Below are 72,089 nucleotides of genomic sequence, written 5' to 3'. Positions count from 1 at the left end.
TTGGGCACTTAAACATGCAATAGATGTTTGTAAAATCAGGAAGCTATCATGCAACACAAGCTCCATTAGTAGTTATGGCCATAGCTTTTCTTAAAGAGGGCTGCTATGTCATCCTCAGAGTCAGAGCCCTGACCAGTGGAATCCCCCAGACATAAGTGCTCTCACCTCTCTTGTAGAAGGTCAGCACTTCTAATCCTTCAACTCCTCCCACTTCCCCAACCATAGCTCCCCCCACTATCTCTTACTTCTTCTTTCTCCTCAGAGGCTCAGAATCTGGCAGGGGAAAATCAGAACCAACACCATCCTGCCATGCATCAGCCCAAGGACAGCATGAAGAAACCACTTCCCATGTCCCCTGCCTCTGGACCCATGGAGGCATGATGGCCAAGGCAGCTCCACTACTGCTGCTACTGCCTTTGCTGTTAATGGGTATCTGGGTGTGGGAGAGTAGGTCAGAGAAAGGCAGAGGTGATGACTGACAGGGAGCAGAGAAGAGAGAGGAGAGTGGCAGAGGGAAGAAGGACAATGCTATGTGGCTATGAGGACCTGGGGAGGGATGGGGGCAGTGATGTGCTGGAGCCAGCTCCCACTGACTTGGAAGACCTGACGGTTACATTTCCGGTCAGAGCATTTACACTTTCAATGTTGCGAAACACTGCATGAAAATGAAGAGTTGATTTATTGTTTAGTAAGTTGGCAAGGCTTAAAAAAGGGCTAGAGAAAATGTTAATGATGTAGATTGATTTTAAAATGTGTCAAGGGTATGTACATGTACATGGATAAGTTTATCTATCTATCTATCTATCTATCTATCTATCTATCTATCTATCTATCTATCTATCTATCTGTCTATCTATCTATCTATCTAAAGTGAGAGAGGAGAGAGAAGACAGAAGAGGGAGAGGGAAGAAGAGGAAGAGGATGAGAGGGAAGAAAAAAGAAAGATTGAGAGAAGTTGTTGTTGTTGTTTACTAGCACACTACTGATAAGGAGGCTCCCTTGGGTGAGGGGCTGGCTCTTCAGGCATGTTTTCCTAGAAGATGTTATTTAAGGAGACGAGCCCCCAGGACCTTGTTCGTATTCTTCAGTCAAGGAAGGGAGGGGACTCAAGGGAGGCCCAGCCGGACTCCCCCTGACCTAATGATCTGCTTTTCAGGATCACAGGGACAAGAGAACCACGTGAAGTACCAAGAGGGGCAGACACTTGAAGTGAGTTGCAGTTACAAGCCCCAGAGAGGTGAGAACAGGTGGAAAACCTGGTGTAAAGTGAGAGAAGATGAAGAGGTGTGTGAAAGACTAATTACAAGGTCTTTAGGCTACACTGGGCAACATAGGGACCCACGAGCCTCCCTGGAGGATAACACCAAATCTGGTACCATCACCATCACCATGTCTAACCTCAGGGTGAAGGACTCAGGCACCTACTGCTGTGGAATCTATAACTCTTACTGGAAGACTATTGATATTATCAGGACAATCGTGGTAGACGTTTCTCCAGGTAAGTCCTTGCCAACTCAATCCCTTTCAGTTCAAGCTTAGGAAATACCTTGTGTGAATATGACCCAGGGCTAGGATGTGAGCTTAGGCCTCCCTGAGGTCTCCAGGGTGAAGCTATTCACCTCCTTTCAGTCCCTCAGCCTCATTTCCCTCCCTTTTTCCATCCTCTCCTCACTTCTTTCCACCCCAAGGTTCTGATAGTAATTCTTTTTCCGGTCCCTGGGGAAGATGAGGCATTTTCTTCTCTGGTCTCATCCACATGCAAAGCAGATATTTGTCCTGGGGCTTCTAAATCTTGAGTGGCCAGTGTCACACTCACATTCATTCATACAAGTGCACCTATGGCTAACACAACCACACACAAACAAGGTCCTCCCAACACAGGCAGAATTGTGCCTCACTGATTTAGGATACCTGAGACTCTGGCCCCAGGAGACAAGGCACAGGGGGGTGGTTCCACCAGAGGTATTGCTGGAGCAGATTCTAGCAGGTTCTAATGGAAGAGCAAAGACATAGGGTCAAGCATAGTTGTGAAACTAACTTGCCTTGTTACTCTGAGAGGACATTCTATCTCTATTAGATGTAGTTCCTTATTTGTAAAATGGGGGTGGGAAGGGACAAGTATAATTGTATGAGGGCAGGAGATACTCTTTGTGAATCATGAATGCTCTTTATCTGGGAATTTTTGGTACTGTTTTTTTCAGGATACTAACCACATCCTACTCCTAGGAATAGAGGAAGAACCCTATGGAATATTCTTGGTCAGGAAGTCAGAGTGTCTGGGGATGGCACAGGAGTCTGATGGTGATATTAGCAGTAGAAACAATAGGCTAGCGTGCTTGATGATATATAAGCAAAGGGATAAGATATACTATAGTTTAATAGCCCACAGCATGCCTACGTACGATGCCTAAAGCTCTTTCAAGGCTGAGCACCTCACTGGGGCAAAGAGTCTAGTTGCTCTGGCCCCGCAAGTAAAGAGGAGGCAGGTGAGGGTGTGGGGTCAAGCGCCAAGTGTTTCCTTCCTCTGTTTTTTCAGCCAAAACATTCAAGACCACCAAAAGTCCTCGACCTATCACTGAGAAACCTCTCACCACCACACCTTCTCAAGCTACCACGGAGACACCTCTCATCACCTCTGCCACCACCTTGGTCACCAGGAGGTACAACTCCTTTTGGAAAATTCATTGTATCTCAGGAACTCCCAGCCTCAGCCATTAGTGTAGTTCTCCCTTGTGCTGCCACAGACTCTTACTCTAATGTCAACTCTTTCCAGCCTTCCCTTCTGTATAGGAGAAGAAAGGGGCAGACAAAGGGAGCTGAGGGTTCCCTTAAGCCTAGTGAAATTATACTTCACACCATTCCCTCATTTCCAAGTCTAGGATGACTTGAAATCCGATTTCTTTTTTCAGTCCTGAACCCAGACTGCCTTGTGTCAAATAATAAGACCTTCCCCTCCTGCACCACCACATTTTGAACAGTGGGTATCATTTATCCCACTCCCACATAAACTAGGCATAACCCCAGATTCCTTTCTGTTAAGTTTCTCTTCTTGATAAGCTAGGCAGCGTTTCTTCATGGCTGATTATCTTTCCCTTTCTTTCCTCAGAGAGATTAATGAACCAACCAGGTAAAATTGTAAAGCAAGGAAAAGTTACCTTCCAAAAAACATTACTTGGAATATGCCTGCCCAGAAAAATGTTCTTGTTGCTGTCACTTCCTCTCTCATTCATTTCTCAACCCCTTACTTCTGACTTCACTCATCTGAAACTGTTCTCGTCAAGGTTACCAATGATGTCTTAATTGACTTCTTCTTAATGATCCTTCTGGACATGTCTGTAGTATCTGACTCAGACAATAATCCCTGCCTCAGCCACACCTTCTTTGCTCTTGAAAACTCTTTCTTGGGTTTTCATGAAAAAACTTTTCCAGGTCTCTCAGCTCCTCTCAGCTCCTTGTCAGATTGCTCTGCTGAGTTCTCATTCATGTCTGTCCCTTCTGTGTGAGCATTCCTGATCTAGCCTGATTCTTCTTTTCCTCCCTCCAGTACTATCGCTAAGTCAAAGATTCTAAACATGGGGTCCATGAACTTGGTATATTATTTTTGTTTAACTCTATTGCTATACCAATAGTTTTCTTTGTAATCTTGCATAATTTATTTTATGCATTTAAAAACATTGTTATGTGAAAGGGTCCTTAGGCTTAAATACACTAAGGACTCTGGATGCAAAAAGTATTGAGAACCCTTTATGCAGAAGATGTAACAAATAATTTTAGTGATTGAATTATATTGTCTGTTCAGATGACATACATATGTATATACATATACACACATATATCTGCATATATACACATATGTATACGTGTGTGTGTATATATATATCTGTATAAAAGTATATGTGTATACACACAGATATGTAAATTCTCCCCTACTCTCTCCTGAGCCCTAGTCAAGTACCACCAAATAACTATTGTATATCTAAAACTGATTGTCTGTAGACAATTCCAACTAAATAGGCTCAAAATGGAACTCACCATCTTCCTCACCTCCTCCTACCCCCTCTGATCCCAAACCAATCCCTCTCCAACTTCCCCATTTCTTTTCAGGGCTTCCAGTACTTCTAGTCATCGAGGTTGGTAGCCTCAGAGACACCCATGATTCTTCACCCTCCCTCACCCTTCTGATCCAATCAGATAACCAGTTTATTCCTTCTGTCCCCACAGTCTTTCTTTTGCCAGTCTTACCTTTTCCACTCAAATAGCCACCCCTCTGGTATAGTCAGGTAGTTGTCAACTGGACCAGAACTGGACTCTAACCTGTGGGTGGCCCAAACCAAATAAAGTAGAGTAGAGAGTAGAAAGTCAGGACACAAACAAAAGTTTAATTCATTTCAGAGTGAACAAAATGATGCTTGCATATGGAAGCCTCCCCTCCTAAGAAGAGGGCTTAAGGCTGCTAAGGCTGGGGTCACTTACATACATGACAGGGTTTGGTCCACAACACAATCATTCTTAGATCCTGACATAGTTCTCAGGATTGGCATTTCTTGGGACAAGAAAGAAAATCTTGTATCTCATGGGAATAATCATTGTCTCAAGTCTTAGGACTCATGGCAACACTGTGAGGTTCAGAACCAGAGTTCTGTGACAGAAACAAGGGTACAGCACCTGTCAGTGACACTGGGATTGTGAATACATGTTGGATGGCCCTGGGAAATAGAAGGAGCTAAATCCCTCAGTGAACATCAGATGCTGGTCCAGGCAACACACTTTGTCAGAGGGAGATATCAACCAGAAAGCAAAGGATTATTGTTATGTCAAGCTCAGGGCACAAAGCCTGTTTGTTAGGCCTCAGCTCTGGAAAACAGGGTATCTCCTACATATTGTGACATAGTCAATAAGCATTTGTTAAGCCCTCACTATGGGTGGGACGCTGTGCTAGTCCCAGGGCATGTAAAAGAAAGGAAAACCACTGAATCATGTCCACAAGAGGCTCGTATTCTAATGAGGAGACACAGCATGAAAAAAATTATATGAAATATATTAATATAAAATACAAATGAAAGATATTCCCAGAGTGAAGGTATTAACAGGGCATATGTTTGTGTGTGTGTGTGTGTGTGTGTGTGTGTGTGTGTATGTGTGTAAGAAGACCAGAAAAGGATTTCTGCAGATAAGTTTGAGGTTCACACCCTTGTCATCTCTTGTTGGACTGTGGCAAAAGCTTCCTAATTGCTTTCCCTGATTCCAGCCTCTCTATTTTTTCTTATCAATCATCTGAAGAGTTACCAATTGGTCGCTATCCAATGGTTGGTAGTTGGTATGCTATCCAATGACATTGTTTTGACCATGTCCCTCATGAAAATCCACTGGGGTGCTACTGTCTTCAGGATACAATACAGGCTTCTATGTTGGCCACTAAAGGCCTTTAGAATGTGGGTCACACCTACCATTATAAGGTAATTGTACGATGTTCCCATTCCTGATCTGTATCTTCCAATGGCAAAACAGGCTTACTTGCTATTCTTTTTATGGTACATTCCCTTGCCTGCCTTGGCATTGGCTCTCTCTCAGGTAAATACTAAATAGTAACTGTTTCTCTTTTACCCTGGAAACTTGAGAATCTTCCTTTCTCTTTTTGATTTTATTATTATTATTATTTTTATTAAAGGGGCAATACCCCGAGTAACTACTAAAAGAGGCCTATTCATTGAGTGGGTGTACCTCACTCAAAGTAAGAATCTGATAAGACTTTAGCCTAAAATGCTCAGGGTTTCTGTAAGAAGGCTCTACTGGTCCCTCCAAATACTAGTGACCTCCATCTCTCTATAACTACCTTGAGTTTACATACTTTGAATTTAATTTGTATTTCTTTTGAATAAACTTAGACATGAATGTGTTCTTACCTCGAGAATACAAGCTTCTTGAGAGTAAGGATTGTCTCATTATGTGTACTTCAGTGATTTGTATCCTTACTGCATCTGACACATAGTGTTTAATAAGTGCTTGTTGATTTATTGATATAAGTTAAATGATACATATTATTTGATATTGTTTGTTATAAGATAGAAATGGAAAGAAGTGACAGCTGATTGCACATGGGTGGAGTGAGAATATGAGGAGTATAATGTATTCTCTATATATTGAGTATAATGCTGAGGTTTAAGGGAATTCAGAAGAAGATGACGAGTTTGTTTTGGACAAGTCAGATTTGAGATTGAAAGTACAGGACATTCACTTTGAAGTACTAGAGTGGGAGGGAGATATAATAGTAAGGACAGTTAATTATGCTGAGGGAAGGAGGGAAAGGAATACCTATTTTTTAAGAGCCTACCTACTATGTACTAGGCACTGGACTAAGTGCTTTACAAATATAATGTTTGTTAGGAGAGAATTCTGAGAAAGATATGGAATATGGGATCCTGCTTGGATTTAGCTGAAGTCAAGTTCTGCATCAGGGCACTGAGTAAGGAGGAGGAAACTGTGGGCACTTGTGGAGAAGAGTGGTAAGAAGCCCAAAGACAAAACTAGGCTCTTCTATTACCTCAGACACAGGGCACATGGCCTTCCCCAGAGTGATCTTGTTTTGTTTGGTATTGTCTCACCTGACTGGTCTCCCTTCCCATTAGCCCAAGAAACAATCAGAAATTCATCATTTGGGGCTCAGTGCTGGTCTCTTTGCTCCTAGTTGGGCTCCTCAGTGCAGGCATCGTGTATGCTGTGAAAATCTCCAGAAAACCAGGGACAGGTAAGACACATGTGGTCACTTGACCTCTTCCCAAGGAGCCCTCAGCTCCATCCTACCTTCCCTCCTTTACTACTCTCTCATGAACCTCTAGCACTTAGGAGTAAAGGGAAGGTGAGTCCAGGGCTCCACAGCCTGTGGACACTACTCTGTTGATCCTCTTTTCTTTTTCTCCTCTATGACAATTAACTCATTCTAATTTTTGTTATGGTTAGTGTACACTTTTCTTATCTGCTCCCCAACACACTGGGAGCTTTCCAGGGCCAGATATTCTCTTGTCTTTTTTTTTCCATCTTTCATACAGGCATCTGTCTTACAGATTTTTTGAAAGGATCAAGTGAGGTAATATTTGTAAAGCTCTGGCACATAGTAGGTACTATATCAGTGCTTATTTCATTCTCCTTTGCTGCTTCTCCCTCATTCTCAGAGCCTAGCAAAATGCTTTGCACGCAAAAGATAATCAATCACTGCATTAAAAAATGAATGAATTGTTAGAAATCTCAAGTAAGTAAAAAGTCCTTTGAAAACGATGTTTTTCCCACTTTTCCCCTATCTCACCCCTCACAAATCAATTTAAAACCAAAACCAATTATTAAGGACTTCTAATTTACCAGGCACTATAGCAGGTGTGGGGGATGTAAAGAAACTCATGGCCCCAAACCTACCCTCCAGCTTACATTAGAATTCTCCTTGTAATGGAGGAAAAGACTTGTTTGTGAATAAAAGTCAAAGACAAGAAAAAGTGAAAGACAGTCATGGCCGAGGCCCAACAAAAACAGGATTTTGAAAAGGAAGAGATCATTTTGAGACAAATTAAGGGCCTGAGTGTGAGGGGTTCAAAAAAGACCTCGTAGGGCAGGGGGCAGCTGGCCTAAGCCAGGGAGCAATAGAGGGACTTCAGTAGAGTAAGATGGGATTAAGGGATGAGGTCTGCTTCTAGGCCCAGGAGGCATCATGTGCACAGAAATGGAAAGAGAAACTTCAGAATTAGAAAGGTGGGGTAGAGACAATGATGAGTAATGTGAAATAAGGATGGAAAACATAGTTGAAAATTAGAATACAGAATGCCTTGATACCAAGGCAGAATTTATACCTTATTCGAGGGATAATGAGCAGGCACTGAAGGCTTTTGAATAGAAAAGAAACTTGATTTCTCTCTCTCTGATTTTTTCTTTCCATAACTCTGTCTCTTTCTCCTCTTGTCTCTGTCAGCCTCTCCACATACCCCCTCTCTCTTTCTGTCTTTTTCTTTCTCTATCTCTACCTCTGTTTATCTCTATCACTGTCTCATACCCTCTTTGTCTTTAACTTTTTCTGTAAGTCTATCTTGCTTCTGCTTCCTTCCTTCTTTCTTCCTTCTTTCCTTCCTTTCTTTTTTTGTCTGTCTCTGTCTCTCTGTTTCCATCTCTTTCTCTGTTTCTGTCTCTTTTTCTTTCTTTGCCTCTGTCACTCTCTGTTTTCATCTCTCTGTCTCTCTTTTGCATATACACACACTCTTTGGGCCACTAAGTAGAAGTGGAAAACAAACAAATTATGTAAGTTTTGATTGGAGGAAATGGTGAAAAAGTGTTATGAGACACAGGAAACACTTCTTCCAGTGGATAGATCCTCAATTTGTGGAGGGGAGAGGAGGAGAATGGAGCAGATCTCATTTCCCCCCTAAAGGGCAGGATCTCTAAAGGCATGTGCTTTGACAGGTGATCATGATTTCCATCATGTCTATGAGGACTTTGAGGAACTGGAGAAAAAGGCCAGGGTAAGTAATACTCACTATCCTTTACATGTGTACACAGAGCACTTTCAATGTAACTTCACATACCTTATTTCATTTGCCCCTGACAATAGTTCTATGACCTGGAGGACAAAGATGTTCTTTCCATGGCACAGAACAGCATGTTTCAGTGGATAGAGAATTGGCCATTGGGCAAAGAAGACCTAGTTTCAAGTCCTGCCACTGACACACACAGGGAGGGTGATTGCCCAAGGCAACTAATGCTCTGAAGATAAGGTATAAAACACTGGCTGATCTGCACTGGTCAGGAGAGGTTCCTACTTTGCAGTTCCCCTGTGAAATCATCATTCTGGACCAAACAGGAAAAAAAAAAATATCTCCAAGCAAATCACAGGATCAGAGGGACTTGAAAGGGAAACAAATTTAGAGATTATCTGGTCCAGCCCCCTCATTAGAAATAAGAAATCAGAGTTCTTTAGAGGTCAATTGACTTTTCCAGTCACACAGCAAATTAGTATGAAAACTAGTAGATGACTAGACTTGGAGTAAGAAAGATGTAGGTTTGAACCTCACCACAGATATGTCCTGGCTGTGAGGTCTTGGGGAAGGTACATGGCAACTCCCTTTGCATTTTCTTTATCTGTAAAATAGGTGTGAAGGGTTGGACTCAATTACCTCCATGCTTCCTTCTGACTCTAAATCTAGATAGGATAAATTAGATTAATGACTTCCCTCTCTTGATTATTTCCAATTTAACCTCTCTATAAATTGCAAATACAGAGTTATTTATATTTTGTTTGCTCCATTAGACTGTGAATTCCCTGAGAGGAAGGATAGTCAGTCTTTTGTTTTCCTTGATATCCTCCATGCCTAGCACATAGTAGGTCCTGCATAAATGCTTATTAACTGACTTTATAGAGATAATCACCACAGACAGGCACTAGCATAAAGGGGTACTGGGAAAGACTTCTTGTAGATAATGTGATCTTTGTTCAGATGTGAGGGAAGAGAGGAAAGTCAGAAGGTGGGGATGAGTAGGGAGAGAATTCCAGGAATGGGGAACAGCCAGCACCAAATCAAGAGATAGACTGTCTTGTGTAAGGAAGGCAGGGTCATTAGAACACAGGGTACTACAGGGATGGAGGAGTTAGGAGCAAACAGACTAAAAAGGTAGAGAGTACCAGATTGGCAAAGGATGGTAGAGGTGATAAAGAACCACTGAAGTTGATTGAATTTGGAGGAGGGTGAGGGCAGGGTGACATAATCAGACTTGCATTTTAATAAGATCACTTTGACAGCTGAGTGAAGGATGAACTAGAATGGGGGAAGTCTTGAGGCAGGAAGACCAACCAGCAGGTTTTTGTAATAGCCCGGGAGTTCAGGCTGCTAGGTAGCTCAGTGGATAGAGCACTAGGTTTGGAATCAGGAAAACTTGTCTCTGTTAGTACAAATCTGGCCTCAAATATTTACTAGCTGTGAGACCCCAGACAAGTCATTTAATCCTTGCCTCAGATTTCTCATCTGTCAAAGGAGAAGGAAATAGCAAACCACTCCAGTTTCTTTGCCAGGAAAAACCCAAATGGTTCATGAAGAGTTGGAAATGATTGAAAACCAACTGAACAACAAGTTGATAAGGGATGATATTAGGGTAGTGGCAATGTGAAAAGAGAGAAAGGGGTATATGAGAGAGATGTTATGAAGGTCAAATTAACAGAAGCCTTGGTAACATATTGGGTATAGAAGATGAGTGAGAGAAAGAGACAGAGAGAAAAATGGAGACAGAGAGAAAAAGAAAGAAAGAAGGAAGGAAGGAAGGAAGGAAGGAAGGAAGGAAGGAAGGAAGGAAGGAAGGAAGGAAGGAAGGAAAGAAAGAAAGGAAGGAAGGAAGGAAGGAAGGAAGGAAGGAAGGAAGGAAGGAAGGAAGAGAGAGAGAGTGAGAAAGAAAGAAAGAGAGAGAGAGAAAGAAAAAGAAAAAGAGAGAGAAAGAGAAAAAGAGAAAAGAAAGAAAGAAAAGAAGAAGGGAAGGAGGGAAGGAAGGAAGGAGAGAAGGAAGGAAGAATTCAAGTTGTTACCTATATCATGTGCTTCTATAACTGGAGGGATTGTAGTGCCCTGTATAGTAATGGGGAAGTTTGGAAGAGGGGAGGGTTTGGGAGAAAAACAATTCAGTTTGAGACATTTTGAGTTTCAGATACCATATTTCACCACACAATCATTACAGATTTTATGCCATTTTTTATAAAAAGTGGAGTGTGAACATTATATGAAGCTTTTAAAACATAATTGTGCCAGTATACTTAAAAATCATTTATTACTAAATTGTTTTTGGTGCAAAATTAAACCCATAACAAGAAAGAAATGTTTTACACATTAATGTATCTCTGATCAACTATACAGTTTAGCTGGAGAAGGAAGATGCAAATCTTACCACATTACATGACTTACTTATGGCACCTTTGCCTGCCCACCTACTCCCTTTGTGTCTGCAGCTCCTCATTGGGCTGAGTGACAATACCATTAGTGCTGCCGCATTCTAAACAAACCACACAGGTAGGCATTCAGAAATATATTGACAATTCATGTGCACTGAGAATTCTAGACTGGTAATGTGAAAATGATAATTGCATACGCATATGCCACTGGTGAATGCATTGCTTCTCTGTTTACCTTTTAAATGTCATGTCAAACAGAATTACACCATGAGACAATTAGACTATGAAAGGTTATAAACCAATTTTTGCAATGAAAACAAAAGGGTGCAAAGATTATGTTGTGAAATACTATGTCTATGGATATCCAGTTCAAGATGTCCAATAGGTAGTTGAAGATTTGACTCTGGAGGCTGGGAGAGAACTAAGGAATGGATAAGCAGATCTCAGAATCATTAGCATAGAGATGACAAATCCATGGAAGCTGATGAGATCATCAAGTGAAATAGTAGAAAATGAAAAAAGAAGAGAGTCTGAGATAGAGTACTAGGGAATGCTCACTATTAGAGACTAGATCCTGGAAAATGAACCAGAAAAGATGAGTATGAAGGAATGGTTTGATAGGAAGAAAGAGGAAAAGATGATGTCTTAGCATCCTAGAGAAAAGAGAATATCAGGAAATAGGGTAGTTGATGGTGTCAAGGATTCCTGAGAGATCTAAGACTAAAGCAGAGGTCCAAATGCTCATTGTAAATAGTATGCTACATGATGGAACCTTATAAACTGCTTCCATTGTGTATGGCACCTATAGAATTCATTGTCAGTTCCTTAGGTTGTACTTGATCTGAATTCCCTAGAATGATTCCTATTGCATCATAAACTGTACCATCTAATTCCCCAATATCCAATTAAGACAACTACACTTAGCACACTACCTAGCACATAGGAGTCACATGGTAAACGTTTATTTACTGACTAAGGAAGCAACTAGCATGATGCCAGATATATAACAGTCACTCAATAAATGCTTGCTGAATGAATGGTTGTGACTGGGACTTCTTGGATCTAGTTCTGGCTGTACCACTCACTCCATGTGCTTGGAAAGGCATCTCCCCTAGCTTGGCTTCAGTATTCTCTTGCATAAATTGAGGAAAATGTACTAGATAACTCCAATATTTTATCTGTGACTCTATGACATCCCCAGGTATGTTTCCTAGGCATGTGGGGGCAGTTAAGTGGTGCAGTGGATAGAGAACCAATGCAGGAGTCAGGAGGACCTGAGTTCAAATCTCACCTGAGATAGTTGACAACTCACTAGCTGTGTGACCTTGGGCAAGTCACTTAACCCCAATTGCCTCATCCTGGGTCATCACTAGTCATCCTGACAAATATCTGGTCAATGGATTCAGGTGACTCTGGAGGAGAAGTGAGGCTAGTAACCTGCACAGCCCTCCCTCACTCAAAACAAAGTCAAGTGCAAGTCATGTCATCATTTCTCTGATGGCATGGTCTTCTTCGGCAACAAAGGACAAACACACACACCAGATCCTAGGCATGTTCTCCTCCCCTGTTGAAGTTTCTTACTTTCCTCTTCTCCACCTTTTCCCCCACCATAAGGATACCAAATTGGGCACCAGCAGCTTCCTCCACCCTGATCTCTACTTTCTAGTTGATGATCTCCTTCTCTCTCTCTCTCTCTGGCTTCTAGGAAGTCACCATGGAAATGCAAGAAGAGAGTTCTGAGGTCATCCAATATGCCTCAGTGATCCATGCAACCCAGCACGTCCTTGAAGATTCAATCTATGCCAACACACAGATGGGGCCCAACCCTGGTTCGACTCCTATCCCCAATGAGCCAGTGGAATACGCCACCATTACAAGAACTGGACCCCAGCTTCCTAAATAAGTTTCCCCTCAGCAGGCAGTGGTGAGAGACAGGGGAGTCACTGAAGGACCTACTTAGTATAGAACTTCAAGACTGGAGGGACAGAAGATATTGGGGGATGTGGGAGAGAAAGCATGAAGAGACCTCATGCCTTTGAGGTGCTAATAGTTTCACTGAGGACACTAAGGCAGGAAATCATTTGAGGATAATTGAAAATTCAACATATTCATATATTAATGGACTCTTACACATGATGGACTGACTTTGCCATATAAACACAATGGGCTAATTTACCCACCACAAATTGATGTTGTATAACTACAACTGGTCCTTCTCTGCTACTCATCAATTCTTTCTTCCTCAATCTATCCTTCTGTATAAGATGGCTTCTTATTCAGTAGGCTCACTTACCCTTTCTCTACCCCCACCACCTCTAACAATTAATTATTCCCATGTGAAAATCTTCAGCCCATAGAATTGAGAACAAGGACCATCTGTGAAGTTGATTTACTGTATATGGAGGAGAGAAGAATGAGGGTGTTGGTACACAGGAATGTCTAAGGCACTGAGAAGATGATGGTATTTTTCTAATATCTGAGAACCTTAGAGCAGTGGGAAGAGAATGGTAGAGACAAGTGACAAGTGGGATTCTTCCCAGTCCTTAGACAAATGAAGTAAGAGTCAGAGGAAGAAAAGAAGTTGAATGGGAGGATATGAGTTCCAACTAGGAGGGTTCCAGATTTCAGACCTAGACAGTTGTCTGTGGCATCAGCAGTTAGCTCCACCCCAGGAATCTTCCTGAAACATACATTTTGGCAATACCTAAGTCAACACAGTTCAGAAAGCAACTTGTACCAAAGTGTTCTTGAGCTAATCTGGAAGAAAGACATATTATAAATGGGAATTTAAGTAATCCTTTTTGTCAGAGGTGTTTCTCACTACAAAAAAAATGAAGTAAAATCTGAAGTAATGTTATCCTTCCTTCTGTGTGAATCCCTATGCACAAACCCAGGACAATCTTTTCCCTGGAAAAGATAAAATGGTGGTGTAAATACCTCATGGACAAACACACTGGCTAATAACTATTCATGATTGAGTTCATTAAATTAAAGAAGGAACATTAAGTATCAGGTAATCTCCAAAAAGTAAAAATAACTTCCAACCCAATCATTTCACAGTAAGCACAACCTTTTGGCACTGAGAGTGTGAAGAACCAATCTCTTTTATCCCCATAGTAGGTATGCTCTCATTAGGATACCTGAGGAAGCAGGAGAATGTTGTGAAATCACTTGTAAACACACTGCATAAGAAATATCAGAACTGGGTTTTACAGTTTGTTTAATTCTTCATTTATTTAGGATGACCTAGTCCTCATCCTAGCCTTGAGCACATCCTTGCAACCCTGCTGGGAAGAAGATGATGTCTTGTTCAGGAGACTAGACCCTATTTCTTCAGTATCTTCAAGTCAGTCATTCAATAAGTATTTATTAAACATCTCCTATGTGCCAGGGTACTGGGAGAAATACAATTCCAGATACCTAATTTGCTCCTTTGTTCATTCTCTTGAGGTTCAATAGTAACAATTATGCAAATTAACCTTCAAAATGTTCCTCATAACTAGCTTAGGTTATACTCCCATAATATGTTATAATGCATGGAACCTCAAAAACTGTGGTCAAGATACAACTCACCCACTCTTCCCTATTTTATTGAGAGAGCAACTAAGGTCCAGATGGGTAATTTGTTTGTCCAAGAACATATAGTTAGTCCATGTCAGAGACCTTGCCAAGGGGAAAAATAGACAGAAAATCTCAAGTCAGCATTTATTGAGCACCTACTGTGAGCCAGGCACTGTGCTAAGTACTGGGGATACAAAGAAAGGAAAAAGACAATCCCTGTGCTGAAGGAGTTCTCGATCTAATAGTGGAAAAACATGCCTACAACTATGTACAACAAAGATAAATCCAGTTCTAGAAGATACAGGGGTTGAGAAAGATATTTTGCCTTCAAACTGGGATCTAAAAAAAAAAAACAGGGAAACTTCAGGAGGGAGAGCATTCTAGGCGTGGGGGACAGCTACTGAAAACACAGAGAGTCGAGGTATCTTGTGTTAGGAAATGTAAGGAGGTCTAAGGATCCCAAATAAAAATTTTCAAACTCCCCAATTTAGCTTGGAGCTTGCCCTCTTTTCCCTCCCCTCCACACAGAGGTACTAGAAGGTATCTGCCAAATGTAAGAAACACAAGGGTGGTGATTCCTGTGTTTCATTTCCAGGCCAAGTCAGGACATCATAAGAGAATACTTGTCTATTCTCCATGAGTTCAATTCACCAGGTCTGGATGAATCTGGTATCCAATGATACCTAAAGAGCTAACAGATCTGACTACTGAGTCTTTGTATCAGGAACATTTGAAAGCTCATACAGAACACATGAAGTGTTATAGAACTGGAAAAGAAGAAACATTACCCAATTTTCAAAAAAGGAAACGGTAGATTTTGCAAATTATTATTCAAGAGGTTATTACTTAGTATCTCGAAAAGGAAGTGGTTGTCACTAAGAACCAGCACAAATCTCTCAAAACAGATGAAAGGGCCAAAAAACATGGCCAAAAGTAGTCTGCCATGTCAGGTGACTATCAGAGTTGGCTACAGAAACTACCATTGAAAGATTCACTTTAAGAAAATATGAAAGACTGGAGGAATTCTGCACCTAACTACAGTGAACTATTCATCTGCAAAATGAACAGGAGAAGAAAATGGCAAACCACTGTAGTATCATGGCCAAAAAAACTCCAAATAAGGTCACAAAGAGTCAGTCATAACTGGGAATGACAGAACAATAACAGTGAGAAGAATGTGCTGGTTGTGTATGACAGGGGCAAGAAAATGTCAGGGATAGACTAAGTGGAGACTGAATTCCTTTCCACAGGAAAATGTGTAACTGCTAGAATGCTTATCCATTCTCCTAATCATTAGTGAATATGAAATATTTCCTGAAAGAGTAGAATAATTCTTTCAGAGAGAGTAGATGAGTAATCTGAAGAGGAAGAAAGAAATGTTGATGTATCAAGAAGTTAAAAGATGGACTATTGATACAGAAGAGAAATGAAAGGACTACTTAATTCCTGGAGGTAATAATAAGTATACAGATACAAACAGAGAGGGGAGTTAGAAACTCAGAGAAAGAATCAGGCTAAGAATTAGGGTTAGAGTATTATATACATACATGTGTGTATGTACATCCTTCTGAACATGAACAATGCAATGATTTGTTTTTCTTGAATATATATCTATTTCATATATATGTATATATGCATACTTGCATGTTTGTAGCATGAATTTTGTTTTCCTTTTACCCTAAACTGCAGAGAAGGAGTGAGGGCTGATTAAAAAATGTAATTTAATTTATTTTACTTAGTTTTAGTTTTTAATTTATAGAATAAAACAAGCATTTCCATGACATAGTGTAACAAAAATGCACATGAAACTGCAAATCTATTATAGACAACTTGCTATTCCTTTATAAAAAAAAAAGGAAAATATGTGTTTGTATTCTTTAACCACTCATCTTTCTTTCTTTTGTGTTTAAATTAATATATTTATTTTCAGTTTTTATGATCACTTCCCTAAGTCTTAGATTTTCTTCCCATCCTGCCCCCTTCCCTTCCCGAGATGACATGCAATCTTATGTGGGTTCTACCCATACATTCTTATTATACACATTTTCATATTAGTCATGTTGCATAGAAGAATCAAAACAAATTAGAGAAAAGTTGAGAAAAATCCAAACAAAACAAAATATAACACAAGAGAAAATATTCTCCTTCATTGTGCATTCCAATTCCATAGTTCTTTCTCTGAATGTGAAAGGTATTTTGCTTCAAGAGTCCTTTGGGAGTGCTGTAGGTTCTTGCATTGCTGTGAATGGCTAATTCTACCAGAAAAATTCCTCACACACTGTGGTTATTACTGTGTACAATGATCTGGTTCTGCTCCTTTCACTCAGCATCACTTCATATACATTCTTACAGGTCTCTCTGAAATCATCTTGTTCATCATCTCTTCTAGCTCAATAGTATTCCCTCACATTCATATACCACAACTTTTTCAGCCATTCCCCAATTGATGGGCATCCCCTCAATTTTGAGTTTTTGGCCACCACAGAAAGAGCTGCTGTAAATATTTTTATACAGGTGGGACCCTTTCCCAATTATATGATATCTTTGGAATACAGTCCTAGAAGCAATATTGCTGGGTTAAAGGGTATGCACATTTATGGAGCCCTTTGGGCTCTCAGCTCCACCATTAGTGTTCTAACTCTCCCACATCTTCTCCAACGTTTATCTTCCAGTTTTGTCATGTTAGCCAATCTGATAGGTGTGATGTGGGACCTCAGAGTTGTTTTGATTTGTGTCTTTCTAATCAATAGTGCTTTAGATCATTTTTTCATATGACTATAGATAGCTTTAATTTCTTCCTCTGAGAACTGCCTATTCATATCTTTGACCATTTATCAACCGGGGAGTGATTTACATTCTTATACATTTCATTCAGTTCTCTATATATTTTAGAAATGAGGCCTTTATCACACACACTAGTTGCAAAAATTCTTTTCTAGTTTTCTGCTTCCCTCCTAATCTTAGTTGCATTGGATTTATTTGTGCAAAAACTTTTCAATTTAATGTAATCAAAATCATCTGTTTTGCACTTCACAATGTACTCTATCTCTTCTTTGGTCAAAAATTTCTCCATTCTCCATAAATCTGAGAAATACACTATTTGTTGCTCCCCCGATTTATTTATGATATCAATCTTTATACCTAGATCACATATCCATTTGGATTTTATTCTTCTGTACAGTGTAAGGCTTTTGTCTGTGCCCAGTTTCCACCACACTGTTATCCCCTTTTCCCAGCAGTTTTTGTCAAATAGTGAGTTCTTATCCCAGAAACCGGGGTCCTTCTTTTTATCAAACAGTAGATTGCTATGCTCATTGACTACTGTATCTTGAGTACCTAACCTATTACTCTGGTCTATCCCACTGTTTCTTAGTTAGTACTAAGTGGTTTCAATGACTGCTGCTATGAAACACAATTTGAGATCTGATCTGGCTAGGTCACTTTCCCTAACATTTCTTTTCATTAGTTCCCTTGATATTCCAGAACTTTTGTTCTTACAGATGAATTCTGATATTTCTTTTAGCTCTAGAAAATAATTATCTGATAGTTTGATTGGTATGACACTGAATAAGTAAATTAATTTAGGTAGAATTGTCATTTTTCTTATATTGGTTTAGCCTACCCACGAGAAACTGATGCTTTTCCACTTAATTGCTTCTGACTTTATTTGTTCAAAAACTGTTTCGTAATTGAGTTCATACAGTCCCTGGAGTTGTTGTGGCAGTCAGACTCCCAGATATTTTATAGTGTCTATTGTAGCTTTAAGCGGGATTTCTCTTTCTTTCTCTTGCTGTTGGGCTTTGTTAGTAACATACAGAAATGCAAATGATTTATGTGGGTTTATTTTGTAACATGCAACTTTGCCAAATTTTGTTTGGTTTTTCAAATAATGTTTTATTTGATTCTCTGTGATGCTCTAAGTATATCATATCATTTGCAAAGAGTGATAATCTAACTTCTTCTTTGCCTATTCTAATTCCTTCAATTTATTTTCTTCTCATATTGCTAAAGCTAACATTTCTAATACAATATTAAGTAACAGTGATGATAATGGACCTTCTTGTTTTATCTCTGATGTTACTGAAAATGCATCTAGTTTATCTCCATTGTACATAATGCTTGCTGATGTTTTTAGGTAGATACTGCTTATTATTTTATGGAATGCTCCATTTATTCTTTTGCTGTCTGGTGTTTTTAATAGAAATGGATGTTGTATTTTGCTGCAAGCTTTTTCTGAATGATTTCTGGTTCTGGGAGGTAAGATGGTGGAGTAATCAGCCATTGCTATCTCCCTTTCCTTGTTAACTTTGATGAGCCCAAAGAATATCTCCCCAGGAAAAAACCCTCAAACAGTGGGAGCAGCAGAAAGGAAAAATGGTCTCTTAGCCCATGAGGATAGGAAGATTACTAAGGAGGGTCCTTCGTGCTTGGCCAAAGGGGATCACTACAGGACCAGAGTTGTCCCAGACAAGTCCACCTCAGCAAACCAGGAGAAGATCTTGAGCCCCAGGAGGGTGAAGCCAGCAAACCCCAACACCAGGACTCCAGGCATGCTTCAGCACCCCAGAGATATTGGGAAGACACTAGTGCAGATGGGATCACCAACAGCTGAGCTTGCCTATGCTTTAGCTCAGCAGAGGATGCCTCCTGTGGCCAGACCACCCTTCCTCCACACTTAATGAGCTAGCTTCAGGGTAACTTTGGGGAAACCCAAAAAGACCTCACATGGCCTCTCCTTTCCAACCCCAGTCAGCTCAGCACCAGGTAAGGTGCAGCATTTTAGCTTTTACCTGAAAGAACCAGAGGCCGCAACATACAAAGTCTCAAGTTTTAGGCACAAGAACTGTGGGACAGAGCCCCCTGTGCCCCAGATGCAGAGATGAACTTTAAAAGCCAGGAAAAGGGTGATTATCATGAGAATAAAGCAAAGCAGGAAAGAAAAGACCATAGAATCTTTCTATGGGGACAAGGACCAAAACACAAATACCAAAGAGGTCAGCATTGAGACTATACTCCCATCTGAAACTTCAGAAGAGAATGTGAACTGGTCTGAAACACAAAAAGCTTTCTTGGAAGAGCTCAGAAAGAATTTTAAAAGCCAAATTAAAAAAATAGAAAGAAAACTGACCAATGATTTTAAAAATATGAGAAAAGAAATCACAGAAGATTTAAAAGGAAAATTGGACAAAGGGGAAAGGAAGTACAAAACTTAATTGGAGAAAATAACTCCTTAAAAGGAACAATTGGACAGATGGAAAAGGAGATCCTAAATTGAGTGAAGAAAACAATTTCATAAAAATTTGAATTGGGCAAATAGAAGCTAATGAATCTATGTGACATCAAGAATTAGTCAAATAGAATCTAAAGAATGAAAAGATAGAAAAAAATGTAAAATATCTAATTGGAAAAGCAACTGACCTGGAAAATAGATCCAGAAGAGAAAATTTAAGGATTATTCGTCTACCAGAAAGCCATGATGAAAAAAAAACCTGGACAATAGCATCTAAGAAAGGATCAAGGAAAATTGCCCAGAAGTCCTAGATCCAGAGAGCAAAATAGTCATCAAACGAATCCACTGTGCACCTCCTGAAAGGGATCCCAAACTAAAAACACAAAGGAATATCATTGCCAAATTCCAGAACTATCAAATGAAGGAGAAAATACCACAGGTAGCCACAAAGAAACAATTAAATATCAAGGAGCTACAGTCAGGCTCACACAGTACTTTGCAGCTTCTACATTAAAAGATCAAAGGAGATGGAATGTGATGTTCCACAAGGCAAAGGAGCTGGGACTACAACCAAGAATTAATTATCCTGCAAAGTTGAACATAATATTTCAGGCAAGGAGATGGACATTCAGTGAAATAAGGGATTTCTAGACCTTCCTGATGAAAAGGCCAGAACTCAATAGAAAATTCAATCTTCAAATGGAGGTCTCAAGAGAGGTATAAAAACAGAGGGGAAAAACAAGCAAGAAAAAACTTGTTACTCATTATGGGCAAACTGTTTAAATCCCTATCAGGGAAGATGATACTTGCTAATCTTGATAATTGTATATTTGTTATGATATATAAAAGAGATATACATAGATAGAGGGAGTGGGTGTAAATTAAATGATGTGATAACAAATGTGATTTAAGGGTGCGAAAGTATTGTAATGGGAGATGTGAAAAGGAGGAGGCAGAAAAATATGAATTACATCACCAGAAGAGGCACAAAAATATATTACAGTAGAGGGAGATGAGCATTGTTTGACAGGTACTCTCATCTGATAGGATTCAAGGAGGGAACAACAAACTCAGTTAAGTATATAAAGACAACTAGCTCTATAAGCAGGAGGAGGAAAAAGGGGAAAGAAAAGGGAGGGAAGGCTAAAAGGGAAGGAAAAAGTAGTAAGGAAAAAGGGGATTAAAAAGGAGGGGGGCTGAAAGAAGGGAGGGAAGACTGAGGGAGGCAGGGGACAAAAATTAAAACTCTATTGTGTAGGGGAAGGGAGAAGGGAAACTAAATGCATAAACAAAGGCAGAGGGAATGGAGGGAAAGATACAGATAGTATAACTGTGAATGTGAATGGGATGAACTCTCCCATAAAACAGAGATGGATAGCAGAATGGATTAAAAACCATAATCAAACAATATGTTGTTTACAAGAAACATATTTGAAATGGAGGCATATACATAGGACAAAGGTAAAAGGTTGGAGCAGAATATTTTGTGCTTCAGGTGCTGTAAAAAAAGCAGGGGTAGCAATCCTAATCTCAGAAAAAGCAAAAGCAGAAATGGATGTAATCAAAAGAGATAAGGAAGGAAATTAAATCCTGCTGAAAGGCACTATAGACAACGAAGTAATTTCATTACTGAACATACATGCTCCAAATTGTATAGCATACAAATTCTTAGAAGAGAAGTTAGGGGAGTTACAGGAAGAAATAGAGAGCAAAGCTATACTAGTGGGGGCCTTCAACCTCCTCCTCTCTTAACTTGATAAATCTAATCTCACAATAAACAAGAAAGAAGTTAAGGAGGTGAATAAAACTCTGGATAAGGTAGATATCACAGATCTCTGGAGAAAACTGAATGGGAATAGAAAGGATTATAACTTTTTCTCAGTGGTACATGGCCAACATACAAAAATTGACCATGTACTAGGTCATCAAAACTTCAAAATCCAGTGCAGAAGGGCAAAGATAGTCAATGAATTCTTCTCAGATCATAATACAATAAAAATTATATGTAATCAAAGGCCATGGAAATATGAACCAAAAATTAATTTGAAACTAAACAATCTAATCCTAAAGAATGAGTGGGTTAAACAACAAATTACAGAACCAATCAAGAACTTTATTCAAGAGAATGACAATAATGAGACAACCTACCAAATCTTATGGGATACTGCAAAAGCCATTCTTAGGAGAAGTTTTATATCTTTGAATACCTACATGAATAAAACAGAGAAAGAGAAGATCAATGAATTGAGCACAAAGCTGAAGAAGCTAGAAAAAGAACAAACTGATAATCCCCAAATAAATACCAAATTAGAAATACTGAAAACCAAAGGAGAGATTAATGAAATTGAAATTACAAAAACTATTGAACTAATAAATAAAACTAATGAAAAAACATTAAAAATGATAAATCTTTGGTCAATTTGATTTAAAAAAAGAAAGAAGAAAACCAAATTACCAATATCCAAAGTGAAAAGGGTGAACTCACCTCCAATGAGGAGGAAATTAAAACAATAATTACAAGTTGCTTTGTCCAACTGTATGCCCATAAATATGACAATCTAAATGAGATGGATGATTATTTTAAGAAAGTATAAATTGCCCAGATTAACAGAAGAAGAATCTGAGTACATAAATAACCCCTTCTCAGAAAAGAAAATTGAACAAGCCATCAATTAACTCCATAGGAAAAAATCTCCAGGACCAGAGGGATTTACAAGTGAATTCTATCAACCATTTAAAGAACAGTTAATTCCAATATTATATAGACTATTTGGGAAAATTGCTAAAAAAAAGTAGTCCTATCAAATTCTTTTTGATACAAATAAGTTTCTGATACCTAAACCAGAAAGAGCCAAAACAGAGAAAGAAAATTATAGGCCAATTTATCTAATGAATATACATGCAAAAATTTTAAATAAGATATTATCAAAAAGAATGCAGCAACTTATCATGAGAATAATGCATTATGATCAGGTAGGATTTATACCAGGAATGTAGGGATGGTTCAATATTAGAAAATCTATTAGCATTATTCATCATATCAACAACAAAACTAATAGACACCACATGATTACCTCGGTAGATGCAGAAAAAGCTTTTGACAAAATATAACACCCATTCCTATTGAAAACACTGGAAATCATAGGCATAAATGGAACTTTCCATAAAATAATGAGCAGTATCTACCTAAAACCATCAGTAAGCATTATATGCAATGGAGATGAGCTAGATGCATTTTCAAGAATATAAGGGGCGAAACAAGGATATCCATTATCACCACTGTTATTCAATATCATATTAGAAATGCTTGCTGTAACAATAAGAGAAGTAAAAGAAATTGATGGAATTAGAATAGGCAAAGAAGAAACTAAGTCATCACTCTATGCAGATAATATGATAATATACTTAGAGAATCTCAGAGAATCAAGGGGAAAACTACTTGAAATAAGAAACAACTTTGGCAAAGTTACAGGTTACAAAATAAACCCACATAAATTATCTGCATTTCTATATATTACAAAGAAAGCCCAACAGAAAGAGATAGAAAGAGAAATCCCATTTAAAGCTACTGTAGACACTATAAAATATCTGGGAGTCTATCTGACAAAACAAACTTAGGGACTCTATGAGCACAGTTACAAAACACTTTTCACACAAATAATTTCAGATCTAAGTAAGTGGAAAGTGTGTGGCGCAAAAACATCATTTGTTCATGGGTAGGCCTAGCTAATATAATAAAAATGACAATTATACCTAAATTAATTTACTTATTTAGTACCATACCAATCAAACTACCAGATAATTATTTTCTAGAGCTAGAAAAAATAATATCAAGAATCATCTAGAAGAACAAAAGGTCCAGAATATCAAGGGAGTTAATGAAAAGAAATACTAGGGAAGGTGCTCTAGACCTACCAGATCTCAAATTGTATTATAAAGCATCAATCATCAAAACCACTTGGTACTGGCTAAGAAACAGAGGGGTAGATTAATGGAATAGATTAAGTACTCAAGACATAGTCGTTAATGAATATAGCAATATACTGTTTGATAAACCCAAGGATCCCAGCTTCCGGGATAAGAACTCACTGTTTGATAAAAATTGCTGGGAAAAATGGATAACAGTGTGGCAGAAACTGGGCATAGACCAATGCCTGACACCATACGCAAGAATAAAGTCCAAATGGGTACGTGACCTAGGTATAAAGATTGATGCTATAAACAAATTAGAGGAGAAAGGAATAGTATATTTGTCAGATTTATGGGGAATGGAGAAATTATGAACCAAGAAGAGATAGAGAACATTATGAAGTGCAAAATGGATAATTTTGATTACATTAAATTGAAAAGTTTTTGCACTAACAAACCAAATGCAACTAAGATTAGGAGGAAAGCAGAAAACTGGGGAAGAATTTTTGCAACTACTGTCTGTGATAAAGACCTCATTTCTAAAATATATAGAGAACTGAGTCAAATGTACAAGAATACAAGTCATTCCCCAATTGATAAATGATCAAAGATATGAATAGGCAGTTTTCAGAGGAAGAAATTAAAGCTATCTATAGTCATACAAAAAAATGCTCTAAATCACTCTTGATTCAGGAGACGCAAATCAAAATAACTCTGAGGTACCACATCACACCTATCAGATTGACTAACATGACAAAACAAGAAGGTGATAAATGTTGAAGAAGACATGGGAGAGTTGGAACACTAATTCAATGAACTGGTGAAGCTGTGAGCTGATCCAGCCATTCTGGAGAGCAATTTGGAACTCTACCCAAAGGGCTACAAAAGTGTGCATACCCTTTGGCCCAGCAATATCACTCCTAGGAACGTATCCCAAAGAGATCATAAAAATAGGAAAGGTCCCCACATGTACAAAAATATTTATAGCAGCATTCTTTGTGGTGGCCAGGAACTGGAAATCGAAGGGATGCCCATCAATTGGGGAATGGCTGAACTAGTTGTGGTGTATGAATGTAATGGAATGCTACTGTGCTATAAGACATGATGAACAGGAAAACTTTAGAGAGGCCTAGAAAGATTTATATGAACTGATGCTGAGTGAAAGGAGCAGAACCAGGAAAACATTGTACATAGCAATAACCACAGTATGAGAAGAATTTTTCTGGTAGACTTAGTCCTTCACAGCAATGCAAGGACATAAAATGTTCCCAATGGATTCTTGAGGCAAAATGCCTCCTACATCCACACAAAGAATTATGGAATTAGATCACAGAATGAAGCAGAATATTTTCTCTTGTGTTATGTTTTGGTTTGTTATGATTTTTCTCATGGTTTCTCCCATTCATTTCAATTCTTCTATGCAATATGACCGATGTGAAAATGTGTTTAATAAGAATGTATGTGTAGAACCCATATAAGATTGCATGCTCTCTTAGGGAGGGGAGAGGGAGGGAAGGGGCATCAAGAGGGAGAAAATCTAAAACTTATGGAAGTGCTTGTAGAAAACTGAAAACAAATTAATAGTGATTAAAAAAGAGAAAAGAAAACAAAAACAAAATAATATAAAAAACAACTTAAATACCAGACCATTGTAATTGTCTACACTTTCTCTTTTGAAACTTGAGAAATGATGATACAAATCAAGCAAGTGATCAGTTTTGCATGGTTAAAATAGCAATCCATATAATGCTATATGTTTGAATCTTTATGTATTTCATAGAGTTCGGGTTTGTATTTTTGCTCACATGGATATTTATTAGGAATAAAAAAAACTTTGAGGTTGTGGTTCAAAGAAGGTTGCACATTCAGAGCGTTAGATCTTCTGTCATAAACCATTTTTAGCTAGACGTCCCCCCTTCTTCAATTCAGGTAAGTCTGTGATTAGTTCTCCATTGCACTTGAATAACTGTTAGGAAGGACACAATTATGAATGGTTATAAACATTGAGAAGAGCTTTCTAATGTGTTTGGATAACAGAAAAAGTCTTTTAATTTTGGTCAAGTGAATGTGTGTGTGGAGCTCAGTAAGCACAGCCTACGTTAGCCTCAAAACTTGGCTGCAGATACTTCAAAAACACAGTCCAGAACACTAGGCAATTATTTATGGTGTCTACGTTTTGGAAGGAAATAAATTGAGTATGAGAACTTGGGGAGTCATTCCATTCTAGTAGTATTTGGTCGCATTTTGGAACAATCTCCCTATCTGTATGTATGAAATGTCCTTTAGTACCCCTCATTACTACAAGGGTCAGATTTGCCATCTGTAAAAAAAAAAGTTCTTTACTTTTTTCTTTTGTATTTTTATAAGCACTGAAGAAGCCAGAGATGTTAAACATTATCTCAGGAAAAATTCAGAACTGCTTTGTTTGGTGTCGTGGAAACTCTTACTGCTTTCAATACACAATTAGTAAACAACTGTTTTGCATACTTGTTTTCAGCTTTCATTTCAACAAACAAGCACTGTAATTAAAGCTATTAGAATAAAATCTCTGAACTACTTTTTTTAAAGGGTTGTTTTGATTTGCATTTCTCTAATCAATAGTGATTTACAGCATTTTTTCATATGACTATGGATGGCTTCAATTTCTTTCTCGAAAACTGCCTATTCATATACTTTGGCCATTTATCAATTGGGGAATAACTTGTATTCTTATAAATTTGACTCAGATCTCTATATATTTTAGAAATGAAACTTTTATTAGAAACTCTGGTTGTAAAAATTGTTTTCCATAATAAGATGTACAGGCAATGGGATATGCCTTACAAGAAAGTTAGGGGAAGGGGGAGAGCGGGATAGATGGGAGGATAGACTGGGGAATGAGTTAATCAGAATGCATGCCATCTTGGGGTAGGGAAGGAAAGAGATGGGGAGAAAATTTGAATCTCAAAATCTTGTAGAAATGGATGTTGAAGACAATCAAAGACAAAAAAAATTAATAATTAATTTATTTTTTAAAAAGGCAGCATTAAATAGAATGTATATAGTGGACAGAGTGTTAGACTTGCTGTCAAAAGACTTGTGTTTCAATCCTGCCTCAGACATTAGCTGTGAGTTTGTAGTAAGTCACTTAATGTATTTGATGTTAAAAATCTCCATAAAATGAGAATAATAAAAGCCACTACCTCACACTGCTGTTATGAGTATCAAAAACAATTGTTTCCCAGTTTTCTACTTCCCTTCTAATCTTAATTGCTTTGGTTTTGTTTCTGGGAAAACTTTTCAATTAATTGTAATCATAATTATCCATTTTGTATTATATAATGTTCTCTATCTCTTATTTGATCATAAATTCTTCCATTCTCCATGTATCTAACAGGAAATTATTTCTTACTTTCCCAGTTTGCTTATAGTTTTAGCTTCTATATCTAAATATCATACCCATTTTGACTTTAATATGGTATATAGTGTAAGATATTGGTCTATGTCAAGTTTCTGCCACACTATTTTCAAGTTTTCCCAGAAGTTTTTCTTCTAAGTATTTTTTTAAAAATTTATTTATTTATTTAACTTTTCAACATTCATTTCCACAAAATTTTGGGTTCCAAATTTTCACCCCATTTCTCCCCTCCCCCCACCCCAAAACGCCAAGCATTCTAATTGCCCCTATCACCAATCTGCCCTCTCTTCTAACATCCCTCCCTTCCCTTATCCCCATCTTCTCTTTTGTCCTGTAGGGCAAGATAACTTTCTATACTCCATTATCCGTATTTCTCTTTCCTAGTTGTAAGAACAATACTCAAGAGTTGCTCCTAAAACTTTGAGTTCCAACCTCTCCCCATCCCTCCCTCCCCAACCATTCCCCCCGGGAAGGCATGCAATTCAATATAGGCCATATCTGTGTAGTTTTGCAAATGACTTCCATAACAATCGTGTTGTGTATGACTAACTATATTTCCCTCCATCCTATCCCAACCCCCATTGCTTCTACTCTCTCTTTTGATCTTGTCCCTCCCCAAGAGTGTTGACTTCAAATTGCTTCCTCCTCCCACTGCCCTCCCCTCTATCATCCCTCCCACCCTGCTGATCCCCTTCTCCTCCACCTTCCTGTATTGTAAGATAGGTTTTCATACCAAAATGAATGTGCATTTTATTCCTTCCTTTAGTCGAATGTGATGAGAGTAAGTTTCATGTTTTTTCTCTCACCTCCCCTCTTTTCCCCTCCACTGAAAAGTCTTTTATTTGCCTCTTTTATGAGAGATAACCTGCCCCATTCCATTTCTCCCCCTCTCCTCCTAATATATTTCTCTCGCACCGCTTAATTTCATTTTTTTAAGATATGATCCCATCCTATTCAATTCACCCTGTGCTCTCTGTCTCTCTCTCTCAGTCTCTCTCTCTTTCTCTCTCTCTCTCTCTCTCTCTCTCTCTCTCTCTCTCTCTCTCCGTGTGCATGCATGTGTCCGTGTGTGTGTGTGTGTGTGTGATCCCACCAACTACCCAGATACTGAAAAAAGTTTCAAGAGTTACAAATATTGTCTTTTCATGTAGGAATGTAAACAGTTCAATTTTAGTAAGTCCCTTATGATTTCTCTTTGCTGTTTATCCTTTCATGCTTCTTTTGATTCTTGTGTTTGAAAGTCAAATTTTCTTTTCAGCTCTGATCTTTTCATCAAAAATGCTTGAAAGTCCTCTATTTCATTGAATGACCATTTTTTCCCCTGAAGTATTATACTCAGTTTTGCTGGGTAGGTGATTCTTGGTTTTAGTCCTAGTTCCTTTGACTTCTGGAATATCATACCATGCCCTTTTATCCCTTAATGTAGAAGCTGCTAGATCTTGTGTTATCCTGATTGTATTTCCACAATACTTGAATTGTTTCTTTCTAACTGCTTTCAATAATTTCTCCTTGACCAGGGAACTCTGGAATTTGGCCACAATGTTCCTAGGAGTTTGTCTTTTTGGATCTCTTTCAGGTGGTGATCAGTGGATTCCTTGAATACTTATTTTGCCCTCTGGTTCTAGAATATCAGGGCAGTTTTCCTTGATAATTTCATGAAAGATGATGTCTAAGCTCTTTTGTTGATCATGGCTTTCAGGTAGTCCCATGTCAGGCCTAGAGGCCTAAGGGCTACCCAAGTCTTTCCTTACCTGTCACAGGTCTTCGGCTGGCCAAACCAGATAAATGTATGAGAGAAGAGACTTTCCAGAGTCGAAAAAGGGTTAGGCTTTATTCAGGGTCTTGGTTACATGTGCAGGGTGAATTCTTCCTCAGGAGAGAGGAATCCTCCTCCTCCCAAGGAGGCAAAGATCGTACAGCAAGAGGATGGAAGCGGGAGAGGGAAGGGACCGCCTGCCCTCCAAGGGCCCTTCAGCGTGAAGAGTGCCTTCAGGCTTTCCTGACCCTACTTAAGCTCTCCTGCCGCATAGTTTGCACCTGAATACCATGCCTGCTCTCAGCCTTTAGTTAGTCAACAACAGGTGTGCTCAGACCATGGGTTAATCTCAAGGGTGGGATGCTCTCCCCAGCAAGTTTCCCATGGAGAAGAGGCGGAAATGCACGAGATAGTCCGTATCTCACGCCTCAATTCCCAGCTGTCCCCTGGGGGGCCTCATGAGAACTCTGAGGTTTTAGAAGTCCTCACCTTTACCTGCCCGAGACTGTCCACATGAAACTGAGCTTACACCCCCAACAGTAAACAACAAAGAGAAGTCATAAGGGACTTACTAAATTTGAACTGTTTACATTCCTACATGGAAAGACGATATTTGTAACTCTTGAAACTTTTCAGTATCTGGATAGTGGGTGGGATTACACACACACACACAAACACAAACACAGAGACAGAGTGCACAGAGTGAATTGAAGAGGATGGGATCATATCTTTAAAAAATTAAATTAAGCAGTGAGAGAGAAATATATTGGGAGGAGAAGGGAGAAATGGAATGGGGTAAATTATCTCTCATAAAAGAGGCAAGCAGAAGACTTATTAGTGGAGGGATAAAGAGGGGAGGTGAGAGAAAAACATGAAGTTTACTCTCATCACATTCCACTAAAGGAAGGAATAAAATGCACACTCATTTTGGTATGAAAACCTATCTTACAATACAGGAAAGTGGGGGATAAGGGGAGAAGCAGGGTGGGGGGAATGATGGAAGGGAGGGCATGGGGAGGAGGGAGCAATTTGAGGTCAACACTCATAGGGAGGGATAGGATCAAAAGAGAGAATAGAAACAATGGGGGGCAGGATAGGATGGGGGGAAATATGGTTAGTCTTATACAACATGAGTATTATGGAAGTCATTTGCAAAACTACACAGATATGGCCTATATTGAATTGCTTGCCTTCCAAAAGGAAGGGGTGGGGAGGGAGGGATGAAGAGAAGTTGGAACTCAAAGTATTAGGAAGAACTGTCGAGTACTGTTCTTGCTACTAGGAAATAAGAAATACAGGTAAAGGGGTGTAGAAAGTTATTTGGCCCTACAGGACAAAAGAGAAGATGGGGACAAGAGCAGAGAGGGATGATAGAAGAGAGGGCAGATTGGTGATAGGGGCAATTAGAATGCTCAGTGTTTTGGGGTGGGTGGAGGGAACAAATGGGGAGAAAATTTGGAACCCAAAATTTTGTGAAAATGCATGTTAAAAGTTAAATAAATAAATTAAAATAAAAAAAGAGAAAAGACCAGAGCTGAAAAGAAAATTTGACTTTCAAACACAAGAATCAAGAGAAGCATGAAAAGGTAAACAAGAAGAAAAAATCATAAAGGACTTACTAAAGTTGAACTGTTTACATTTCTACATGGAAAGACAATATTTGCAGCTCTTGAACCTTTTCACAGCGTCCAGGTAGTTGGTGGGATTATACAGACAAACACACACCAATACACACACTGATACACACACAGATATATGGAGAGAGACAGGGAGCATAGGGTGAGCTGAATAGGAAGGGATTATATCTAAAAAATAAAATTAAGGGATGAGAGAGGAATATATTGGGAGGAGAAAGGGAGAAATGGATTGGGCAAATTATCTCTCATAAAAGAGGCAAAAAGCGGGAAGGTGAGAGGGAAAAAGTGAGGCTTACTCTCATCACATTTGACTCAAGGAAGGAACAAAATACACACTCAATTCGGTATGAAAACCTATCTTACAATACAGGAAAGTAGGGGAGAAGGGGATAAGCAGGGTAAGGGGGATGATGGAAGGGAGGGCAAATGGGAAGAGGGAGCAATTAGAAGTAAACACTCTTGGGGAAGGACAAGGTCAAAAGAGAGAATAGAAGAAATGGGAGGGCAGGATAAGATGGAGGGAAACAAAATTATTATGGTAGTCATTTGCAAAATGACACGTATATAGCCTATATTGAATTGTTTGCCTTCTCAATGGGGATGGGTGGGGAGGGAGTAAGGAAGAGAAGCTGGAACTCAAAGTTTTAGGAACAAATGCTGAGTATTGTTATTGCACACAACTAGGAAAAAAGAAATACACATAATGGGGTATAGAAATTTATCTTGCCCTACAGGTTAAAATAGAAGATGGGGATAAGGGAAGGGAAGGAAAAGGCAGACTGGTGGTAGGGGTAATCAGGATGCTTGGTGTTTTGGGGAGGAGGGGAGAGATGGGGAGAAAATGTGGAACTCAAAATTTTGTGGAAATGAATGTCAAAAACTTAAAATAAATAAATAAAATTTTAAAAATTTTTTTAAAAATTAGAAAGGGAGGAGACTCAAGGGAGACCTGGCTGGACTCTCCCTGACCTGATGATCTGCTTTTCAGGTTCACAGGGACTAGTGTTGCAAATGAAGTGCCAGGAGGGACAGATGCTCAGAGTGAGTTGCAGATACAAGCCCCAGAGAGCTGAGAACAGATGGAAAACATGGTGTAAACTGAGAGAGGATGGAAAGGTGTGTGAAAGACTAATTACCAGGAACCCAGTCTTCACTGAGCATTGTTGGGACCCATGAGCCTCCCTGGAGGATGACACCTACTCTGATATCATCACTATCACCATGTCTAACCTCAAAGTGAAGGATTCAGGCACCTTTTGGTGTGCAATGGAGGACTCTGTCAGCAGCACTTTTGTTGTTACCCAGACATTCATTCTGGATATTTCTCCAGGTAAATCCCTGCCAACTCAGTCCCCTTAAGTTCAAGCAGAGCTTAGGAAATCCCTGATGTGAACATGACTCTCAGCTAGAATGTAACCTTAGGCCTCTTTGGGGTGTCCAGGGAGAAGCTTCTCAGCCTCTTTCAGTCTTTCAGCTTCCTGCTCTCCCTTTTCCCATACTCTCCTCACTTCTTTCCACACCATCCTTTTGATGGTAGTTCCTCTTCTGGAACCTGGGGAAGGTAAGGCATTGTCTTCTCTGCTATCATCCCCATGCAGGGCGGATATTTTTCCTGGGTCTTCTAAGTCTCAAGTATCCAGTGTCACACACTCACACTCATTCATTCAAATGCACCTATGGCTTACACAGGCACAGACACACAGGGTCCTCCCAACATATACAGACTCATAGAATTGTGCCTCACTGATTTAGGATACCTGAGGCTCTGGCCCCAGGAGAAAAGATATTGGAGTAGTTCCACCAGAGGTATTGTTGCAACAGATTCTAGCAGGTTCTAATGGAAGAGCAAAGACATAGGGTCAAGCATTAGTTGTGAAACTGATTATCTTGTGATCCTGAGAGGTCATTCCACTTCCCTTAGACTTAGTTCCTCATTTGTAAAATGGGGCTATGGGGGAGGGGGTACAATTATAACATTGAGTGTGGGAAATATACTTTATAAATTATTAGTATTGCCTTTATTCTGGACACCAATTACACCTAACTCCTGGGGAGAGAGAAAGCATACCATAGGAACATCCTTGGTCAGGCCATCAGAGAGCCTGGAGGTAGCAAAGGAGTCTGATGATGACCTTAGCAGTAGAAACAATAGGATAGAGTACTTGACAATACATAAGCAACGGGATATGATATACTATAATATATTAGCCCACAACATGCCTCCATGTGATGCATAAATGTTTTTCAAGGTCCTACACCTCACTGGGGTCAGCAGTTTAATGTTCTAGCCCTTCAAGGAAGAGGAGGCAGGTGAGGGTATGGGGTCAAGGACCAAGTGTTTCCTTCTTCTGTTCTTCTTTCAGTCACAGCATTCAAGACTACTAATCCTTTTCCATCTACCACTGAGACACCTCTCACCATCTCTACCATCCACTTGGCCACCAGTAGGTACAACTACCTTTTGGAAATTCATTGTGTCTCAGGATCTCCAAGCCTCAGCAGTTAATATGGGGCTCACTTGTGTTGCCCCAGACTCTTGGTCTAAGATGACCTCTTTCCAGCCTTCCCTTCTGAATGGAAGAAGAAAAGAACTAACAAAAGGAATGAGGGTTCCCTTGGGTCTGATCGAACTGTACTTGCTGGCTTTCCCCTTTTCCCTCATTTCCAAGTTTAGGATAGTTTGAAATTTGATTTCTTTCAGCCCTGGCCTGGCCTTTTACAGTCATGAACCCCCACTGCCTTGTGTCATATACTAAGCCTTCCCCTCCTGCACCACTACATTTTGGACAGTGGGTATTGTTTATCATGCTTCCTCATCTCCACATAAACTAGACAAATCCCCAAATTCCTTTCTGTTAAACAACCATCTCTTCTTGTTGAGCTGGGAAGAATTCCTTCATAGCTCATTACCTTTTCCTTCCTTCTCTTAGAGATTAATGAACTAGGCAAAATTGTGAAGAAAGGAAAATATATCTTGGGAAAAAGATGGCTTAGAGCATGCCTGCCCAGAAAAATATTCTTATCACTTCCCCTCTCATTCATTTCTCAACCCCTTACTTCTGACTTCATCATTCAACTGAAACTGTTATCTTCACAGTTACCAAGGATGTCTTAATTGGCCTTTTCTTAATACTCCTCCTTCTGGGCATCTCCATAGTATCTGACTCTGCTGATGACCCCTGCCCCACCCTCACCTCCCTTTCTCTTGGAAACTGTTTCTTGGGTTTTCAGGAAACTGCTTTCTCAGATCTCTCAGCTCCTCTCAGCTTCTTGTGAGATTCCTCCGCTGAGTTCTCATTCATGTCTTTCCCTTCTGTGTGAGTGTTCCTGATCTAGCCTGACCCTGCATTTCCTCCCTCTGTGCTGTTTCTAGGTTAAAGATTCTAAAGCTGAAGTCCATAAAAATGGTATAATTTTTCTTACCTCTATTGCTATACCAATGGTTTTCTTTCTGAGCCTAAGTATTTTATTTTATGCATTTAAAAAACACTGTTTTGAGAAAGGGTCCATAGACTTTACCAGACTAAGGACTCCAAGACACAAAAAAGTATAAAGAATCCTTTATCTAGAAGATGCAACAAATAATTACTTCTAGTAATTGAATTATGTTGTCTGTTCAAGTGACATATATATATATATATATACATGCACACACATACTTAGACATATGTCTGCATCTACATGTATATATACATATTCTGCCTTCATCTCTCCTAAACCCTTGTCACACATCACCAAATAGTTATTGTATATCTAAAACTGGATATCCTGTAAGCAATTCCAACTCAACAGGTCCAAAATGGAACTCACCGTCTTCCCCAACCCTTCCTATCCCCTCTGATCCCAAACCAATCCCTGCTCCCAACTTCCCCATTTGTATTCAGGGCTTCCAATCCTTCTAGTCAGTGAGGTTGGCAGTCTCAGAGTCATGTATGATTCTTCACTCTCCTGATCCACATACCCAGTTTTTACATCCTACCCCCACAAGCTTTCTTTTGCCAATCTTCCCTTTTCTACCCCTCTGATGTAGCTCGTTAGTTGTCAGTTGGATCAGAACTAGTCTCTACCCTGTGGGTAGCTGGAACCAGACAAACAGAGCAGGCTAGAAAGAGGAGAGTCAGGACACAAATAAAAGTTTAATTCATTTCAGAGTGAGGAAAATGACATATGCATACAGAAACCTCCTCTCCTAAAAAGGAGGGCTTAAGGCTACTAAGGGGTTGGCCCACAACAAAATCATTCTCTAATCTTGAGATAATTCTCAGGGTTGGCATTTCTTGGGACAATACAGGAAATCTTACATCCCATGGGAATACTCATCATCTCAAGTCTTAGGAGTTGTGGCCACCCTTCCAGATACAGAACCAGAGTTCTGTGCAGAAACAGGTGTTCCTGCACCTGTCAGTAACAAGGAACAGGGATTGTGAACATGTGATGAATGACCTTGGGATTTACGGGGAGCTAAATCCCTCAGGGAACACCTGGTACTGGTCCAAGCAACACACTTTTCCAGAGGGTGATAACATCTAGAGCACAAAGGATTATTGTTATGACAAGTTCAGGGCATGCATCTTGTTCATTTGACCTTAGCTCTAGAAAATAAGGTATTTCTTAGATATTGTGATATGGTCAATAATCAGTGTTAAACACTGATTATGGGTAGGATACTGTGATAAGTGTCCTGGGCATACAAAAGAAAGAAAAAACACTGGTCCCTGTCCTCAAGAGGTTAATATTCTAATGGGAAGAGACTACACAATAAAATTGTATATAAAATATGCTAACATAAAATATAAGTGGAAGGTAGTCACAGAGTGACTGTATTACTTTATGTGTGTGTGTGTGTGTGTGTGTATGTGTGTAAGAAGACCAGTAAATTCTTTTTGCACATGAATTTGTGGTTCAGATCCTTGTGATCTCTTGTTGGACTATTGCAAGTTTCCTAATTGCTCTTCCTGATTCCATCCTTCTTTTTTTTCTTATCAATCTTCTGCAGGGCTACCAATTGGTACCCCAATTGTTGGGATTGGAAGCTCAATTCTGTGTGGACAGTCTCAGGCGGGTAAAGGTGGGAGCTTCTAAATCTTTGAGCTCTCACGAGACCCCCCCAGGAAACGGCTGGGAATCGAGGTGAACCGAGCTATCTCGAGTAATTCCGCCTCTTCCCGTGAGAAACGTGATGGGAGAGAGATCTCCCCGCCCTCGAGATTGTCCCGGATTGGAGCACACCTAGTTACCTAACAGCACGGTATTTAGATGCAAACTATGCTGCTGGAGGGTTAAGTAGGATCAGGGAAGCCTGAAAGCTCTCTTAGCACGTGAGGAGCCAAGAGGACAGTAGGCTCCGCTTCTCTTCTTTCCTCTCTCCCCTCCCCCTCTCTCCCCACTTACACTTCTACTTCCAATCCCTTATTGTAAGATCTTTGCCTCCTTGGGAGATTCTCCCTCTTCCTCCTAAGGAAGAACCCCCTGCACTTGTAACCGAGACCCCGAAATAAAGCTCAACCCTTGTTCGACTCTGGAACGTCCTTTCTCTCATATGAGCATCCGGTTTTGGCCAACCGAAGACCTCGGAGGTGAGGTAAGAAGACTCGGGTAGCCCACACAGGCCTCTAGGCCTGGCACCCAATGACATAGGTTTCACCATGTCCTTCAGGAAAACCCAGTGGGGAGGTATTGCCTTCAGGATATAATATAGGCTCCTATGCTGGTCTCTAAAGGCCTTCAGAATGTGGGTCAAACCTACCTTTCCAAGTTAATTGTACATTGTTCCCCTTCATGTTCTGCACGTTCCCATGGCAAAAGAAGCTTCCTTGCTATTCTTCTTATATGACATTCCATCTCCTGTCTTTGCACTTGATTACCTCTCATGCCTGAAATGCCCTCCCTCTTCACCTATATCGCTAAGAATCATTAGTTTCTTCATGGCTTAACTCTCATTGTTGTTGTTCAGTTGTAGAGTTCTGTCTGACTCTGTGACCCATTTGAGGTTTTCTTAGTAAAGTTACTGGAGTGGTTTGCCATTTCTTTCTCCAGAGTGTCCTCAGATGAGCAACTGAGGCAAATAGAGGTTAAGTGACATGCTCAGGGTCGCACAGCTAGTAAGTGTCTAAAGCTGGACTAAAACTCAAATCTTCCTGACTCCTGGCCTGGCTCTCTATCCACTGAGCCACCCAGCTGCCCCTAACCACCTAGCTGTTCCTTTTTAGCTCACATGCCACCCTCTAAAAGAGGTCTTGCCTTCCCTTTTCCCTTCACTATTTAGTGCCTTCCCCTCATAAATTGCTTTGAAGGCATTTTGTATTTACTTGTCTGTGTGCAAGCTGATTTCCTTCAATAAAATATAAGCTGCTTGCACAGCAATACTTTCATTTTTGTCTCTCCTAAGTGTCTCCCCTGCAATGAAGCTGCCAAAGTAATACTCCTCTAGTACAGATCTGGCCATGTCACTTTCTGACTCAATAAACTCCACTGTCTCCTTATTGCATCTAGAATAAAATATAATCATCTCCTCTCCTTATATTTTAAATATCTTTACAACATGGGCTCATTCCATCTTTTTTAGTCTAATTACATAGGACATCTCTTCTCTTTCTTTACAGACTAACCAAATTGGTCTTCTCTCTGTTTCTCTCACACATTAACCCATCTCCCAGTTCCATACATTTCCATGGGTCATCCCCAATGCCTAGAATGCATCCCCTCCTCATCTCTGCCTCATAGGAATTCTTTCTCTTCCCTCAAGACAAAGCTCAAGAACCATGCTCTATAAGAAATTTCTCCAAATTTCTCCTAATACTAGCATACTCCCCCTCTCTCTAACTACCTTGAGTTCAAATATTTTGCATTTATTTTGTATTTCCTCTGAATAAACTTAGACATGAATGTGTTCTCACCTCAATATAATACAATAGAATACAAGCTTCTTTTTTTATTTTATTTGTTTTCAGTGTTCTACAATCACTTCTATGTAACTTAGGTTCTTCTCCCTCCCTCTCCCTCCTTCCCCTCTCCCTCCTCCCTCCCTCCTTGAGACAGCACACAATTTTATATAGGTTCTACAAATACATTCCTATTAAATACATTTTCACCTTAGCTATGTTACATAGAAGAATTAAAATGAATGGGAGAAATCATAAAACAAACCAAAAGGTAATACAAAAGAAAATGATCTGCTACATTCTGTGATCAAATTCTATGGTTCTTTCTCTGGATGTGAAAGGCATTTTACCTTAAGAAACCATTGGCAATTTTTTAAGTCCTTGCATTGAAATGAAGTTCTAAGTCTACCAGAAAAAATCCTCACACATTGTGGTTGTTACTGTGTATAAAATTCTTCTGGTTCTGCTCCTTTCACTCAGCATCAGTTCATATATGTCTTTCCATGCCTCTCTGAAGTCTTCCTGTTCATCATTTCTTATTGCACAATAGTATTCCATTACATTCATATACCACAATTTATTCAGCCATTCCCTAATTTACGGGCATCCCTTTGATTTCCAGTTTTTGATCACCACAAAGAGTGCTGCTATAAATATTTTTGTACATGTGGGACCCTTTCCCATTGTTATGATCTCTTGGGGATACAGTCCTAGAAGCAATATTGCAAGGTCAAAGGGTACACACATTTTTGTATCCCTTTGGACATAGTTCCAAATTGCTCTACAGAATGGTTGGATCAACTCATAGCTCCACCAACAATGAATTAGTGTTCCAACTCTCTCACATATTCTCCAACATTTATCATCATTCTCTTTTGTCATGTTAGCCAACCTGATAGGTGTGATGTGGTATCTCAAAGTTGTTTTGATTTGTATCTTTCTAACCAATAGTAATTTAGAGCATTTTTTCATATGACTATAGATAGGTCTAATTTCTTCCTCTGAATACTGCCTTTCCATATGCTGTAACCATTTATCAATTGGAGAATGACTTGTATTCTTATAAGAATACAAGCTTCTTGTAAGTAAGGATTGTCTTATTATTTGTACCTCAGTGATTTGTATCCTTACTACATCTGGCACATAGTTGGTGTTTAATAAATACTTGTTGATTTATTGATATAAGTTAAATGATACATATTGTTTGATATTGGTTGTTATAAGACAGAAATGGAAAGATCTGACAGATGATTGCATATGGGTGGAGTGAGAATATGAGGAGTATAATGTATTCTCAAGCATAATGCTGAGATTTAAGGGAGTTTGGGAGAAGACGATGAGTTTCTTTTTGACATGTCAAATTTGAGATTGATAGTACAGGACATCCAGTCTGAAGTATCCTAGAATGGAGGGGAGACATAATAGTAAGGACCATTAACTTTTGGTAAGGGAAGGAGAGAAGGAAGGGAACACATATTTTTAGAGCCTACTTTCTATGTACCAGCCATTGGACTAATTGCTTTAAAAATATCATGTTTGATAGGGGAGAACTCTGGGAAAGATATGGAATATGGGATCCTGCTTGGATTTAGCTGAAGTCAGGCTCTGCATCAGGAAACTGAGGAGGGAGGAGGAAAATGTAGGCCCCTGTGGAGAAGAGTGGTAAGAAGCCCAAAGGCAAAACTTGGTTCTTCTGTTATCTCAGACACAGGGCACACGGCCTTCCCCAGCATAATCTTGTTTTGTTTGATATTGTCTCACCTGACTAATCTCCCTTCCTATTAGGCCAAGAGACAACCAGATGTTCATCATTTGGGGCTCAGTGCTGGTTGCTTTGCTCCTTGTCAGGCTCCTCAGTGCGGGCATCATGTATACTGCGAAAATCTCCAGAAAACTAGGGACAGGTAAGACACATGTGGTCACTTGGCTTCTTCCCAAGGAGCCCTCAGCTCTACTATCCTCTCTCCTTTATTGCCCTTTCATGCTCTTCTAGCATTGTTGATTCAGGAGCAAAGGGAAGATGAGCCCGGGTCTCTACAGACTACTACTACTACTCTACTGATCCTCTTTTCTTCTTCTCCTCTATGACAATTAAGTCGTTCTAATTTTTGTTATGCTTAGTGTACATTTTTCTTATCTACTGCCTGACACGCTGGGAGCTTCCCAGGGCCAGATACTGCCTTGTCTCTTTTTTTTCATCTTTCTTTCATGCAGGCACCTGTATCACAAGTTATTTGTAAGGATCAAATGAGGTAATATTTGTAGAGCTCTTAGCACAAGGCCTGGCACTATATCAATACTTATTTCTTTCCCCTTTCCTCCTTCCCCCTCATTCTGAGAGCCTAGCAAAGTGCTTTGTACACAAAAGGTAATCAATCAGCACATATAAAATGGAGGAATGAATTGCTAGAAATCTTAAGTAAATGAAAGGTGTCTTTGTAAACAACGTATCTTTTTCTCTCTTTTTTTCCCTATCCCATCCCTCACAAATCAATTTAAAGCCACAAACATTTATTAAGGATTTTCAATTCACCAGGCACTATAGTAGATGTTGATGATGTAAAGAAATACATGACCCAAAGCCTATCCTCCAGGAGACTACATTACATTACATCCTCCTTCTAATGGAGAGAAAGACTTATTTGTGAATGAACCAAATGAGAATAAGTGAAAGACAGTCATGGCTGAGGTCCAACAAAAACAGGACTTTGAAAAGGAAGAGATTATTTTGAGCCAAATTAGTGACTGGATGGTGGGACAATCAAGAAAAATTTCATAGCGCAGGTGGCACCTGGCCTAAGCCAGGGAGGTATAGAAGGACTTCAGATGGGTTTAAGGGATGAGAAGTCTGATTCTAGGCCCAGGAGGCATCATGTTCACAGGCACAGAGACAACTACCAGGATGAGAAAGGTGTGTGTTTCTCCTTTGTTGCCAAAGAAGACCATGCCATCAGAGAAATAATGACATGACTTGCACTTGACTTTGTTTTGAGTGAGGGAGGGCTGTGCAGGTCACCAGCCTCACTTCTCCTCCAGAGCCACCTGAATTCAGTGACCAGATATTCATCGGGATGACTGGAGATGACCCAGGATGAGGCAATTGGGATTAAGTGACTTGTCCAAGGTCACACAGCTAGTGAGTGTCAAGTGTCTGAGGTGAGATTTGAACTCAGGTCCTCCTGACTCCTTCACTGGTGCTCTATCCATTGCACCACCTAGCTGTCCCAGATGAGAAAGGTAGAGGTAGAGTCAATGATGAGTAATATGAAATAAGAATGCAAAACATAGCTGAAAATTAAAATGTTGAATGCCTTGATGCCAAGCCTTTTCAGGAGATACTGGGGAGTCATTGAAGGCTTTTGAATAGAGAAGAAATTTAATTTCTCCCTCTCTGAATTTTTCTTTTTGTATATCTGTCTCTTTCTCTTTTTGTTTCTGTCAGTCTCTCCCCACCCTTTTCTCTCTTTCTGTCTGTCTTTATGTATCTCCACCTCTGTTTACCTCTGTCACTGTCTCACACCCTCTTTGTCTTTGACTTTGTCTATAAATCTGTCTCTCTACCCTTTCCTTCCTTCCTTCTGTCTTTCTTCTTTTTCTTTCCTTCTTTCTTTCTTTTTCTTTCTTTCTTTCCTTCTCTCTTTCTCTTTCTTTCTGTCTGTCTGTCTGTTTCTATCTCTTTTTTTCCTCTGTTTCAGTTTCCTTCTTTTCTTTACTGCTGTTACTCTCTGTTTTCATCTCTCACTGTCTCTCTTTTTCATACACAAGCATACACACATTCTTTGCACCGCTAAATAGAAGTGGAAAACAAACAAGGTAAGTTTTAATTGGGGGAATGGTGAAAAGTATTATGAAACACAGCAAACATGTCTTTCAGTGGATAGATCCCAATTTGGAGGAGGGGAGGGGAATGGAATAGATCTCATCTCTCTCCTAAAAGCTAGAACCTCTAAAGGCATGTGCTTTGACAGGTGATGATGATCACCATCATGTCTATGAGCACCCTGAGGAGCAGAAGAAAAAGACCAGGGTAAGTAAAAGTAATCATCCATTGCATGTGTCCACAGAGCATTTTACCTTTCAATGCAACTTCACATATCTTATCTCATTTGCCCCTGCCAACAGTTCTATGACCAGGAGGGGTAAGGTGTTCTCTTCATGGCACAGAATAGTCATTGAATAGAGAACTGGCCACTGGGGAAAAAGACCTAGTTTCAAGTCCTGCCTCTGACATGCACTGGGTGGGTGATTGCCCACAGCAACTAATGCTCTTAAGATAATAAGTTACAAAACACTGTCTGACCTGCACTTTTAAAGGGAGGTTCACCTTTTGGAGTTTCCCAGTGAAATCATCATTCTGGACCAAAAAGGAAAACAAAATCTCCAAGCATATCCCAGGATTAGAGGAACTCAAAAGGAAAAAGAATTTAGGAATTATCTGGTCCAAAGTTCTCATATTAGAAATAAGAAACCAGAGTTCTAGAGAGGTCAATTGACTTTTCCAGTTAGAAGTTAGAATTATGACTAGTAGATGACTACAGATGGAATGAGAAAGATGGAAGTTTGAACCTCACCACAGATACGTCCTGGCTATGTGGTCTTCAGGAAGTCAGAAGGTAACTCCCTTTGCCAATTTCTTCATCTGTAGAATGGGATTGGGGAGGGTTGGATTCAATGATCTCTATGGTTCTTTCCAGCTTTAAACATAAAAAAGGTAAATTAGGTTAGTGCCTTCCTTCTCTTGATTATTTCCAATTTAACCTCTCCATAAATTGCATATACACAGTTGTTTACATTTTGCTTCCTCCATCACATTGTGAATTCCCTGAGAGAAAAGACAGTCAGTCTCTTGTTTTCCTTGGTATCCTCCATGTCTAGCACATAGTAGGTGCTTCATAAATGCTTCTTTATTGGCTTTATAGAGATAATACAGAGAAGGTACTAGCATAAAGGGTTATTGGGAAAGACTTCTTATAGAAAATGTGATTTTTTGCTCAGACGTGAAGGATGACAGGAAAACTAGAATGCGGGGATGAGGAGGGAGAGAATTCTAGGCATGGGAAACAACCAGCACCAAATCAAGAGATAGACTGTCTTGTGCAAGGAAGCCAGTGTCATTGGAATATAGGACACTTCAGGGGTGGGGGAGTAAGGGGTAAGAAGACTAAAAAGGTAGAGGGACCAGACTGTAAAGGGCTTTGAATGGCAAAGGATGGTACATTTTGTCCTGGAGGTGATAAGGAACCACTGGAGTTGACTGAATTTGGAGAGGGGTGGGGTTGGGGTGACATAATCAGACATGACAGCTGAGTGAAGGATGAACTGAAATGGAGGAAGTCTTGAGTAAGGGAGACCAACCAGCGGGTTACAGGCAGCTAGGTGGCACAGTAGATGGAGCACTAGGCTTGGAATCAGGATGACTTGTCTCCAGGAGTTCAAATCTGGCCTCAGATACTTACTAACTGAGAGACCCTGGCCAAGATACTTAATCCTGTTTGCCTCAGTTTCCTCACTTCTCAAATGAGAAGGAGAAAGAAATAGCAAACCATTCCAATGTTTTTGGAGGAAAGCCTCAAATGGGTCATGAAGAGTTGGAAATGACTCAAAACAAACTGAACAAAAGTTGATAATAAGGGATTACATTAGGGTAGTGAGAGTGTCAAAAGAGAGAAAGGGGTATATATATATTACATCTCTCATATATATATGAGAGACGTAATGAAGGTCAAATTAATAATGGTCTTGGTAACAGTTTAGGTATAACTGATGTGTGTGTGTGTGTGTGTGTGTGTGTGAGAGAGAGAGAGAGAGAGAGAGAGAGAGAGAGAGAGAGAGAGAGAGAGAATTAAGGATGACTCCTAGGTTATGAACTTCTGTACCTGGAAGGATTGTAGAGCCCTGTATAGTAATGAGGAAATTTGGAAATGGGGAGGGTTTGGGGAGAAAAACAATCCAGTGTTAGACATTTTGAGTTTGACATACTGTATTTCACCACACAATCATTACAGATTTAATGCCATTTTTTTAATAAGAAGTGGAGTGTGAACATTATATGAAGCTTTTAAAACATAATTGTGCCAGTGTACTTAAAAATTATTTATTACTAACATATCTTTGGTGCAAGATTAAACCCATAACGAGAAAGAAATGCTTTGCACATTAATGTATCTCTGGCAAACTGTATAGTTTAGCTACAGTAGGAAGATGCAAATCTTACCATATCACATGACTTACTTATGGCACCTTTGCCTGTCCACTTACTCCCTTTGTTACTGCAACTCCTCTTTGGGCTGAGTGACAATACCATTAGTGCTGCCGCATTCTAAACAAATCACACAGGTAGACATTCAGAAATATACTGACAATTCACTTGCACTGAGAAGTTTAGGCTGGCAATGTGGGAGTGATAATTGCATATGCATATACCACTGGTGAATACATTGCTACTCTGTTTACCTTTTAAGTGTCATGTCAAACAACATTACACCATGAGACGATTAGCCAATGAAAAGTTATAAACCAATTTCTGGACTGAAAACAAAAGGGTGCAACAATTATGTAGTAAAATACTGCATCTATGGATATCCAGTTTACGATGTCTAGTAGGCATTTGGAGATTTGAGTCTGGAGGCTGGGAGAGAAGTAAGGGATGGGTAAATAGATCTCAGAATCATTAGCATAGAGATGACAAATCCATGGGAGCTGATGAGATCATCAAGTGAAATAGTAGAAAAGGAAAAAAGAAGACAGTCTAGGATAGAGCACTTGGGAATGCTCACTATTAATGACTATAACCTGAACCAAAAGAAGGTAAATTTGGACAGCCAGAAGATACCCAGTTAACTTGGGTTTTACTGACTAGATCCCTCCCCTCCCCTCCCTTACTTTTCCCTCCCCTTCCCTTCCCTCCCATCCCTTTCCTTTCCCTTCTCCCTTCCCTTTCCTTCACCTTAAACCTACTGCACTCTGAAGCTCATACATTGGACAACACTAGGCCCCTGTCTAAGGGCTCTCTTCCAGACTCTTCTGGTTTAAGCATGATTATCAGTAGTAACTGTTGCTATTTCCCTCCCAGCCTGATGTCTTTAATTTTCTTTGACTCATTAAAGGAGCCATTCCTTGACTACAGGCCTATTCAATGAATGGGCATTACCTCATCCTGAGTGAGTACCTGAATAGACTTTGGCCTAAAGCGGCCAAGGTCACCTAGTGCATCCTGGGTCATCTATAGTCATGCTCATAAATATCTGGTCACTGGATTGAGGTGGCTCTGGAGAAGTGAGGCTGGTGACCTGCACAGCCCTCCCTCACTCAAAACAAAGTCAAGTGCAAGTCACGTCATCATTTCTGTGATGGCATGGTCTTCTTTGGCAATGAAGGATGAATACAACTAGGAAATGCTCACTATTACAGATTGTAACCTGGAAGAAGACCCAGCAAAGATGAGTATGAAGGAATGGTTTGACAGAAAGGAAGAGGATAAGATAATGTCTTAGCATTCTAGATGAAAGAAAATATCAGGAAATGAGGTGGCTGATGGTGTGAAAATTTCCTGAGAGGTCTAGGACTAAAGCAGAGGTCCAAATGCTCATTGTAAATAGTGTACTACATGATTGAACTTTTTAAGTTACTTCCATTGTGTATGACAGCTATAGAATTCACTGTGGATTCCTTGGGTTGGACTTGATTTAAATTCCCTAGTATGATTCCTATTGAATCATAAACTGTGTCATCTAATTTCCCAATATCCATTTAAGACAATTACACTTAGCACAGTACCTAGCACATGGGAGTAATATGTTAAACGTTTATTTAATGACTAAGGAAGCAACTAGCATGGTACCAGACACATAACAGTCACTTAATAAATGCTTGTTGAATGAATGGATGTGAGTGGGACATCTTGGATCTAGTTCTGGCTATACCACTAACTCCATGTGTTAGGAAAGGCACCTCCCCTTGCTTGGCTTCAGTATTCTCTTGCATAAAATGAGGAAAATGTACTAGATAACTCCAGTATTTTATATGTGACTCTATGACATCCCCAAGTATGTTTCCTAGGCATGTTCTCCTCCTCTGTTGCAGTTCCTCACTTCCCTCTCCTCTACCCTGCTCCTCAACATGGGGACACCAAAATTGGCACCAGCAGCTTCCCCCACCCTGATCTACTTTCTGGTTGATGGTCTCCCTCTCTCTCTGACTCCTAAGATGTCACCATAGAAATGCAAGAAGAGGATACTGAGGTCATCCAATATGCCTCAGTGATTCATGGAAGCCAGTTCAGCCTTGGAGATTCTATCTATGCCAACACACAGATCAGGCACAACCTGGGTTTGATTCCTATTCCCAGTGAGCCTGTGGAATATGCTAGCATTGCAAGAACTGGACACCCACTTCCCAAATAAATTTCCCCTCAGGAGTCAATGATGAGGGACTGGGTGGTCATTGAAGGACCTACTTAGTATAGAATCTCAATATTGGGACAGAAGACTTGGGAGGACATGGGAGAGAAAGTATGAGGAGACCTAGTTTCTGCCATTGAGATGGTAATAGTTTCACTGGGGACACTAAGGCAGAAAATGATTTGAGGCTAATTGAAAATTCAACATATTCATATATTAATGGTCCATTTAACTTATACTTTATAAACTAATTTCCCCATATTAACATGTTAATGGGCTAATTTACCCACCAAAAATTGATGGTGTATAATCCCAGCTGGGCCCTCTCTGCTGCACATCAGTTCTTCCTTGCTCAATCTATCTTTCAGTATATAAAGGATTCTAATTGAGCGGGTCCACTTATCCCTTCCCTATGCCCACCACCCTCAAGAATTAAGTAGTTCCATGTAAAAAAACTTGATTCCCTGAATGTGAGAACAGGGACTCTCAAGGCACTGAGAAGATGACAGTATTTTTCCAATGTCTGAGAGCCTTAGAAAAGAGGGGAAGAGAATGGCAGAGAGAAGTGACAAGAGGGGTTCTTCCCAGCTCGTAGAAAAATGAAAGAAGAGTCAGAGGAAGGAAAGAAGATGAATGAGAGAATACATGTTCAAATAGGGAAGGGTCCAGATTCCAAACCTAGACAGTTGTCTGTGACATCAACAGTTAACTCCACCCCAAGAATCTCCCTGTAACATCTTTTGGCAAGAACTAAGTCAACATAGCTCAGAAAGCAGCTTGTACTGAAGTGTTCTTGAGCTAATCTGGGGGGATACATATTATAAATGGGAATTTTCTGTAATTCTGTTGTCAGAGGTGTTTGTTATTATACAAGAATGCAATAAAGTCTGGGGTAATGTCACCCTTCCTTCCGTGTGAATACCTACCCACAAACCAAGGGAAATCTCTTCCCTGGAGAAAATAAAATGGTTTTGTGAATACCTCCTGGGCAAACATACTAGCTAATAACTATCCATGACTGAGTTCATTAAATTAAAAAGGGAACATTAAGCAACAGGTAATCTGCAACAAGTAAAAACCTGCAACCCGTACATTTCACAGTGAGCACAACCCTTTGGCACTGAGAGTGTGAAGAACTAATCTCTTCGTATCCCCATGGTGGGTGTCCTCTTATTATGATACCTGAGATCCCTAGGAACATAGGAAGCAAGAGAGGGTTGTGAAATCACTTGTAAGCACACTGCATAAGAAATATCAGAACTAGTTTTTATTGTTTGTTTAATCCTTCATTTAGTTAGGATGACCTAGTCCTCACCCTAGACTCGAACCCATCCTTCCAACCCTGCTGGGAAGAAGATGATGTCTTGTTCAGAAGACTAGACTATATCTCCAGTGTCTTCCAGTCAGTTAATCAATAAGTACTTGTTAAGCATCTCCTATGTGCCAGTGCACTGGGTGAAACACAATTCCAGATACCTAATTTGCTCTGTCATTCTCTTCAAGTTCTAGCTACGATTATGCAAATTAAAGTCCAAAATATTCCTCATAACTACCTTATGTTATACTCCCATAACATGTCACAGTGCATGGAACCTCAAAAGCCATAGTCAAGATATAACTCATCCACTCTTTCCTATTTTATTGAGAGAGCAACTAAGGTTTGGGAGGGTAATTTATTTCTCCAAGAACACCTAATTAGTCCATGTCATAGACTTGCTGAGGGGGGAAAAGGGTAGAAGAATCCAAGTCAACTAGGATTTATTAAGTACTGACTCTAGGTCAGGCACTGTGCTTAGCACTGGGAATACAAAGAAAGACAAAACACAGCCCCCTGTGCTGAAGGAGCTCACAATCTAATGGGAGAGAAAACATGCAAAAAACTATGTACAAAGAAGATATAGGCAATTCTGGCAGATATAGCAGTTAAGAAAGGTAGTTTGGCTTCAAACTGGTGCCTGAAAGAAACCAGAGAATCCTCAGGAGGTAGAGAATTCTAGGTGTGGGGGACAGCTAGTGAAAACACAAAGAGTCAAGGGTTTCCTATGTGAGGAAAAGTAAGGAGACCTAGGCACCCCAAATAAAAACTTTCTAGCTTCCCATGGAGCTGGTCCTGATTTCTCTCCCTTCCACGTGGAGACACTAAAGGTGTCTGCCAAATATAAGAAAGAAACACAAGAGTAGTAATTCCTGCATTTCACTTGCAGCTCTAGTCAGTATATAATAAGCAAACACCTACCTGTCTTCAGTGAGTTCCATTCACCAGGTCTAGATGAATCTGGTATCCAAGGATACCTAAAGAGCTAACAGAGTTAATTATTGAGCCATTGTATCAGGTATGTTTGAGAGCTCATAGAGAACACATGAATTACTGGAGGTCTGGAGAAAAAGAAATGTTACTCAATTTTCAAAAAAGGAAACTGTAGATTCTGCAAATTATTTAAGAGGTTATTCCTCAGTATCTGGAAAGGGAAGTGGGCATCACTAAGAACCAACACAGATTTCTCAAAAACAGGTCTGAGGGTCAAATAAACATGACAAGAAGTAGTTCGCCATGGCAGGTCACTATCACAGTTGGCTACAAAAGCTACCATGAAAGACCTCACTTCAAGAAAATATGAAAGACTGGAAGAACTTTGCACCTAACTACAGCCAACTATAAAATGAGTTGAAGGAAAAAAATAGCAAACCACTCCATTATCTTTGCCAAGAAAACCCCAAATGGGATCACAAAGAGTCAGACATGATTGGGAATAACTGAACAATAACCAGGGTGAGAAGAATGTGTTGGTTGTGTTTGCCAGGGGCAAGAAATTGTTAGGAACGGACTAAGTGTAAATTGAGTTCCTTTCTATAGGAGAATGTGTAAGTGCTAGAATATTTATCCATTCTCCTCATCATTAGGGAGGATGAAATATTTCCTGAAAGAATAGAATAATGTTTTCAATGTAAAATCAGGGAGAGTAGAAGAACAATCTGAAGAGGAAGAAAATTTTGACTTGTATCAAGAATGTAAAAGATGGATTAATGATATAGACGAGAATTGAAAGAACTATTTTATTCCTGGAGGTAATAATAAGTATGTAGATCCCAACAGAGAGGGAAGTTAGGCACTACTGGGAAGAATCAGGCTTAGAATTAGGGTCAGAGGATTGTGTGTATATATATATATATGTGTGTGTGTGTGTGTGTGTGTGTGTGTGTGTGTGTGTGTGTGTGTAAGTGCGTGTATGAATTTCCTTCTGAACATGGACAATGAAGAGATTTGTTTTGTGTATGTATATATAGATATACACACATACACATATACATATATATGCATACATAGATTTTTGTAACAAGGATTTTGTTTACCTTTCATCTTCAACTGGGGAGAGGGAGAGATGGATGATAAAAAACAAAATTTAATTTATTTTATTTTAATTTTTAATTTATGGAGTAAAACAAGCATTTACATAACATAGTATTATAAAAATGCACATGAAACTGACAATCTATTATGTTCATCTTGCTATTTCTTTAAAAAGAAAGAAAACATTTGGTTTTATCTTTTGAGAACTCATCTATCTGAAGTTTCTCTTTCTCATGTATCCTCTGCATGAATTCAAGCACGCTTCTCAGTCAAATCAGTCTCCCTAACAGTTCTCAGATCAAGGCAAAACTCTCCGGGAATTAAGGAAGAGAACCAAGGAGACTTCTGCCCCAAATCATCAGGCATCTGCCTCTAGCAACCTGATTTATTTGGCTGTGCCTATGCTAGGCATGGCCAAGACAGTATTGTGCTTTTAAAACTGGAATAACTAAGAGGTTAGATGGTAAATCAGAGGTCTATAAGTTTTCCTGGAATGGCATTGGTTTTATCACATACCCAAAGGCAATAGAAATATTTTTTCAAAGGAAATTTATTCTCCTTTATTTCTGGTGTTCATGATGTAAAAATGTGTGTATGTATGTATGTATGTATGCATGCATGTATAATTGAATGAATGAAAAAGAATGAGAAAGCAATTATGAATCACCTACTATGTGCCCAGTACTCTGCTAAGTGCAAGGGATACATATAAAAAAGAGAGGCACTTGGTGTTTCAATTGGGGAAGAAGACACATACAAGAGAATAGTAGCAAAGAAAGGAGATTTGGTCTGAGGAGTTACCAGGACCATGAGTTGATACATATGTGGTAGTTAAATGACAGAAGCTTTCCAAAGTTAATTATTTAATTATTGTGGCCCAGAGCATGGAACAGAAAATTATTTGCTTTTGTTTTTGTTTGGGGTGGAGCACTATGCCCACATAAACATATCAATATGGCAACATAACAAACAGCTGAGATGGACAGAGGGATGGGATGTGGAGGTGAAATATAATTATGTTTTTGTTCAGTCATGTCTGAGTCTTTGTGATCCCATTTGGAATTTTCTTTTGCAAAGATAATGGAGTGGTTTGCCATTTCCTTCTCCAGTTTGTATTACAGATGAGGAAACTGAGGCAACACAGGGTTAAGTGACTTAACCAAGGTCACACAACGGGTAAGTGTCTGAGAATGGATCTGGACTCATAAAGATGAGTCTTCCTGATTTCAAGCCTAGTGTTCTATTCACTGCATCTCCTCACTTTCTCATATGACAATGAGTGTTTGCTAAAGAAAACACCTCATCAGGAAGATCATTGAAGCTTATGTTTCGATATCTGTTTCACAGATGGAAGAAATGTAGAAATTCCTCTGAAGAACTCAATAAGATCTAAATTTAAGTCAACATGTATGTACCTCAACATGAGGTACATACAGCATTGGAACTACATTGGGGGGAAAAAGTGCACAGAATCTTAACAGACAAAAAAATAACTGTTGACTGATGCGTCATGTCTTAATCAGGTATTTGTGTACAATCTAATCAAAGGTAAAAAGCAACACTAATCTAGAAAGGTAAAGATCAGAAGACATGATATGGTAGAAGTTATGCAAGTGAGGCAGTGTCATGGATGGAGTGTTGAGCCTGGAGTTTGGAAGACTTGTGTTTAAATGCAATCTCAGACATTGTCTAGCAGTGTGATTCTGGGCAAACCAATTAACCTCTGTCTGCCTCAATTTTCTTAACTGTAAAATGTGAATAATTATACCACATCACAAGGTTGTTACGCAGATCAAATGAGAAATCATTGGTAAAGCATGAAATATGGTGTATGACACATAGTAGGTGCTTAAGAAGTGCTTGATCCTTTTCCTTTTCCAACTGCAATAGCTCCAACTTGGCTCATTCAAATAAGCCAACAACGCTAAAAAGTGGGAAATGGAACAAAGAAAAGTCATTGACATGAACTAACACCATTTGTTAGAAATTCAAAACAATCACCTGTATGAGTTCAAAAGAGCCCAGAAATTGACCCAGTCAGCAAGCATTTGAGTTAGGTGCCAGGCAAAGAGCCATGGAAAGCAGAGGCAATGTTCATTTTCAAAATCTTACAGAGGAGGAGAGTGGAATGAAAATTTATGTTATGCACTTGGAAAACCTTAAGGAGCTATATGTTATTATTATTATTATTATTGGCGCAATTGACTCAAAAAATGAGTAGTAGGAAAAAACCTGAATTTCCAGAAAGTATACTGAAAGAATCATGTTGTAAAAAGATTAAAAATTTAATATTACCTCTCATTTCTTCTGTATTTATTTCTTCTGTATTGATTAGTTTAAAGGTATGGTTGAAAGGGAATGTTCTTCTAATTCCTACAGTTAGTTCCTGTACCATCTGCTTTTTTTCTGCAAGTCCCAATTATCTTAACTTAGTGCCATTCTGTCAAAAGAAAAGTTGTCTGTCCCTGTAGAATTAGGGGAAGTTTGATCTTCCCCAAGGCTTCAACTAATCTAATGGTTCTGGTCTCCTAAGCAAATCATAAGAGGCAGATGAGAGAGGGGCATGATTAGCAATACCTGAATGCCAACCCATTTTACCCAGTGTAGCCAGTTGTAATGTTCTCCAACTACCTAGACCCTCTTCTGTCTTGCAAGTCAATAAAGAAGATCCACTTCTTATCGTGGTCAATGGCCTTGCTGAGGTGGCCAGTCTGACCACTTTGTTAACAGTTATATGTATCCCTGTTAATAAACTAATTATACTTTAAAGCCTGTACTTCTGTTTACCTTCATTGCCTTTACTTGCCACAAGATAAACCAGATCATTCCAAGAACATTTAAAAATGAAACTAGGAGAGATGAGAGATGAGGGAACAGATCTGTCAGCATTTCCAGGATATAACTATTTTCTTAAGCAATTGTGGAACCACAACTTTTGGACTGTAAGCCTTTCATTCCTGCTCTAGAAATGGCACTAACACAGGTCAAATACAGTAGGAAGCTCCTGCATAGATGACACAATTTTGAGGGTACTGAGGATCTAATTACAAGATACCTCAAAGAAAGGAAAATCCCGAATGATTAAAAAATGACCAAAAATTACTTATGGAAAAAAGTGTGCTTCATCAACTTGCAACTTTTATATCCAATTTCTCACTCTATAGAATTTCTATGGCATGATTTATATTTGTATATGAAATCGATACCAATTTACTGTATCAACAAGGCTAGGTAAGCTTCTCCAAAAGATATTCTATAGCAGTCCACATCTTTGGAGTATATGCCCAGTACTGAGCTCACTGGCTCAAAGTGTATGAACAGCTTCAGAACTTTTCTTACTTAATTCCATTTCCCCCTAGAGTCCTTCCACCAATGCCATTTCTTCTTTTTTCACCTTTCCCCATAAACTATAGCTCATGTACTGCTAAATATTCTGAGCTTATGTAGACCAGGAGAATCTCTGGGGACCTGATTTGACCAAAGACTTTTTTTCCCTTTTGAATCATTCCTTGCACCTGAAGTCCTCCAGGAAAATCTGTAAATGGATTAATTGTACTGTTCATGCCTGGATTTCCCTAAATGTTATATAATAAGATGTTTATATTCAATAGAAAATATGGTTTGAGGGTATGGGACAGTCTTTTTTCATCCCCAAAGAAAGTCAGTATACTCACAAGACTCATAGATGCAGGGAAATAAACAACTCAATGCTCAATACACTGGAGAGTAAACATAATCTGGGAGCTGCTGCACTCTCTTTATTTCAGATCTATACTATCTGAACAACCTATGTCAATAACAGAGATGGTTGGCAAGGTCCAGACCTCTTCCCATCCCTCCCATTAAATGGCTCCAGATATTCAGCTTCACAGCATTTGTCTGTTAGTGAATTCTTTTCTAAGAAGCACATCATTCATTCTCTGTCTGGGAAGTCAGTGCCTGAAAATTTGAACTTCGGAACTCTCAAATGTGGAGCTACCCATAAGGCAATTCCCCAAACAGACACTTTGCAGGAGACCTCTATTCTCTGGCTATGAGGATTGAGACCAGATCATGTTGCCTAGAAATTCCAAAATTCTCCCTCCCATACTACATAACAGGTTGAAATTGAGTAGTGTCCTTTAACTACTCTCTTAAGCTTCATGAAGCACATGATCATCCCTGCCATGGGCTTCTGAAGGAGCAGATTCAATCTTCCAGTGGTTTCCTTATCATGCTACTCTCTGACCTGTGGTAAGAAAACAAAACGGTAGAAGGAAATCAGGAACCAAAGATCTAAGAACTCTCTTATCAGGTCACCAGGACTCACAGACTATTTGCTTCCCTCCCAAGCTTCCAATAACCATTTGTGGTGGGAACAGAAGGAAATTCTGGCCAGAAATAGCAGTCTCTCTGTTATGATGTTTTCTGGAAATGAGAAATAGAGACAGAGAGAGACAGGCAGAGATAAGCAGAGATAGAAAGAGAGACAGAGAGAGAGGGAGGAAAAGAAATAGACAGAGATAGGGAGACAGAAGCAGAGATAGACAGGCAGATACATAAACATTAGAAACTGTGACAGAGACAAAGAGAGGGGGAATTTGACCAGCTTCTTTTTCTAAGGGATGGTCAACTCTTCCAAGAGTGTCTTGAAGATAGTCCTAGTTACTGTCAATCAGCTTTCAAAGTTGTCGTGCTTATCTGTGCTTCTTTTGAACTTTGCTTCCATTTTCTTCTCAGTATTTATTTGTCAATATATTTATTCATTTTTTAATATATATAATTAATTATTTTTCAGTTTGCAACATTCACTTCCACAAGAATTTGAATTCCGTTCTCCCCCATCTCTTCCCATGCCCCGTCCCAGGATAGTGTGCACCCCATCCATTCCTTCCTCCAGTCTGTCCTTCCTTCTATCACCCTCCCTTCTTCCATCCCCCTCCCCTCTATGTTCTTGTAGGGCAAAATAGATTTCTATACCCCATTGCCTGTATATTTTGTTTCCTGGTTGCATGCAAAAACAATTTTTAATATTCATTTTTAAAGCTTTGGGTTCCATATGCTCTCCCTTCCTCCTTCCCCACCCACCCCCATTGAGAAAGCAAGCAATTCAATATAAGTCCTACATGTGTAACCATGTAGGTTATGTTCCATAACAGTTATGTTGTGAAAGACTAACCATATTTCCCTCTGTCCTATCCTGCCCTCCATTTATTCCATTCTCTCCCTTGACCTGTCCCCCCTGCAGTAGTGTTTGCTTCTGATATTCCTCTCTCCAGTTCTCTGTCCCTTCTATTATCTTCCCCCTCCTGTCCCCTTCATCCCTGCCTTCTTTCAGGGTAAAATAGATTTCTGTACCCAGTTGAGTGTGTGCCCTCCTTAAGCCAAATTCCATGAGAGTAAGGCTCGCTTATTCCCTTTCATTTCCCTCCTCTTTCCTTTCATTGTAGAAGCTCTTTCTTGCCTTTTTTATGTGAGATTATTTGCTACATTCTAGCTCTCCTTTTCTCTTACTCCTAGTACATTCCACACTACAGTAAATTTTATTTTTTAGGTATTCTCCCTTTATATTCAGATCATTCTGTGCCCTCTGTCTGTGTGTATGTGTATGCATATATGTGTATGCATATATGTGTATATGTATATTTGTATATTATATATATATACACACATACACTCATGTACATACACATAACCTTCACATATACATATATAATATACTTATACATACATACCCATACACAGTTACATTTATATACGTATATATATATATATATATATATATATACATACATACATACATATATGGTATATGTGTGTGGGGGGGTATCCCCTCTAATAGTCCTAATACTGAAAAAGATCTTATGAGTTACAAATATCACCTTTCCTTTCTCCTGTGATTCAGTGCCTGGAAGCCTGCTCTGTTGCTCTAGAATTTGTCTAGAGTCCTTCTCCACAGGTATCTTAAGGTTTTCAAGGGGAGAGCTCCAGCAAGTCCATGTCTCCACTCCACCATCTTGGCTCCTCGGTATTTATTTTTTAAAAAGATCCCTCTTTCCTTTCTTTTCTTGCCTTCTTCCTTGCTTTCTTTCTTCCTTTTTTTCCTTCTTTTTTCCTTCTTTCTACCTCTCTTTCTTTTTTGTTACCCTTCCCTTATCCCTGTTACCATCTCACCACTACCCTCTACCCATTGGGGGAGGTAAAGCCCTTACAGAAAATGTTAATAGTAAAGCAAAAATAAAATTCCTGTATTGTCTGTAACTGAAAAAGATATGTCTTATTCTGCATTTTTAGTTCATCATCTCTCCATCAATAGGTGAGAAGAATATGTCATTATCAGCTCTCTGAAATCATAGTTTAACATTGCATTGATCAAAGTTCTCAAGTCTTTCAGTTTCTTTTCTTTGTATTCTTGCTTTTACTACATAAATTATTCTCCTGATTCTGCTCACTTCACTCTCTGTTGGTTTATACAAATCTTCCCAGGTTTCTCTGGAACTATCCCTTTCATTATCTTTTATGATACAGTAATATTCTATTACATTCATATTCCATAATTCTTTGTACTATTCTCCAATAAATGGTTGTCTCCTTAGTTTCCAGTTTTTGCTATTACAAAAAGAAGGCTAACTGTTTTTATATATGTGGGTCTTTTGCTTCTTTTTTTGATCTCCGTGGGGTATAGCAAACCTAAGTACTAGTTTGGATGAATCAAAGAATATGCACAGTTTATTGACTTTGGGGTGGGGGGAATAGTTTGAAATTGCTATCCAAAATGTCTGGTCCAGTTCACAGCTTGGCCATCAATGTATTTGTGCCTCTCTTCCTGGTGGGATTGGCAAGGGGGGAATTTGGGGACACCCCCCCCCAAAGACCAGAGTACTGGAAAGGGCTGTCTGGAATGAATTTGAGGACCCAAGCATTCTTGAAGTCAAGGTGGTAAAGATTTATTGTTATGCTTTTCAGGGGGCAAGAGGTCATAGGGAACCTGTGATCTAAAAGGGGTACATTTAAAGTTTATATAGGATAAACTGCAGTAAAACATGTGTGAAATATACTATCTAGGTGATTCAAGATGGGATTTGGGAGTGGATAAGGAGTGGTCAATTCTTAAAGGAGCATGTACTTTTAATATCCATTGCACAGGTATTCTACCCAGAGTTCACTGGGAAGTAACTCAAGGGGGAAGCTTACATGGAGGTGGGTTTTAGACCTGCAACATCACTAAGTCAACTAATGATCAGGGTCGGCTGAGAAATACCCAGGCTACTCTCCATAACTATCTTATTTTGACAAGAGAAACTTAATTGAGTATACATATGTCTAAGTCTAGGGTGCACATAATGAGGAGTACAGGATGCATATGATAGTCCAGAGAGTATTAGATATCTTTATGAGCCAGTACACAGCCAGTTCAAATGAACAAATTCTATAGGTACAGCTGTCTATTGTATCAGAAAGAGAGATAAATGTTTGGCTACCACATGCTAGAGGTGGGGAGAAACTGACAGGGACAGAGTTGTAAAGCTAGGAAGAAATGTGATTTTGGAATTGGGGTCCAAGAACAGGTACCCAAGCACCCTATCACTTCTACATCCCCTCCAACAATTATCATTTTTGTCATGTTTTCCAATTTGGTAAGTCAGAAGTAGAATCTCAGAGTTGCTTTAATTTGCATTTTCCTATAAGTGATTCATATATGTGATCATTGATAGTTTGAATTTCTTCCTTTGAAAATTGTTCATATCCTTTCACAATTTATCTATTGGGAAATGATTTTGCTCATATAATTTGAATCAGTTCCACGTACATCTTAGAAGTAAGATTTTATCACAGAAACCTGAAGCACAGTTTTCCAATTTCCTCTTTTTCTTCTAATTTTAATGGTATTGATTTTGCAGGTGAAAAGATTTTTAAATTATGGAATCAAAATTGTCCAAATTTTTCTTCTGTTATTCTCTCTATCACTTGTTTCATCCTGAATTATTCACCTATCAATCTATTCTGAAGTTAATGTCTTCCTTGCTCCTCTAATTTGTTTTTGATGTCACATTCAGTATCTCTTCCTAGCTCTTCTGTGTTTAATTGGTGAAAGAAATGATGATGAAAAGTGAAAATTTATTTTATATACTGTAAAATTGCTGAATTTATTATTTCAATTAATTTTTAGTCAATTCCCTAGGGTTCTTTAGATAAACAAGGACATCTGTAAACTTGACTGTTTTCTTTCCTTGTATTCTATGCTTATTCTCTCAAATTATCTTTATTGTTTTATGAATATAAGTAGCATTTCAAGAACCATGTTAAATAGTAGTTGTGATAATGGGCATCTTTGCTTTATACCTTATTCTTTTTTTTTTTTGAATGACTTAGGAACAGAATTAAGAATATCTTTTCTTCCTAACATATAATGCTTACTTTGGTTTTAGGTAGATATTATTTAACATGTTAAGGAAAAGTCCATTTATTCCTATTCTTAGTGTGTAAAGCAAGTGTTGGATTTTGTCAAAAGCCTTTGCAGCATCAAGTTTTGGCAAGAAGGTATTGCAGTAGATAGACATAAGGACTTGGAATCAGAGTGAATTGTCCTCTGACAAATACCTGGGTGATTTTCTTTTATTACTTATCATTATTTTTGCTATTTTATCATTATTATCATGTATTTAATTATTATTATTTTATTATTTCTTGAAATATAGCATCTACATTTTTTCGTAAACATTGCTGATCATGATTTTCAGGTAGTCTGATGACATTTTTTCATCCATCTGATCTGTTTAGTCATCTCTCCGAGCTCAGTTTCTGGGCTAAGAAATTGTGCTTGAGTCAAAATTTATTTTGTGCTCCTGGATAGTGTGAAAAGGTCCTGCTTGAGCTTGAGTTCAGTAGGTACCACATTCTGTAGGAATTATCTTTCTTTATCTCCTGCTGTGGTAGAGGTCCAGGATGAATAATGTTGGTTTAGGCAAAGGATACCTGAATCCTGAGCTGGTTATGGGTTACCAGGATGCTGCATTGGATGCACGCTGTCTAGATACTAATCTAGCAGATAGGGAACCAGGTCATCCTATGCTGGGTAAGGAACTGGCCCTGTCTCTTGCTCAGGAGTATGAATCCCCTAGGTCACTTCACTCTGAGTACAGCTAAAGTCTTTTTTCTGATGGACTATTTCACACTTCACCTGACATCTATTCTATCTTCTCTCTACTCTGTGCTTCTATAGGATTCCAGCAGTCTTTTTGTAATACTAGATTAAATGGAAGAGTTTATAGTTTTGATTTTCTATATCCTCATTCCTCTTTAAAGAAATACTGAGTTGTTTGTGGTAGATCTGGTCTCCTATAGACTCTAATACACAATTATCTTCCCAAAAGTTCTCTTCCACTGCTTTTCAGCATTCTGTAAGGGTGTTTTGTTTTTAAAACAAAATTTCTAATGTAATTGGTGCAGAGGGATACCTCGCTTATACAGATCCATAACTTCTTTGCAATTTAGCCTTTAAAAAGTTAACTGGGGCACTGAGAGGTTCAAACATTTGCCCATGGTGACACAAGAATAATGTGTGAGTGTGGGCACAGCTAAATGGCACAATGGCGTAGAGCACTATGGCTGATATCAAGAGGAACTGAGTCCAAATCCAGCCTCTGACACTTATGAACTGTGACCCTGGGCAAGTCACTTAACCTCAATTATCTCCAAAAAAAAGGATGAGTCAGGACTTAAATTCAGTCCCTTTTCACTATGAGGCCAGTGAAATATTGAAATGTGAAATATTCCATGCTGCTTCTTTGTGTCCTAAGTACTATTGAGACACTATTCACAATCTTCCAGTATCTTCTCTATGTTATTGCAAATTACACAGCCCTCCCTCACTGAAAACAAAGTCAAGTGTAAGTCATATCCTCATTTCTCTGTCATGCTCTTCTTCAAAAATGAAGGATGAACACAACAGCAAATCTCTCTTTGTCTATATGCTGATTCTGTTCTGTCTACAAATTTATGTCCCATCCCTCTATCTGATCTGACCATTCTTCCTGCTATCAACCCAGATCTTCATTTCATGGCTAAACTTCTTGAGAAAGCCATCTACACCTGCTGCCTCCAGTTCATTTCCCCTCAATCTTTTACAAACCTTTTAGAGATTGGCTTCTGACTGCATCATTCAAGGCAAAGTACCTTCACCAAAGTTACAAATAAACTATCTCTTTTAAAAAATATATTTATGGGTGGAACCAAGATGGCAGAGTAGAAGAAAGAACCGGATGTAGCTCCTCCCCTCCCATACAATACCTGTAAAAAATGACTCTAAACAAATTCTGGAGCAGCAGAAGCCACAAAACGACAGAATGAAAGAGGTTTCCAGCCCAAGACAGCCTGGAAGGCCAACAGAAAAGGTCTATACCACCATGCCCAGAGCGGAGTGTAGCCCAGACTTGACATGTGGCATGGTAGGGACAGGACTGGAGCAGGCTTCAGGGCAGGGTATCGTGGGGAGCAGCTGTGGTTCCCAGATTTTTCATCCCCAAAACACCAAAGACAGCTTCAACGGTCAGTAAGAAAGCTCTTTCACCTGGGTGAGAGGGGATCTGGCCCCAGGATCGGACCCAGGTCATCAACAGCCACTGCAGCAACAGCATCCACTTTTGGAGCCCTCAGTCTAAAGACCCTGGGGGAATTCAGTGCCCTGATCTGGATGGCAGTCCTGGGGTGGTGAGGAACACTGGCATGGTGGAGCTGGTGGAGGCTCTGGAGAAGGAATCCTACTCACAGATCTTGGGCAGAAAAGAGTACTTGTGGTTGCTCCAAGACCAAAGCACAGGTCAGGAGAGGAGTAAACTCCTCTCTCTTGATTGAGTCACCATGGAGAAACTGAGAACTTACAGGTCCCTAGAGCATATGCTTCACTTGACAAAGGATTCAAAAATCAAGTAACTGGCTGGAAAAATGCTCCCAAAACGGATGAAAAATATGACTATAGAATGTTACTTTCTTGGTGAACAGGTATTTTCTTTCATCCCTTTGGATGAGGAAGAACAAAGCATACTATCACAGGAAGACATAAAAGTCAAGGTTTCTGAATCCAAAACTCCTCAAAAAATATGCAGTGGTCTCAGGCCATGGAAGAACTCAAAATGGAATTTAGGAAATCAAGTAAGAGAAGTAGAGGAAAAATGGGGAAGAGAAATGAGAGTAATGCAAGAAAATCATGAAAAGCAAGTCAACAGCTTGCTAAAGGAGACCCCAGAAAATGCTCAAGAAAATAACACCTTTAAAATAGACTAACCCAAATGGCAAAAGAGATCCAAAAAGCTAATGAGAAGAATGCTTTAAAAAGCAGAATGAGTCAAATGGAAAAGGAGGTTCAAAAACTCACTAAAGAAAATAGCACTTTAAAAATTAGAATGGAGCAGATGGAAGCTAATAACTTTATGAGAAACCAAGAAATTATAAAACAAAGGCAAAAGAGTGAAAAAATAGAAGACAATGTGAAATATCTCAATGGAAAACAACTGACCTGGAAAATAGATCCAGGAAAGATAATTTTAAAATTATTGGCCTACTTGAAAACCATTATCAAAAAAAGAGCCTAGACATCATCTTCCAAGAAATTATCAAGGAAAACTGCCCTGCTATCAGGGGGCAAAAACAGAAATTGAAGAAATCCACCAATCACCTCCTGAAAGAGATCCCAAAAGAAAAACTCCTAGGAATATTGTAATCAAATTCCAGAGTGCCCAGGTCAAGGAGAAAATATTACAAGCAGCCAGAAAGAAACAATTCAAGTATTGTGGAAATACAATCAGGATAACACAGGATTTAGCAGCTTCTACACAAAGGGATCAAAGGGCTTAGAATATGATATTCCAGAGGTCAAAGGAAATAGAATTAAAACCAAGATTCACCTACTCAGCAAAACTGAATACAGTACTTCAGGGGAAAAATGAAATTTCAATGAAATAGAGGGCTTCTAAGCATTCTTGTTGAAAAGACTAGAGCTGAATAGAAAATTTGACTTTCAAATACAAAATTCAAGAGAAACATGAAAACCTAAACAGGAAAGAGAAGCCTTAAGGAACTCATTAAAGTTGAGCTGTTTACATTCCTACATAGAAAGATGTTATTTGTAACTCATGAGACCTTTTTCAGTATTAGGGTAGTTAGAGGGAATATGTATATGTAGGTATGTATGGGTATGTGTGTATGTGTATATTATATATGTATAGGTATGTATAAGTACATGGGTGTATGTGTGTCTATGTATGTATGGATGGATGATAGGTGTGTATGTGTGTATATATACATATATATCATATCTATACATATATGCACATAGACAGAGGGCACAGGGTGAGTCAGTTATGAAGGGAGAATACCTAAAAATAAAATTTACTGTTGAATGCAATATACTAGGAGTAAGAGAAAGGGAGAGGTAGGATGTAGCAAATTATCTTATATAAAAGAGGGAAGAAAGAGATTTTACAATGGAGGGGAAGAGGGGGGAGATGAAAGGAAATGATTGAGACTTATTTTCATGGGATTTGACTTAAGGAGGGAATAACACACACTCAACTGGGTATGGAAATCTATTTTACCCTGCAGAAAGGTAAGGGAGAAGGAGAGAGAAGATAATGGAAGGGACAACAAACTGGAGAAAGGGATAATGAGAAGCAAACACTACTGTGGGAGGACAGGTCAAGTGAGAGAATGGAATAAATGAAGGGCAGGAAAGGACAGAGGGAAATGTGGTTAGTCTTTGACAACATAACTATTATGGTAGTGCTTTGCATTGTTACATATGTATGACCTATATTGAATTGCTTGTTTTCTCAATGAGGGTGGGTAGGGAGAGAGGGAGAGAATATGGAACTCAAAGCTTTAAGAATGAATGTTAAACATAATTTTAGCATGCGACTGGAAATTAAGATATACAGGCAATGGAGTACAGAAATCTAATTCGCCCTACAGGAAAATATAGGGGAAAGGGGATAGAATAAGGCTGGGTAATAGACTGGAGGAAGGGGTGGATAGGGTGCATGCTGTCCTGGGGTGGGGAGTGGGGAGAGATGGGGAGAAAATTTTGAATTTACATTCTTATGGAAGTGAATGTTTAGAACTGAAAAATAAATTATATATTTAAAAATATTTACTTTTAACGTTCTTTTCTTTTTAAATTTTGAGTTCCAAATTGTCTCCCTCCCTCTCACACTCTCTCACACCCTTTAAAGAGGCAAGTAATGTGATATCAATATTATATATGATATAATGCTAAACATATTTCCATATTAGCCGTATTTTTTTTAAAAAAAAGCAAAAATGTGAGAAAATTGTACTTCAAATTTTACTCAAAGTTCATTAGTTCTGACTCACGAGATGCATAGGATTTTTCATGATGAATTCTTTGGAAATGTCTTGGATCATTGTATTGATCAGAGTAGTCAAGTCTTTCACAGCTGATCATCATTATAACCTTGCTGTTTATCTCCTGTTTCTTTTCACTTTTCTTATAGCACAATAGTGTTCTATCACACTCATATGCCACAACTTGTTCAGCCATTCCCCAATTGATGAGCATTCCTTTTACTTAAAAATTCTTGCCACCACAAAAATAGCTGCTAAATAATATTTTTGTACATATAGTCCCTTTTCTTTCAAAAAAATCTCTTTTGAATACAGACCTGTAGTGCTATTTCTAGGTCAAATGGTATCCACAGTTTTCTAATCTTTTGGGCACAATTTCTAATTCTTCTCTACAATGGCTGGACCAGTTGACTATTCCACTGGCAGTTTATTGGTATACCTATTTTTCCCTCATCCCCTTAAGAATTTGTTATTTTTGATAGGTGTGAAATGGTACCTCAGAGTTTTTCTTTAAATTTGCATTTCTCTAATCAGTAGTGATTTTAACAATACATAAAATATAATTATAGGGGTCAGAGTCAAGACTGCAGAATAAAAGCAGGGACTTTTCTCAGCTCTCCCCCAATGCCCTACAAATACCTGTAAAAATGATTCTAAACAAATTATAGATCTACAGAACCCAAAAAATTACAGAGTGAAACAAATCTGCAGCTCAAGAAAACTGAGAAAGTCAACAGAAAGGGTCTTTCACACTGAACAAGGAGCAGAGTACAGTCCAGTGTGGGCCCCACTGGCACAGAAGGGTTGGAGCAGACCTCAGGAGATTGAATCATTGGCAGTCGTGTCAGTTTCCAGGCTTTCCAACCCACAAATGCCAGAAAGATCAGTGGGAAAACTCTGTGGGACCTGAGTGAAAAAGGAGCACTGTGGTCTGGCCAAGTATGGTCCCAATCCCAGGGCTGTAGTGGTGGTGGTGACTGGGACATGCATCTGTCACAGTAACAGCACTGGCACTGGCAGAGGCTGCATCCAGAGCTCTGGGTCTACAGACTGTGGGGGATGAAGCAGTTGATACAAAATCCCTGAAACCTGGGATAGTACACCCACACCCACCAACACCCCCACTGGAAACAGAGTCCTGCCTTGACAAATGGTTAGAAAGTCAAGTGCTTGGCTGGGAAGTGAAGCAAACATCCAACTATAGAATCTTACTTTGGAGACAGGGAAGATCAGGACATACAACCAGAGGAAGACGGCAGAGTCAAAGCTCCTACATCAAAAGCCTCCAAGAGAAATATGCATCAGTCACAGGACACGGAGAAACTCAAAAAGGATTTTGAAAATCAAGTAAGAGAAGTAGTGGAAAAACTGGGAAGAGAAATGAGAGTGATTCAATAAAATCCTGAAAAACAAGTCAAGAGCTTGTTAAAGGAGGCCTAAAAAAATACTGAAGAAAATAACACCTTAAAAATAGACTAACCCAAATGGCAAAAGAGGTTCAAAAAGTCAATGAGGAGAAGAATACCTTAAAAAGTAGAACTGGCCAAATGAAAGAGGTGGTCCAAACATTCACTGAAGAAAATTATTCCTTCAAAATTAGGATGGAGCAAAGGGAAGCTAATGACTTGATGAGAAATCAAGAAATTATAAAACAGAACCAAAAGAATGAAAAAGTAGAAGACAATGTGAAATACCTCATTGGAAAAACCACTGACCTGGAACATAGATCCAGGAGAGATAATTTTAAAATTATTGGACTACCTGAAAGCCATGATCAAAAAAAGAGCCTAGACATCATGTTTCAAGAAATTATCAAGGAAAATTGCCCTGCTATCAGGGGGTAAAAATAGAAATTGAAAGAATTCACCAATCACCTCTGGAAAGAGATCCTAAAAAGAAAACTCTTAGGAACATTGTAGCCAAATTCCAGAGTCCCCAGGTCAAGGAGAAAATATTGCAGGCAGCCAGAAAGAAACAATTTGAATATTGTAGAAATGTAATCAGGATAACAAAAGATCTAGTAGCTTCTATATTAAGGGATGAGAAAGCTTGGAATATAATATTCCAGAGGTCAAAGGAGAATCACCTGTCAAGACAAACTGAGTATAATACTTCAGGGGAAAAAAGTGGATATTCAAAGAAATAGGGAACTTTCAAGAATTCTTGATGAAAAGAGCTGAATACAAAATCTGACTTTCAAATATATGCATCAAGAGAAGCATGAAAAGATAAACAGAAAAGAGAAATCATAGCAGACTTATTGAAGCTGAAGTGTTTCCATCCCTACATGGAAAGATGATATTTGTAACTCATGAGACCTTCATACATGCTAAAGTCACAAAGTACAGAGAAGTGGTAATCACTGAATTCCTACTAAAGGATGTCTTGTGTTTCTTCTCTCCCCTTCTCCCCCCTTAGTGTCTAAACTCAAATGCCCTCTTTGTTCTTTTATTCTCTAAATCCTCCAGCCTAATACTATTCCCTGGAGGAGTCAGGGAGGCCACCTCTTCTTCACCCTCAATCCATTAACCCTTTATAGTGGGCATACAGTGTACCAAATGTGAATAGCACCTGAGGAGGATTCCATCAGTAAGTCAGTCAAGGACCTACTGTATACTGTATACTCTGCTGAGCTCTGAGAAAGGAAAAGAAAACCTCTGGTCTCAAGGAGCTCACAGAAAAATGGAAGAGACAATATGAAAACAATTCCCTAGAAAAACCAACATACAGGATAAATTATGTAGGAGATAACACACACAGGAGATAATTAGCAGAGGGAGTAAAGGGAACCTGTACAGATGGAACTGAGGGTTAGACCTAAGGGTCACTCACCCCACCACCACACTGAGTTCCTGTGCCTATACCCCTGTTTTCTTGTTTATCTTTCTCCCATAGTCCTCCACACCCTTTCATTTTCTCCAATTCCTCAGTTATCCAAGTACTATGTGGGCTCATTGTGGCCAAAGGCCTGGTCTTCACAGCTCTGGTTGTTCTGTTGGGCAGGTGCAGTGACCCAGGTGAGTAGGAACACTTGACCTGACTTCATTTTAAATGCACAAGATAGAAGAGAATTCCCAGACAGAAGCAGTTCCCTGAACTCCAGGCTCTGAAGGAAAGATGCCCAGGGATTTCTAAAAGTCTCATTCTTGGAGCTAGACTCTGAGGTGTTATGATTGAGAATTTCTTGAAAAGCCAACAGTAATAAATAAATACAAAGGAAATGTGACCCTAAATATAGGTAGCTGGAATTTCTGGTATTTCCCTGGAGGCTGTGAGCTGGAGGCCTTGTGGAGGCGTTGCTGGACACACAGTGAGCTTGTATCCCCAAAGGAGTGGGAAGGAGGAAGGATAATGAGAAAGTGAAAATGGAAGCTTGTTCATTTTTTTCTGCCATTGATTCTGCCCCTTTGGCTAGGGTCTCTACCTAGACCTCATTTTTGATGGATTTGTGTCAGGCTTTAGGGGAAAAAGGAATAATTTCAGGCTAAAGGACAATGGAGAAAAACTTATTAACTGAACTTATTTCTCTTATTTCCTCAGAGAAAGGGAGGAGCCACTCTGAGCTTTCTCAAGAACAAAATGACCTGAAATGAAATGAATTCATTGCAATATACATCCCAGTCTGATGCATGTTCCTGCCATCCTGAGTATGGCCCAAGCCAAAGGCAATGTGAGGATTTCCCTATCAGAACAAGAAATCCAGTCACAATCCCCGTGCTGATTTCCTGCCCACATCCATGAAGCCCTTTGTTTGCCCTTTCACCTCTGAGTGGACCTCAGAGCTCACCCTTTTTTCCTCTTATGATGAGAAACAACCCATGTCTGCTCCTGGCATTCTTGTTGCTCTGTCAATGGGTTAGTCTCTTTCTCTTGAGGACTTGGAATGACTCCTCATGGCATTTGAAATGAAGCCAAAATTCCTGGTACTCACTTTCATAATGTGGCGCTCAATTACTGATCCATTCTTCTTTCTCACCATTTCCCTGCAGAGGCTCTCTCTCTATGTTGACTAGGTTAGGCTACTCACATTCTCTGGGATATCATATAAAACTCAAATATAAATGGGGGTTACTCACCTGTACATAATTATTCCTGTGTGCTATACTTGACTTAAACCATTTATGAATATTGTCTGCATTATTTGATAAATGAATATGTATTCATTTTCTTTCCTATTTCCCAAGTATGTTTTAACCTGGTTCAGATTGGTCTAGGTTGATGGGGACTCTATTTATCAATGTCTATTGTATTATAAATGAGAATTGGTAAGATTTTAAATATTTATTAATATATTTCCAATAATAATAATAAACCTTTTACATTGAAAAACTTTTTGAATAAAAAAATAAATGTTTAAAAAAAGCAAAAGTAGTGAGAAAGGCACATTATTTTACATATTCCTGCAAAGTTCTTTAATGTCAGAATTAATGAGACAGTTGGATTGTCCCATTTGATTCTGCATTCAGACTGTTGTTTACATTATAATATGTGGAGAAAATTTGACCTTACACAAGGAAGAGAATGAGAATTTTAAGAGACAGAGTCTTGGTATTGTGATGAAACTAGTTTTAACCTAGCAGATATTCTGAAAAGGTATCAAAGACCTTAAAGGATTCTTCAAACATACTTTAACAGCCTTGGGACTAGATGGTGGATGAGGTTTTCTTCAGCTTCTGAGCTATGATCTGTGATCTAAGGACCTAGTTGATATGCCTAGCAATTGATCTCTGGATCTCAGGGGACCACAGTGGGAATAATCAATTTCTGGTTAGTTTGCAGGACTGTATGTTCAACATTCAACCCTCCCCTTGTTCCTAACACTCCTTAGCCAAATCCCTTCCCTGGAATAGGAAAAAGACCTGCCGGCCTGCGCTGGCCGCAGCAAACCACTACAGTTCCCAGTGTATCTGCACCTGCTGCTTCATCACTTGCCTATGGCCATAGGACTTTGAGACATAATAGTGAAATGGTATGGGGTGATGCCTTTTGATTCATGCATAAATTGGATTTAAGTGAGGCAGAGTTGCACGAAGTTGTTAGCCTCACTCTCACCTCCAGAGTCATCATACTCCAGTGGCAGGACAGAATCAAGACAGCTGGTGATGGCTCAGGATACAGTGGATGACCTTGGCATCTTCAGTGTCTAACCAAGCTATAGGAACTCCACATTGCCTACTTCATCTGCCTTCATGGCCATTGGAACAAATTGTTCTCATCTGCCGATTCCACCAGATGAAGTCTTCACGTACTTGGGGCAGACACCCCCCTAACTCACCAACGGGTTTGAGAACACTTGGTTACCCTCAACCTGGTTTGGCCAGTTTGCTGAAAAGATTTACTGGGGTGTGGCCACTGAGCATGCTGCAGCTTCTTGGAGCCACAGGTGAGAGTTAGGTGGAACAAGTGGACACCAAAGGTGAAAAAAGCCCAGAAAAGTGCTTGGCAGCCAACACACCAAAGGTACTGGTACTCCCTGAACAAACCCTACACCCCCTCCCTAACCACAGTTAAGTGGCATGAGGAGTTTGAGCCAGACACAGGGACAGGATCACAGTTCCTGCCCACTTACTCCTTCCCCCTTGCCTCTCCTTTGATGCTTCAGCTGATGGAAAAGATGATGAGGATGATGAAGAGGATTAGGAGAAGGTGGAGTTCTGGGGACTTACCCAAGACAGAAGCCAACTAGAAATCCCTCAGTCCCCCAGTCCTGTCCTCCTCTTCTTCCTCCATTCAGTAGAGTTTGTTCTCAGCAATACTAAGGAGCTGAGAGTCTTTCAAATGCTGCTGTTCTCTAAGAGCTACTCCTTGACATACCACTGCAATTTGTTGGGCTGACTGACAGGGTCTGAGGGGGGGTCATCCACACCCCAACTACCTTGTACCTTCCCAGAAAGGTGAATCAGCCCCTCCTGCCTCATCCTCCAGCTGCAGCCTTGACTCACCAAGACCTTCCTAAGCTAGGCTGGAGCTGTTAGGAGCGCTGAAGGCTAAAGAAAAGGTCTAATGCTCTACTTTCAATCCTAATCTCTCTGAAGTCTCTGACACTATCTATAATCCTCTTCTCCTTGAAACTCCCTTCACTCTAGGTTTTTGTGACTCTACTTTGTCCTGAGTTTCTTCCCAAATATCTGACTTGTCCTTTAAGTATTCTTTGCTTGATCTTTATCCAGGTCACACCAGTTAAAAGTGGGTCTTCCATAGGGCTCTGCCCTCTTCTCTTTTGTCTCTATGATTATTTCACCTGGTCATCTCAATCTCCTCCTATAGATTGAATTATCATCTCTCTGCTGATGGTTCTCAAATCTACTTATCTAGCCCCAACCTCTTTACTGACTTCCAGTCTCACATCTCCAACTACTATTTCCCATCATGAATGGGATATCACACAGATAGCTTAAGCTCAGCATGTCCTGAAATTGAACTTGGTAAGTTTCCCCTCCATAAACTTCCACTTTTTCAAATTTCACTGTCACTGCTGAGAGCATCACAATCCTCCCAATAGTAGAGACTGGCAATGTAGGTGTTATATTTGACTCCTCACTGTCCCATCATCCCCTCAACCAACCAAATTTGATGCCAATGCTTGTTGATTTTATCTTCATAAAATCTCTAAAAAATGTACTTTCTCTCCTTTGACAGTGCCATCCTGGTGCCCTCATAGACTCCTACCTTGACCTTTGCAGTAATTCATGTCGTTGGTTTATCTCCCTGCCTTCATTTGATATTACACTCAACTGTCAATTTGAATTTCTTTTTTTGTTTTTATTTTTAATTCTCAATATTCTCTTCCATAGGATTTTGAAGTGTATATTTTCTCCCTCTTGCTCTCTTCCCCCCTCCCCAAGAGAGCAAGCAATTTGGCATACACTGTACCTGTACAATTATATTAAACATATTTCCACATTAGTAATGTTGTGAAAAAAGAATCAGAACAAAAAGGAAAAACCAAGAGAAAGAATAAATAACAACAAAAAAGAGAAAATAGCATTCTTTGATCTGCATTCACACTCTATAGTTTTTTCTCTGGCTATGGATAACATTTTCCATCATAAGTCTTTTGGAATCGTCTTTTATCATTGTATTCCTGAGAAGAGCTAAGTCTATCAAAACTGGTCATCTCACAAAGTTCCTGTTATTGTGTACAATGTTTTTCTGGTTCTGCTCACTTCACTCAGAATCAGTTCAGCTAAGACTTCTCAGATTTTTCTGAAGTCTGTCTGATCATCACATCTTATATAACAATATCACTTCATTGCATTCATATAACAAAACTTGTTCGTCATTCCCCAATTGATAGGCATCCCCTCAATTTTCAGTTCTTGGCCACCACAAAAAGAGGTGCTTGTAATGGTAATTTAAATGAGAACATGTTTCCTATTCATTAATGGGCCCATGTGATCTGCCTGGGTCACATGGAAACCTGAGTCACATGAGTCAAGTCACATGGAATAGGAGGGTATGGAGGAGGAAGGGTGGAACAGGAAGAGGTGGAGATAGATCAGGGCTGAGAGGAAATTAGTCAGAGCTGTTAGAACTGAGAGAGTGAGAAAGGCAGACAGCTAAGCTCAAGTGTGTTTGTTTGTTTGTAGGAAAGGCTGATAATGTGTATAGATTTCTTGGTTGCTATGATGGATTTCTTTGTTACCATGATGGATTTGGCTTTCTGGTGTCTAATGTTTTTCTTCTGCCTTCAATACAGAGAAACTGTTATATTTCATGATCCAGAATTGTGCTGACATATTCATGGCTGCTGTAGACTCTGTGAATATTTTGCTGGCTACAATTGTATAAATATTTTTATACATGAGTCCATTTTCCATTTTTATGATGTCTTTCAGATACAGACATGGAAGTCGTATTGCTAGGTTAAAAGGTATGCACAGTCTTATAGACCTTTGGACACAGTTCCAAATTGCTCTCCAGAATGGTTGGATCTCAGTCTACAACCACAACAAAAATGCATTCATGTCCAGTTTTCCTACATCTTCTACAACATTTATCATCTTCCTGTTGCGTCATGTTAACCAATCTGATATGTGTAATGTGGTACCTCAGAGTTATTTTGATTTGCAACTCTCTAATCCATAGAGATTTAGAGTATTTTTTCATGTGACTATAGACACCTTCAATTTCTTCCTGTGGATATTGCCTGTTCATATTACTTGACCATTTATCAATTGGTTTGATATATAAATATACATATGTGTACATAAATATAAATAAATATATATTTGATGCATTTCTCTATATTATTTAAGAACTGAGATATTTATCAGAGACACTCGTTGTAACAATTGCTTCCCACTTTTCTGCTTCCCTACTGATCTTGTTTGCCTTGGTTTTGTTTGTGGAAAAACTTTTCAATTTAGTGTCATCAAAATGATCCATTTTTGCACTTCATAATGTTTTCTATCTCTTGTTTAGTCAAAAATTTCTCCATTCCCCACAAATCTGATAAATACATTATTCCTTCCTCCACTAATTTGTTTATAGTATCAATCTTTATACCTAGATCATGTACCCATTTGGACTTTGTTCTTGTGTACGGGGTCAGCCATTGGTCTATGGCCAGTTTCCTCCACACTGTTATCCAGTTTTCCCAGTGATTTTTGTCAAACAGTGAGTTCTTATCCCAGCAGCTGGGGTCCTTGGGTTTATCAACCAGTAGATTGCTATGCTCATTGACTACTGTGTCTTGAGTACCTAACTTATTCCACTGATCCACCCTTCTGTTTCTTAGCCAGTACCAAGTGGTTTTGATGATTGCTACATTATAATACAATTTGACTGTGGGTCAAGGCTAGTTCACCTTCCCTAATATTTTTTTTCATTAGTTGCTTGATATTCTGGACCTTTTGTTCTTCCAGATGAATTTTGATATTACTTTTTCTAATTCTACAAAATAATTATCTGATAGTTCTCTTGGTATGGCACTGAATAAGTAAATTAATTTAGGTGGAATTGTCATTTTTATTATATTAGCTAGGCCTACCCATGAGCAACTGATGTTTTTCCATTTACTTAGGTCTGACTTTATTTGTGTGAAAAGTGTTTTGTAATTGTGTTCATATAGTCCCTGAGTTTGTTTTGGCAGGTAGATTCACAGATATTTTCTAGTGTCTACCTTAGCTTTAAATGGAATTTCTCTTTCTATCTCTTGCTGTTGGGCTTTGTTGGTAATATATTGAAATGCATATGATTTGTGTGGGTTTATTCTGTAACCTGCAACTTTGCCAGATTTGTTTATTATTTCAAATAGTTTTTTACTTGATTCTCTGGGAATCTCTAAGTATATCATGATATCATCTGCAAAGAGTGATAACTTAGTCTCTACTTTGCTTATTCTAATTCCTTCAATTTCTTTTTCTTCTTTTACAGCTACAGCTAGCATTTCTAATACCATATTGAATAACAGTGGTGATAATGGACATCCTTGTTTCACCCCTGATCTTTTTGGAAATGCATCCAGCGTATCCTCATTGCATATAATGCTTGCTGAAGGTTTTAGGTAGATATTGCTTATTATTTTATGGAAAGTTCCCTTTATTCCTATGCTCTCCACTGTTTTCAATAGAAATGGGTGTTGTATTTTGACAAAAGCTTTTTCTGCATCTATTGAAACAATCATGTGGTTTCTGTTACTTTTGTTGTTGATGTGATCAATTATACTAATAGTTTCCCTAATATTGAACCAGCACTCCATTCCTGATATAAATCCTACTTGAT

The 72,089-nt window shown here is 39.2% G+C and overlaps 1 protein-coding gene, 1 long non-coding RNA gene and 1 pseudogene across 2 annotated transcripts in view; 2 read left to right on the top strand and 1 right to left on the bottom strand.

The window, feature by feature from the left end:
• LOC140526102 (uncharacterized) overlaps window positions 1-4,794 on the bottom strand; it is a 5,379-nt gene extending 585 nt beyond the window's left edge. The window contains exons 1-3 of the long non-coding RNA XR_011974235.1: window positions 4,474-4,794; window positions 4,243-4,314; window positions 1,912-1,990 (exon numbers count right to left, since the gene is read on the bottom strand). This is a non-coding gene — a long non-coding RNA (uncharacterized lncRNA). The remainder of the gene's footprint in view (window positions 1-1,911; window positions 1,991-4,242; window positions 4,315-4,473) is intronic.
• On the top strand, window positions 266-13,096 carry LOC140526101 (triggering receptor expressed on myeloid cells 1-like). The gene is made up of 6 exons (XM_072642042.1): window positions 266-429; window positions 1,157-1,498; window positions 2,537-2,660; window positions 6,627-6,745; window positions 8,440-8,498; window positions 12,612-13,096. The coding sequence occupies exons 1-6, from the start codon at window positions 378-380 to the stop codon at window positions 12,807-12,809; spliced, it is 894 nt and encodes a 297-aa protein (XP_072498143.1). The 5' UTR covers window positions 266-377; the 3' UTR covers window positions 12,810-13,096.
• An 18,272-nt stretch (window positions 13,097-31,368) lies between these two features.
• Window positions 31,369-65,956, top strand: LOC140522773 (natural cytotoxicity triggering receptor 2-like; annotated as a pseudogene).
• The last annotated feature ends 6,133 nt before the right edge of the window (window positions 65,957-72,089 follow it).

Source organism: Notamacropus eugenii, chromosome 2 (assembly GCF_028372415.1).
Source record: "Notamacropus eugenii isolate mMacEug1 chromosome 2, mMacEug1.pri_v2, whole genome shotgun sequence".
In the NCBI taxonomy this organism is placed as follows: domain Eukaryota; kingdom Metazoa; phylum Chordata; class Mammalia; order Diprotodontia; family Macropodidae; genus Notamacropus; species Notamacropus eugenii.
This window is presented reverse-complemented; position numbering and strand designations above follow the sequence as displayed.

What these genes read in the sequence shown, in the direction of transcription:
- LOC140526101 (XM_072642042.1), top strand. Translation starts at nt 378, where the DNA reads ATGATGGCCAAGGCAGCTCCACTACTGCTGCTACTGCCTTTGCTGTTA. An exon ending in CTCCAGAAAACCAGGGACAG is followed by an intron (nt 6,746 to 8,439) that starts GTAAGACACATG and finishes GTGCTTTGACAG; the next exon opens with GTGATCATGATTTCCATCAT. An exon ending in AACTGGAGAAAAAGGCCAGG is followed by an intron (nt 8,499 to 12,611) that starts GTAAGTAATACT and finishes TCTGGCTTCTAG; the next exon opens with GAAGTCACCATGGAAATGCA.